This window comes from Zingiber officinale, chromosome 8B, assembly GCF_018446385.1.
Source record: "Zingiber officinale cultivar Zhangliang chromosome 8B, Zo_v1.1, whole genome shotgun sequence".
Classification (NCBI taxonomy): Eukaryota; Viridiplantae; Streptophyta; class Magnoliopsida; order Zingiberales; family Zingiberaceae; genus Zingiber; species Zingiber officinale.
Window position 1 is genome coordinate 1,556,874 of NC_056001.1, and position 72,089 is coordinate 1,628,962.

A 72,089-nucleotide genomic window follows, 5' to 3' on the forward strand; every position below is an offset into this window, starting at 1 on the left:
TTAAATTGTATTTAGAGATTTTTCTCCAATTTACATTTTTTATTTTTTTAATGGTCCTTGCTTTTCTAAACGGACTAAAAACAGGGCTTGGGGAATTTAGAACGTGTTTTGACAGGTGCCTTCTCTTTATAACATATGTTCCATAAATACGAAAAAAAAGATACATATAGATACATAATTGTCAAGCGTATGATAGAATAAATTCTAATTAGTCAATTTTTGAAAATTAATCTGTGATGATTAAATAAAATTATCATCTATTCACTATCTGTCTCACGTTTAAGAAATAATGGATAGGAGTACAGATCTCTTGGATCATTTTTGTATGATTCAAAAATATATCACTCATATTTGTGGTCAGATCGTGACCATGATCCGACCACAAATGGTTACGATTCTTTCTTGAATTCATCGTTCCCATCAGGTTATAGTTTTTGTTCGGAGCGGGCGGTCGGAAGTCGCCCGAAGGCCTCTGGTGGTGGATAAATGGTCAGGTTACTAAACGTCGAGCGAGGGTGCGACGATCCGACCACAAATGGTTACGATTCTTTCCTGGATTCATCGTCCCCATCAAATTATAGTTTTTGTTCGGAGCGCGCGGTCGAAAGCCGCCCGAAGGCTTCTGGTGGTGGATAAATGGTCAGGTTACTAAACGTCGAGCGAGGGTGTCCTCCGAGTGACCTCCGGTCGTCCGCTCCGAACAAAAATTATAATCTAATGGGGACGATGAACCGAAAAAGGGATTGTAATAATTTATGATCGGATCATGATCATGATTCAACTACAAATACGGATGGTACATCCTTCAAATCATAAAAAATAATCCAAAAAATCGCCTCAACTGAGAGAGAGAAAGGGACTCGCAAGGGTCGCGATAAAGCAACAACACTAGGGAGTGTCTTAACAATTACTCGGAAGTAAAAACAGGAAAGATAGGAAGCTCTTAATTCAAATGTTTCCAGAAGTAATAGTATTCCTTAGCAAATGACAGGGGGCGTTTTAAATCTATTTTTTAAATCATCAATGCACGAAGAATTAAAAGAATAAAATATTTTGTTAGTTAATACGATTCAAATAATTTATATAATAAAAAGTGACTCCTTCACCCTTAAATTTTTATTAAATTAACGGTCTTTCTCTCTTTCTCTTAGGAATAAATTGTATATATTTCTCAAACAATTATTTTTTCGGGAATTTCATCCCTCCTCTAACATCACCAATTCGGTCCATGGGAAGCGCCATTCAAACAATCTATCAAGTGAATAACTGAGAGTTCATCATATGTCCAAATAGGTTAATAAATGTATTATAATAGAATAAGATTCAATTAGTCTTATTAATTAATTTTGAAATGATTGATCTGATCTTACGAAAATTTTCCATCGATCATTAAAATAAATCGAAAAGTACATGCTAGATTAACTCAAAAATTCAATATCATTTGACTACATCTTTTTTAGGGGTGCTTATTCGATTAATTCAAAATAAATTAATTAAATTAATCGAAAATTAATTTCATGTCGATTAATTGAATCAAAATTAAAATTTTATTAAAATCAAATTAATCGAATTAAATTAAAAACAGATTATATCGATTAATAAGAATTAATTAAATTTATTTAAAAAATAATAATAAAAATTAATATTAACTTAATCGAATTAACTGAATACTCATCCTAATTCTTATTTTTTAAAAAAATTTATAAATATATTAGAGTTAAGAATTAAATAGTAAGTAGTTGGATAATAATTTAAATTTACATATAGCTCCGGGACTATTATAATAAAATAAAAAATCAAATAGCCCCTGATCAATAATTCATAGTGTAAATATTGACTTGACTCTTTCAATCTCTTATATCCGTCCACGCCACAACCACGTTAGTCCATTATCCAACTTCAAGGCCACGCTGAGCTGCGTCCCTTTAATTTTATCTCTACATAAACTCTCATATATAGGCACGGAGTTGCTGCCTTTCCTATGACTGGATTACAGACGTTAGCGCACTCTTTAACGAATCAACGAAAGGTATTTCTTCCGGGTGACTTCCCAAAACGTACAAACAAAAACCGAATTCTACTAAAGAAGTGGCAGGTGGGTCCCCGCCTGCCAACTCCCACATCACCGGCCACGTGATTGACCGCTACTGCATTTCGACGACACGTGTGCGGACCCTGTCCTTCGGAACGAATTAGTGGCGCACGACAACAAGACGGGCCACCGCGACCCGCCGCAAATTACTCATTCCCCTGCCTCGACCCCTTCATGTGAGTGCTCTCCAATCGTCTCTCGGGTTTTCGATTCGGGTCATAAAACGAGTAAGAATAATCTTAGCAGTATGAATCGTATCTCCATGGTTGAAAAGGACGCGTGTACGGTGACGTGGCTCCCTCTTCTCTCCTCTCTACACTTTGCTCGAGTTGGGACTTGATCGTCTCATCTCCTCACCGCCGAGCTGTCTCTGGCGGATTCCTGGAGAAGAAGACGAAGAGTCGCGTCGGAGTTTCGATCCTCCTTTTGCCTTCCTCTCTTGCCGTTCGATCCTCCTTTTGTAAACTATCGAGCTCAGAGTCTCCTTGAGGAATTTGATCCCCTTTCTCCAGCGGTTTCCGCTTTTTGGAGCCGTAGTTGTCTGGAATTGGCAAGCTAGATAATCGGAGAAGGAATCCTTGCCGGATACTTCAGGTCAGTTACATTGTCGGGCTGATTCTGTGCGCCGTTGCTGCATTATGTTGTTTTATATCGTTTGTTCGCCCCCGATATAGGTTAGCGGTAGTTAAGAGTTTGCTGCCTATGAATTATGTTCGTCAGAATTAGTGTTTTGTTCTCTCCTGCAAGAAAAATTGTATTCTGGTTGCTTTTCTTGTGGCGATCGGGTATGAACAAACACGGACGGATGTTTACGAATTTCGTGGTTAATATGATTTCTTGTTTCGTTATTTGTGATTCTGCGAGGGGGATTAGAGGTGTGGACGATGCATCAGGATAATTGGGACTAGAGTAGGGGACTAGAGTAGGGATCATAGACCTGAAAAGATATGTTGATATGCAGCGAATAGTGTCAAACTTTGAGAAAATTATTGTTTCTACTGCTACAAAAGCTTGTCTCTGATTAACCGATGATAAGAAACATTTTTTCTTCTAAATCAGATACGGAAATTTGTCTTCTCGTTATGTCATCTTTTGTCTGTGTCAAATAATCAAAACCTTCAGATTTTTACACTAGTTACCTTTTTGACATCGTTCCTAGTTCACCTTGGGAGCTGCAATATGGTCCAGTCACATATGGATCCGAGTCACATTTTGTTGTCCAGAACAGATTTTGTCCTAGAGTATTATTTACCATTTTTGGGGGTTTTCAACATTTGGGTGGTAATCAGTAGGTCCGTTTGTTACTTTTACATTTTTAAAATGCCTTCTGCATCCTGTCTCGAGCTTATGTTGGACCTTCAGTTCAGTATGTGTTGGCTTGTCAACCATACTGCCGAGCATGAAAATCTTGTTCCTTGTCAGATACTATAATGTTTTTTTTTGCATGGTCAGTCAATAAATCCAAAATAATTGATTGACAGGTCATTTGTCAATACTCCAGAATTTTCCTGGAAAGAAATGTCTTGCTGATTATGTTCCCAAAAGGTTCTTTCTTTTGTGATTTTAATCAACTATATACGTGCAGATAGAGACTTAATGGGAAATAATGAAGCAATGACGCCTTCGAAAACAGAGAAATTGCCTTCACATGTACAGGTGGGTGTACATTTTATATGATGATTTTACATGTGCATTTTCTCTTTACTAAACAATTGATTTTGTTATATCTAGTTGCTTGTGCCACACACTGATACAACCTTTACTAATTGTAGGTAATCCACTAGTGGGGAGCTTAAAAAATAATTGGCTTTTGAGCTTTCAATATGTCACAGTTTGTTTACTTGCTATCCTTATCCTACCTAAATCCTTGAAAAAGTGTTTTTTTTTCTTGCTGCGAGTAGTGAGAAATACTGGTTTCCAATGTTAACTTAATTCAGTATCATTTTCGCCATTTTCAGGATCAACCCACATTTCATCCATATCCTGACTGGGCAGCTATGCAAGTTAGCTATTACTGAATTTTATTTGTATCATTCTGGATAGAAACTAAGAATATTACTAAAGAAGAAGAGGCTGTTCTTCTTCTTTTTTTCAGGCATATTATGGTCCTGGAGTGATGCCTCCTTATTTCAGCACTTCGATTGTGCCTGGTTATGCACCTCATCCATACATGTGGGCTCCAAGGGTATTTAAATTATTTGATCATGTTCTAACTACATTCTTCTTTTTAATTACAACTTTATCTAAAAGGAGTTCTATTATTAATAAAAAGTGAACCAAGCCTTAGTTTATGTATCTGGCATTGTTCTTACCTTCAGACTTTTATTTATAATTAATAAACGTATTTGTGTTTCATCCATTCGCTTGAATTTGGGGGAGTGGTGCTTTGATTCTTACACGTGCGTGACCTCTAGAAGTATTTTCTGTTCTTACTCTATTCTTGGGGTTTGGACTTGAGATTGGCTGATTGCTTTATTGAATGGGGTTATACAAGTCTTGCTGGCAAAGGGAGGAATGTGGTGGCAGAAAAGTAAAGTAAAGCATCTTCTCTTAACATAACTTTCGTCAGTCTTAATGAAAGAATAGAATTGCAAAAGGTCATGAAGTTTGAACTGTTGATCGATGAACTGAGAATGGAATCGCAAAAGCATGTTATTGGGCACAACATACATTATTTTTTCATTGCATAAGGTGACTATTAATTAACTTCCATCAGTCTTGATGTTATTTTTTTCATGGACTCAGCCCCTTATCCCTCCTTTTGGGTCACCATATGCGGCAATTTATCCAAATGGAGGTTATCCTCACCCATCAATGCCCCCTGTAAGTTCTTCTTTCTGACATACCATCTTTTCTGATTTGGACTTTGCTTGGTGTTTAGGATATATAACAGCTAGTTTATGCATGGATGTTATATGCCCAATAATTTATTAGAATTGTTTCATTGAGCAACATGTTTCTATTTGCAGGGTCCTCATCAACTCCTTGCATCAACTGAAGCAGTAGTGGTGAGGAAATATTTCTTACAATTTATTTATTCATTTTTTTAAAAAAATTGGATAGTGTTTCATTCGAAGCTTAAATTCTTTCTCTGGAGATCAACTTTTTTCACATATTTGGCCTTCTTTTACAGATGGCAACTCCTTTGAATGTAGGAGCTCCTGATACATCATTAGGGAGCAAGGACAAAGAGATCACAACTAAGCTTAATGCAGCTGTGGGTAATATAAGTTCAAATAATGCTGCAAGTTCTCATCAACATGAGCTGTCACAAAGGTTTATTCTAGTTTATATTTGCAGATAGAGATTAGCACTGCTAAAATTTCTCATAGAAATTTTGCTTTCAGTGGGTTTCTAAGTATTTCTTTATTACACTTGTACAGTGGATATAATAGTGCAGATGGGTCTCACAATGGAAGTGATGGGAGTAATTCAACAGGAGTAATGTCCTTTTACATTTCCTTTGTTGCTTTAAATGGTGTCTTTAGTACTTTTATGAGACAGCACGACTGCCACTTTTATTCAGAATATCCTCTCTTGTAATAGGGATCTAGCAACCAAAGCAAGGTTGGTTCTAAAGATAGATCATCATCAGGTATCACAATCCATGGTATCTTGTACTCTAATTTCTTAAACTGCGTTCTACCAGTTTGCCTGAAGTCAAACAAGCAATAGCTCCTTTTGAAGTCATTAAATATGTTTTTTAACTGCAGATGATAGAAAAATTGACTCGGATATTAATCCTCTCAATGGTGGGGAAAGTTCATCCTTGAAAGTTTCTTCAGGAGTTTCCAGGACACCTATGGATACTACAGGATATCAAATGAGGAATAAAACCTCACCTAGTCTAGTGCAAGCATTTCCAGTGAAAAAAAATGGCACACCTGTCCACCAAACAACCATTCCTAAGATGTCTGGTTGTAATGGTGTACCTTCTGAACCATGGATGCAGGTGCATAGAATCTCCATTCTTGATATTCATTTCTTGTCTATGCTTTTGTTTTAAAATTGCTACTAAACCTTACAAAAGAAAACTATTCAGTAATACAGTTGCTGATGCAAATAAATTCTCCCACTATTGATATTGAGCATTTTCTCAATACAATGCCTAACATCTGGTTTATTCTGTTCAGTGGTAGTATTTGATTGACATCTCATTAACAAATTTCATGTAGGTTTCCATAGAAACGATCATCCCTTTTAAGGTATAAAATGCAGCTGTCATGGTTCCCTTATCTGGACCCATACCTAAGCAAGTCGTGTTGCTTTAGACTAGAGTCTAAAGCACTTACATGTGTTACGTTGCCATCTGGGATCTTTTCCCTGACATAGCTTGTCTCATAGCTAACTCTAGGAGTTCTTATTTGTTCAGGATGACCGAACAGTGAAACGAGAGAAAAGGAAACAGTCTAACAGAGAGTCTGCTAGAAGATCAAGGTTGAGAAAACAGGTACATGAGTTCAAATTTTGATCAATTGCTTGCATTTCAGGCCGTTATCTTTCTCATCATGTTACTGAAGTTCTAATTGTTTGCATCTCAGGCTGAAAATGAGGAACTTGCTAAGAAAGTTGATACCTTGTTTGCTGAAAACACTAACCTCAGATCTGAAATAAGTCGACTAACTACAAACTCGAATGCATTGAGAACAGAGAACTCAGCTTTGTTGGTATGCTTATTTTCTGCTATTAAGTATACTCGTTGCCTACATTCATTTACTTTTGCTAAGACAAATGTATGGTTTGATCCAGCATCAGCCGAAGCATGCTAACCAGTTTGGGTGAACAAACAAAAATAAATTTGAAGGGACATATGATGCGAGTCTAACAATTGTTTTGTTACATGTACAGGATAAACTAAAAAGCTCTCAATTGATCCAAACAGAAGAATCATCTCTTCCAGACGAGGATACCGGAAGTGCGCCATCAATTATTGCTGCCAACTTCTTGTCAATGATCGATAAGCCAAGCTCAATTAGCCCAATTGAAAAGTTAGAAGAGGAGAGCTGCAGCAAGCCCAGCGGCAAGCTTCAGCAGTTTCTAAACACTAGTCCAGGAACAGATGTAGTGTAAACTGTGCTGGGCATGGTTCGTGTTACCGCACAGGATAAGGAATTATAGTGATCTTGTATGATTTTGTCTTTCTATTGACTTGATGGACAACAAGTACAAATCTAGTTGTTGGAACCTTTTAGAAATCCCAACCTCTATTGAATGACAAGAACTGCTGTAAATTTATCAGAGGTGTCAAGTATAAGTTCATTTTGTCCTCTTCAATGGTGTTCTGCAGCAGTATGCGCTCTTAATCGGTTCATGGGTAATTTGCAAATCTGATTTCCAATTACGCTCAAACACAAATCACATAAGAGAGACCTATCTGAACCATGCACCGAAAGAACAAGAACACTCCTATGAATCAACTTTGAGATGCAATTCACTTACACAATGCAGAACTTTATGTATATTGTATGTTTATGTATGTTGTGTGTGCGTGGGTTGTGTGTGTGTATATATATATATACTATTTACATCTTATACGTTCTTGATTTGTTAAGGAACTAATCAACCTTGAACGATGATTACAAGCCTGTGAGGAACTGGAGCTGCTTGAGCAGAGGAGCAAGAGCCTCCATTAGCTTCTCGCATGGATGGTTATGAATTCCTTCGTAGGTAGTCACGACGATGCTCGTATCCTTAGAGAGACGCTGGACTTGTTTCTTCACGTTGCATGCGTGGTGCGTGCATCGATAGTAACTTCTTCATTCGTCGACAATAGCAATATGAGAAAAAGAGATTCGTTCAGATCATTGTCAATCGATATATAAAACAAAAATTAACTTGAAAAATTTTTGATATCACCTGGGAAACGAGCTGTTCTTGACTGCTTTCTGGCCGTACTTGCGCCACCGGTAGCCATCGTCGAGTATGTCGTCGGGACTCCTGGTCCGGAATGCAAACCTCGGCTTCTCTTCACTGATCTTCTTGTTTCCTTTTCTCTTCCCTTTCTCCTTCCCCTCCCTCGCAGCACCGTCGTCGGATATTAATAGCCCCGGCTGCGGCGGCGGCGGCGGTGGCTGGAGTAGTTGAGCTAGCAAGGCCGGCCAGTGATCGAGATCAGCACCAACTGCAGCTACTGTGTGCTGATTGTTAGTGTCGAGAGGAGGAAAGCAGTAAGTGGGAAGTCCTTCCATAGTCGATTGAGATTTGAGAGATAACAGTTCGGGGAATTGGGAAGAGAGTGGTGATTTATAGGAGAGAAAGGGAGTTTGGGAGTTGGGAGAGGTTGGAGGAGTGTGGATCGATCACAATTCACAATTGATGTTTGAAGAAGAAGCTAATGGAGATTCAGGATGTCTTGGTGCAGTTCAACTGCCATTTTTGGCAGACAAATTAAGCTTCCTCGATAGCTCGTATTAATTATCCATCAGCAAGTTTGAACACAGTCAATCTCAACTTGCACTAGAATATCTAATGCCATGCGAGGATATTTCATAAAACTGTTTTACAAAAATTCTATTATCAAAATTTTATTGAAATAAAAAACTAAATCAATTAGTTGCTTGATGTTTGATTTATTGTGTGGGTTTGAGTCTTAAACTAAAATTTGGGAATTTAAGTTATTGAATGTTATCCAACCGGGTGGGGCTTTTTCTAACTCATCCACACACATGGAACAAGTTATCTATGTGTCGGTTGATTTTCATTTTGATCCCTGTAGTTTCAATTTTACCCGAATTAATATCTCTTACCATCTCAATTTTTATAGTTTATAAAATAAATGCAATTTAGAAATTGTTTGTTTAAAACTCAATAGAGTTTAGATTTTATTAAATAATAGCTCAAGGTTACTGCGAAGTTTTTTTATTTTTCAGACAGTTTGTTTTGCTGAAGTGCTCAATGTTTGAGATCCAAACTGAAAATGTGAGGGAAAAAAATGGAAATTAATCACACAAGGAACAGCTGTAGAGTAAGAAAGAAGCTTTCTGGTTAGATAAGACATTTAGCAAGGCAAACATGACAAGGAAGAAGCACAGTTTAGAAAAGGATTGATCTCACCAATCCATTCATTTACATGCATGACACAATTTACTTGCCGTTCACCTAAAGAAAAATTAAACAAATGCGATAAAGTTTAATATATATATATATATTTAAAACATTCAAATTTATTGAAGATTAGAATGTGATAGATATTTTTTTTATTTTTTAAAATAATTTTATTTAAAATTTTAAAAACTGGAAATGAAAATTAATTACTAATTAAATTAAAATTCTCTCAATCAATCTCAACATGAATCCAAAGCTCGAAAATAAGAATACAACCACAATAATCAGTAGTTTAAAGTTGAATTTATAAAAAAATAATTTTATAAAATATTTTTAAAATAAAAAAGAGAATTCATTTTTATTGAATAGGAAAGATTTAGGAACAAAATTTATTTAAGACATCTTTTTAATAAAAAAATAAAATAAAATAAGGCGTATTGGCATTCTGTTCCCAAAACTCCGTTAGATGCACCAAAAATTCCAGCAATAATATGTACTGCATTATGATGTAATTACCCATGCATTCAACTAAATTTTTAAATGGAAAATTATGTTCATGAAAATGTATATTAATTGATCTAAAAGCTTCTATCTTAATTTTAGGCTTATTAGAAAGCAAGTATTTTACGGGGGAAAATTGGAGTGGCACTGGTATTCACAATGCAAGAAATATAGTTGTGGCAATAACGCTAAACTGGCTTACCCAGCTAATTGATTGAAGATATGAAATTAGAATTTACAACATAATGTTTAGTGAGATCAAAATAGTACACAAATCTAGATAATATCACCAGATCTTTTATCCACCTATCTAAACCAAACACTGTTGGGAGAGTTAAATATATGAGCATTTGAAGTGCAAGATCAAGAGGGTTTACTTGCCAAGGCATGGTGCCATTTGGTATCAACTTCTGCTGGCTCTACTTCGATTGAGTGCTGGGCTTTCATGCAGCGTTGTTAGAATTTGAGGCATTGACATGCCACCTGAGACCACAATCTCTGCAAGTAACCATGGATTTGAGTTAATAAGGATGAGTTCACAGGATGTTTTGTTGGAGTTAGCTATTCTGGAGCTGAGTTACTACAAAAAAAAAAATGGTGGAGGGGCTGTGGTTTACCAATTCCTTCACGGACGGAGAGATTTGGTCTTATGACATCACTGGAATTGACCAGAAAAATATCGCCAATGTAGAGATGGTTTGTTGGAACATAGACACAGCAGAGTTCCTCCTCACCATTGTAGCTCTGTTGCATAATGGAGAAACAGGTGATATAAAAAAATGTACAATTTTTATGAGAGGAAGAACATGATAGAGAAATGAATGATCCTGAGAGACTAATAAAATGCTCTAATGACTTGCATGTCTAATGCGACAGCTAAAGAACTTCAGAATTGCCAAAACTAAAGCTTTGAGCACAAACAATACATAATTATGGGCATTAGATACTTTTATGATGCTTCAGCCGGTACCAATATTGATATTTCTGTTCCACACACGTGTCTAGTTTTTCACTTTTCTTCCTTCGCTCCTTTCCCGACCATGTATGTTTTGTCAGCCCTTCGTTTTCATTTTGCCATTCTACTTATTTGACCCTTTTTTTTAACCAGCGAGAATGACAATTAGCTAAGCTTGACTGATTTAATTTATTCCCATATATTCCACCTGATCTGTAGTGATAATGCTGATATATTAGTTTTTTTTTTCCACTCCTAAGTAGAGGTGCATAAATTTGCTCGCACCAAGAGAACATGAGCATGGACTTTTTTTTAGAACAAATATCAAAACTAAGCATTCATGGCAATAATGGACCTGAAGAAGAACAGTTGAAGTGATAAATCCAAAGGCATATTCACCAACTCGAGGATGCCTAATAATGGCAACTTCTTTAAAGGCTTGTTTATTCTGGTCTGCAAAAAAGGAACATAGATTATGCATGAATAACATTTATTCTGGTCTGCAAAAAGGCAACATAGATTATGCATGAATAACATTTATTCTGGTCTGCAAAAAGGGAACATATATTATGCATGAATAACATCTGATAGAGAACCAAAAAAAGACAAGTATAAAATACCAGGTGATACAGCAGAACTAATTTGCTTAGAGGCGTTGTAGATATGCCGAACAAAAGGCATGCGCTTGATAAACCATTCACCAAGACTGAGGACAGATGCCCCTAGCCATGATGACATGAACACTCCAACCAGGAAGATGAATGTTATGGAAGTCACAAAACCAAGTCCTACAAAAAAATGAGAATTCCATTTAAGTAAACCACCTGATTAACTAAGACAACAAGATGCAAAGGATCTTTTAAGCTAACACACCCAGCAGAGCACTTATCTTTATCCAAGGCAGTAATTAATGTTGATAAATTATGTGATGCAATAAAAAAAATGCTTCTTGAATCCTAGCAATGGCTAATATCCATGTTCAGGAATAATACCTGGACGTGAGTTTGCCTGAAATGTCGGCATTATAATTGAGAGATAAAGCAGGTGAGTGGTGAGAAGATTACAAAAAGTTATACAATACTAATCTACCAATACATGCATGCTCTTAAATAATGGATACAAAAAGGAATAATCTAGGAAGATAAACCAAAATGTTCGCTGAGAGAATCAATTTTCATACCAAATACGTTAATCCCAAGTTGAGCATAGATTGGTGAAAAAAAGCCGTCTACAAAATGAATGAACCACCAGGTGATATAAAAGGTGATTGCAATTGGAAACAAGATGAAACTGCACAGGAAACAATAATAGCTCAGGAATTAAGACTTCATCCAGGAGTACTTCAAAGATAATGGTCAAAAATATAACACATACAAAATCAATATACTTTCCATAGTTAAATGCATCTGTCATTTAGCATATGGCTTAGAAATAGAAAATGGCCAGAAAAAAAGGGGCGGAGCAAAATAATTATACATCATGATGGGGAGTATAAGGATACAAGTAAATAAATTGGTCCCTTTTCTAAGAGGTTAAGCTTGTGGATTAGTGGTGATTATTGCATCATTCAAGTACATCCAGCACTCATTCTGATGGATGGCCTGAGTTTTAATATTTACATGTTCTCATAATAACTCGTCAACAAAGATAATGTCTAAATTAAAACTAAAAGGAAAATAAATGAAGCATATTGAATACATAAACTAAGTCTATTGAATACATTTAGCAATAAATGAAGAATCAATGAAGTAAACATACTTACAGCTACAGACCTTGAGAAACCAAAGTTGAATGACCTTGTTATGGATATGATCAATTATACAAAGAAAATTTCAACAAAGATTATGATTAATTCTGGTTCTCTATTTATCAAATAGCAATAATCAGCAATCTTCATAAGATATAAGTTGTGACCAAGTGACTCGAAGAGAATATGAGGCAACTCACTGCCCAAACCACAGATGATGAAGACTTGCATCCAAGTTCCACTCTTGTCTACCTTTCCACTTATTATCGGTTATAACCAACTTACAATTAACATATTGTCACTTGTTCACAAATGCTTACATTGGGATAGCTACAGTATACCTGCTACTACCATCTCATAAAGGGAGAGGGCACCTTAACACATAAATAAATGTATCATGAGAGGGGGAGAGACTCCTCTGAAAATTTTCTTGAAATCAGCAAGTCCAACATAACAATGATGAGCTTAAAATTGTGTTTTACCATCAGCACACGACATTAAATATAAGAAAGAAAGAAACACATTCACACACACAGAAAAGAAAATATAAAAACTATCAAAGACCACAATAGACTAGTTCTAATAGCAAAGAAACGCATTCACACATACATTTTCATAGCCGCTAAAATTTTTCAATGGTTAAAACTAAAAGAATGTGCAGAGTACGCCAAAAGAAATCCAGTTTCTTTTGAAGGACCGGAGAAATTTAAGATCAACAAAGAGAAGCTTACCATCCTGTCATGAACTTCTTTGATGCCCAACTTCGTATAACTTTATAAAAGGCCTGAGATCACAAGTGTGAATAACTGAGGTAAGTTTCCCTAAATCAGAACCAAACAATGCAAAGATTCCAGATATTTCTGTGCATCTCTCATGGAATAAGTAAATTCTAATAAAAGTCTCCCAGTGTTTTGCAGTTGACTCTTGAAGCCATCTTCCAATAATTCTTTCTAATATCACGGAGATTACAAGCATGAACAGGATGTGATAGTCTACCAACGGCGTTATTAAAAAGGGACCAAGGGTAACGCATTATCCTTGCAGCTCTAGACATACGAGCCACACACTTCGAGGGAACTGATTTTGATATGATGAGGAACATAATGTGAGTATCATGCTATATAAGCGTCAAAATTTAAGACAGAACCAACAGATTTCTTTGCAGGAGCGGACAAGGTACACGGTTGCATTTAGTTGACTCGCTATTTCAGTATTTCCTATATGAAAGTAATTATTTTACAAAACCAAAAGGAGCAATTTTTCCAGCTCATTCAGTCATTCTCCGTTAATTTGATCCAACGCTTGAAGCAAACAAATGCGAGACGAAAATTCAATCGAAAAGCAAAAAGACCGCACCAGACCAAACCCTAGAGACCATCTTCTAAATAACGCGTCCGTGCTAGGAAAAAAATGATCAGAATAAGGAGACTCCGACCAGATCAAAGTAAACAAAAACCCTAAATCAAGAAGGGAAGTGGGGAAACCAATTTAGTGAAGAGAGGCGACCTCTCGACCCGAGCTGTGGAGTTGGGCGGAGGCGGAGGAACCGGCGGCTGAAGAAGAGGACGCCTTGGCGTCAGGGTCATCGTCGGCGTCGGAGGGGCGGTCCTCCACTGGGATAAGGAGCTCCCGATCTCTCTCCCTGCTCGCCATCGCAATCAGCGACTTGTCGTCGACCATCACCTGGGCTGCGCCTTTCCCCTGCCGAAATGGAAAACGGTTTGAACCCTTGTTGGCGTTATAACAAGGGACGTAACGTTTCGGCCGCGACAAGGAAACGGGAGTACGGAACTGATAAAGCAAGTTCTAGCTTTCATTATTTTATATATTTTAAGAAAATAAAATAATCTCGAAAACTAAAAACACGGGAATTGAAAACAGTGATGGAAAAAAATAAATGATCTTAAAAAATATAAATAATTATTTTTCTTTTTTTATAAAACAAATAAATAAATGAATTTACTCTAACTATTAACTAGTTTAATATTAATAAATGAACAGCATGTAATCGGACAGCCAATGGTTTGTAAATTTGACCAAGATTTCCGCGTGTTGAGTTGCTTTTATGATATTTTCAAACCGGAGGCTAGCAGGATTTATAATTTTTTTTTTTTATCATATTTCCAAACTATCATTACTCAACCAAAATAAATTTTTAATTTTAAATTGATGGCCGAATAAACCAAAATAAAAAACTAATAGTAAATTCTTAAATGAATGACGTATAAATCCCTAACTAATTGATAAATTATTAAAAAATTTAGTTTATTTTATTTTATTTTATTGGTTCAATTTTTATTGAAAAATTCAATCACTTCAATTAATTCAATAAAATTTAATTTATTTGATTTTGATTAATTTGATTCTATTTTTATCAAATACCCCTATTTAAAGTCCATATATCAGTCAGTTTTGGACAAAGATATTTCAAGAATAAAGTACTTAATTTGTGTATTATGAAAGTTGAATATGAAATTTGAATAATACCGAAACTTATTTACGCGGTTTAGTAAAATACCGTTAATAGAAGATATGAGCAATCTTTTATAGCATGAACAGAAACTCACAACATGGAACATAAAACAGAAGATCAGAAACTGCATTTTGAGAACAAATGAGTTTGAAAGTTACACGAAGACACACTTTGTCTCTGAATTGAGCTTGTTCTAGTTACTCAAAAGGAAACTTGATGAGTGAATTGGCCCAAAATCATTTTCCTAGTAGTCTCAAACTCAAAGGGGCAGCGAGTCATATATATGATTTACATTAATGACTTGCTCTTGCTCTGGTTTGTCACTTTCATTAGCTGTCTTGGACCAAATTACTAGGCTCACTCAAAACATACTTGGGCAGTTCATACTTCGCACCTGTAAAATTTAATGGAGTATGACACAACTACGAAGAAAGAAAGCATAATTAGTAAAGAAAACAGTTAAAACCTCGTTCATCATAACACACTGTCATATCGGCATTCGAAACTATGATTCCCGCACTGTCCACTATTGTTTGTGCCAGGCTTAAATCAGCTTCGGCAGCAGCTCGGAGTGCATCCCAGATCTCTGAGATATTATCAACTTACATTAATGCTTCTGGGAAGTTCATGGTAGCTATAGGAAACAAGTAGCACAGAACTAAACAAACCATAAAACTAGGTTCTTTTCCCTCAACTAAAAGAATCCACATAGGAATGCTGATTTGCTTAGCTGAATCATATTTTAGCCATTTACTAAAATTTTTATTGACATCAAGCTCAATTCAATCGCAAATGTTCTATTTACGAAGCTCAACTAGAGCCAGATGTTCTCATAATTATGCTCAAACCCAACTCCAAATTGATATTTAGATCACTGATGTCTATTATATATTTTCTAAGTTATTCATTTCAAGATACTAAGAACTTGTTTATGGACTTCTGTGAATCTGAACAAACTCAATATAAATGAATGTATTTACAAACTTTATAACTGATTAAAAAAAAAAACACAGTTTATGTTCAATTTATGAATTTAACAATACACACACACACTAATAGTATACATACACTATTAGTATAAACAGAGGTATGCATTTCATTCATATATAGCTCAAGTATACATTATACCGATTGAACGAGCAAGTAAACAAGCTATAACTTGTTCATGGGGCAATGTTACTGAATTATGTTCACAAAGAATGTTGTTATAGCATAAACTTTTCAACTAAAAATTAGCACCATTAGACAAATTTTGCACAGTTGTGCAGACTGGAGTATCCATATTGGATGCTCAACCCTTTGGCAATATAGCAATGCCTTTACCACCCAACTAGCTGGTTGGCTTTATGAGATTAACAATCCAAAAGCTTCATCCATAATAACAATCAAGTTTTTGTCATCAATGTTTGGTCCATCTATAATCCTAAACTTGATAAATTTCAAATTGAAAGAGGGAAATATAAGCTAGCAGGTCAAGATATAATAAACTGCACTACTGCAGATCTAAAAATGACCAACAAATTTGAGCAACTTAAATAGAATCTCTTTAATAATCCAGAATATTCTAGAAATATAATTTTTTTCCACTCCAAAGTCGTCTTACTAAAAAGATTCCTCTTTAAAGATTCCATTCTCATTACAATTGTTCAAATGATCTCTGAAAGAAATAGTCACTGACCGGCAGGTTGCAGTCTCCTGTTTGAAATTACCTGATACTCCTGAAGAATATCGAACCACTTGATATTGCCATCTAATTCAGGGTACTAATCATTTCTAATTGTATGACCAAATAAATGCACATATTAACATATTTCTGTATCATGTAATTGTTAACACAATGCTAATAATGCACCCTATTGAACAATGCATTGAATTTATGACAGTGGGAGATCATATGATTGTTATTCAGGATAAGTTCAGCAGCAATTATGAGCACCCAGTTTAGAACCATCACTGGCAGCAGCATATGTGAGATTTCACATATACCTACATAGACACACTATACGGCAAGCAAGATAGGCTAAAACTATCAATAGATAATAACAAAGGCAAAAGTAGAATTGATAAGATAAGCACCTTTTTGGCCACCGTAATGAGGGGCAGTGTCCCAAAATTCTTCACGCATCTGTTTAAGTTCAGCGCTAGTTATCGGTTGGGGATGCCTCCAGGATCTTGGCTTCCGCAATTTCTTAGTTGTCTCTGGATGCATTGAAGCTATATCAGATTGATATAGGTACAATCATATGAACTAAATTATGCATCAAATGCTGCAGTTCTCCATTATAGGCTATTGCTGGATATGTTGAGTATTTAATGAGAAAAAATGGTAATTTGATGGGAATGTGTTAACTTTGGGATTATTAGTTCCGGTGCAAAATGAATCAAATGTTTCCTACCTTCATCTCCTACAGACATTGGATATGAGCAACGCAACAGGTAGAACCAACTGGAGGGAGGTGCTAACATGAAAAAGATTGAAGTCTAACACATTTACAGTACATAGGACTCCGATTGGCTCATCCCATGCATGGAACATGCCGCTCAACCATATGTAACCAGTATACACATCGCACAAAATATTTTCCTTTCAAGAAAAATCACTTTGACTGTCTCGAAACTATGGTAAAGCCCTGATGGTTCCAACTTCTAACTATTTAGATTTGCAAGAAATCAATATCAGGAATTATTTAATACAAAAGGTTTCCAGATCTATGAATAAACATGACCCACAAAGAAAATCCTCTATGTTTTTATATAAAATTCAAGTGCTTGAGGAAAACTTCTTTCAGCACAAAAATAGTGGAACAAGATAAATTATACAGAGATCTAGCAGCCCCATTATCCATGGCACAACTAAAAGGGTAATAAAAGTTTTAATGCATGTATTTAACCTAAGACAGAAAACAAAATGAAAGTCACTAAGTGAATTATGATTAAATCCACCATTCGGTACAATTGGTGAACAAATGAATCTGGAATTCCTTTCCACAAGATCAATCAAACTGAAAGATTAGTTTCTTGTAGGAGAGCATGAACCAAAATCTGCATGTGTATCGAAAAAAAAACAAAAAAAAAAAAAGGAACTTGCTTCATACACATAATCAAATTCCTAGTGAAGTCAATTAAACCCAGTTTTCCAACATGAAAATAAAAAAGTAGGCCAAGGCCAACATATTTCAGAAACAAAATTGGGCTTGCTCTTGGTGATCTTTATTCAGTGTCAAAGAAACAAATAAGGATGCCTGCAAATATATTTCCTAGAAAAAATTCAGCCTCGTACTTGTTCTTCAATGGACTTTAGATTCGAAAATAGGTGAATAGTTGGTCTAAGGAGAAAAGCGCCTAGAGCACAAGAAGCTGACTTTTGATCTTTTTTTACCTAATGCTGATACTTGTTCCTAGAGTATTTTCTGTCATGAGTTATAGAATGTTGTAGTGCAGATTTTCTTGATGATTTCTATATCACTTAAGTTTCTCATTTCTACATGAATCGCCTACTTTCTGATAGCTAAACATAGTTCCTTTTCAGATATCATAAAAGAATATAAGCAATATTATATGCTCCAATTATCCAATCCAAAGCCAGACATGAAAACCATTCAAAGAAGATAAAAATATTCATTTGAATGAGAATTACCACACTAGTAGCTATCACTTCCCCTGAAACGCTCCAAACATTCTCAAAAAGGCATTGATCTCCAACTCAAACAAGAAAACTCTCCATTAAAAATCGTTTCATTATACACGGTCAATCCATCCTCCAGCAAAGAAAGTAAATATCTCATCGGATCTAATTGCCACCAATAGTAAGAGGAAACTGGATTTTTAAACAACAAAAACAAGTCTTGAACCCAGATGCTACAGCTACCCAACAGAACAGCGGCAATTCAAGAGCCAAAAAAAACAATTTTGCGCAACTGAGCAAAATAGAGGTCCAATTCGATAAAATCAATCGAGATGTAAACGACAGGAAATATCTATTCAGCTCGCCTTCTCCTCCTTTGACCGGAGTGGATCCAGCGCATCCCATCCTCGCGCGGTGGCGCCCCAATTGAGCCGATTACGGTCGAGCAGCTCCACCAGAAGAGTCAGAGCATGAGGCGATGGGGCGAATCCGGGAGAATTGGTAATCTTGAGAGGAGGAATCGTAGATCGATCTCGAAGCGAGCAAGGCGAAGGAGGTGGGGCTTTGGCAACTCGTGGATAATTGCATGGGTTTGGGGTGATTTGGCCTTTGGGCCATTTTATTTAATTTAGAGGTTCTGTAAATTTGCATCGGGACGTGTGACACAGTGAAAATGTAGTCGCCATCCATAAAGATTCCAATTATCTGATAATTTAGGGAAATAATATTTCACCCAAATAATATATTATTTTTTAAAAAATACTTTTTTAAAAATCAAACAAAATCAGACACTGCTGTATTAATACTGAGAAATGAAATGATACTATAAAAAACTTAAGTAGGAATCTAAACAGTGAACAGGCTTTACTGAGTTTTATAGTTGCAGTTTCTAAGGCTGAATTTACTTAAATGATTGTGATTATTCCTCAGGATAAAAAATAACACATTTCTTTATAAGCATTCACATGAGTGTTTGAACGTGATCCTGATGAAAGCATCATTTCTTCGCGCTAAGCTGTGTAGTTATGCAGAGGGTGGCTTGTTTTTGCCCGTGACTTCTTGCCACTTGATGCTGAGATAGAGGAATCAATGGATGGGCAGGGAGCTGTGTGTTTGGCTGTCATGGGAGACCATCTCCAAAGCTTTGAACCTCATGTTGTCAACTGTAGAAGCCGCTCGATTTGACGGCGCGACCTTCACCGGCATCTTGCCTTCAAGCATGCTTATCACAGATGACATTGCAGGCCTGAGCGTTGGGGAGGGGTTGGTGCAAACAAGAGACAGTTCCAGCATTTGCAGTGCTTCCTCCTTTGAGTAGTTGGAGCCAAGGCTTTGGTCAACTAATTCAAGCAAATTTCCCTGCTCTTGCAAATCACACGCCTGTACAACGGAATAGATTTTGAGATCCAGTAAGATTCAATAACAGAACAGTCTACTGTTTAGTAGATTTTCCCCCTCTATTTTGAAAAAGAAATGAGAAGATTCCAGTTATAATTTGTACACATGTATCAAACAAATTCAGATGAAAAGAAGCACAAGTTTAATGGAAATGAAATTGAGAAACGCAGCATAGAAATGATTTCCTCAAAAGAGGGAAAAGTTAAAAAGGATGCAAGATCTGCATAACTGCATTGACTTGCACATTGCTTGATACCTCCTGCAATCATGATTAATTAGATGCCTAATTGACCAGTGCAAACTACGAGCATGTCGGTCCAAAAATTGGAAGAAATAAAATATTTGTACGGTGTTTGAACACTAAATCATTTTATTTATTCCTAAATAGTTGGTTCAAACTAATTGATGTAGCACAAGAGACGATGGAGTGTTGGGCAGTTTGGGGAGTAGAAACCTGGAATAAAGTGGTAAGGAATGTAGAAACTTAGGCATCACACATAAGGATTCTTAGGCATCGCACCATAGGGGAATTGTATCACACAACCTAAGAGAACTCTGAAAATATTGATATCTATTTCTTATCTCAACATTACATAAGTACACACATTTATACTAGGAATCACAAAGAACTCAAGCAACATAAAATACTAATAGGACTCGTTGAAAACATAAAGGACTCATAAAGACACAAAATTTAAAGACTCACTAAACTTAAAAGACTCATAAATATGCTATAATTTTTCAAACGTAGGAAATTAAAGCATATTGGAATTGTTGGTCATTTAATGCTGACTTTTGACTTCAACTCTTAGGAATTGATGAACTTTATACCATTTCTTAATTAGATTTATCATCTTCCAAGACATATATACCAAATTAATTGTGGAGTTTTAGATTTTTTTATTTCTGTGCTTATAGACTTTTAATGGGGTTTGCCACTTGTCTCCATCAACTCTTCCCGAGTGAGAAAAACTCATCCTTGGCGAATCTAAAGCGTGGAATCTTTCATAAAGATCTCTATTCAGCTGTTGGAATTCATCATCAGTAATTCATATGCATTCGGAAAGGGGTCGTACCTTCCATTTGATAAGATACTTTTGATAACAGTTTCCTTTTTTAGACACAATCTGATGATCAATTACATAACATCTTCATATCTAGAATATAAAAGTGAGATCCTCAATGTTGAAGACATTGCTAATACCCATATCTGTCAGTAGCTCAAGGCCATAAGCATTAGAGCTAATTTTCTTTAAAACTTTATAGGGCCCAATATTCCTTGAATGAAGTTTCTTATAAACCCCTCTTGGATATTGTTCTGGCCTTAAACGAACCATAGCCATATCACCTTCTTGGTATTCAACAAACTTCCTTTTCAGTTCAGCATGTGTTTTATATCTTTCATTGCTTAGAGCAAGTTTTTGCTTGACATCATGATGTATATCTTGTATATGTTTGCTAAAAGGTTCAGCTTCAACACTTAGTCTTGCCTCGGTGAAGGAACCAAATCAATTGGTTTTTTAGGAAGCATGCCTGTAACAATTTCGAATGGGCTGCGTCAAGTAGACATATTCATCGAACTATATTATATGCAAACTCAGCCATAGGAAGAATTTGATCCCATGTGGTAACATGATCTCCAACCAGGCAACGAAGTAAATCACCCAAACTTCTATTGACTACCTCTGTCTCACCATCTGTTTGAGAGTGAAAAGAATAAGAAAACTTTAACCTTGTATTCATTAATTTCCTTAAGGTTAGCCGGAAGTAGCTTGTGAACTTCACATCTCGGTCATAAACTACGACATAAAATTCCTTGTCATAAGTGGAATATCGCTGTTTCACCTCATTCAATGTCTCACTAAAATATACAAAAGGATGCCCTTCTTGACTTAATATGCTTCTGATCCCAACATTAGATGCATGACAAGCCACTTCAAATACCTTATTTGAAAATTTTGATAGTCAAAGAAAAGGTGCTTCAACCAATCTTTTTCTTATTGAAAAGCTTGTAAAGTTGTGTTGGTCCAAACAAATGAGTCTTTCTTCGTGCAATTAGTTATAGGGGCCATAATAGTGCTAAAATTTTTGATGGAATGCCTATAAAATGTTGTTAGGCCCTGAAAACTTCTGATTTATTGTAGTGTCCTAGGCAATGGTCATTCTTAGATGACTTTTACCTTATCAGGATTTGCCTCTAATCCTCTAGATGAAACCATCAACCCCAAGAATACCACAAAGTTATAAAGGAGCATTTCTTTAAATTTATATAAAGCTTATCTCTACGAAGAATCCTCATGACTTGTTGCAAATGGATAAGATTAGGACTGTAAATGAACCAAGCGTTCGTGAACAAGTTTGGTGTTCGGCTTAGTAAGAGCTTGTTTATGTTCGTTCAATATACATAGGATTAATTAAACAAACAAGCTTGAACAGCTCGTTAAGCTAGACAAACAAGCTTATGTTGGTGCGGTTAGCACTAACGATCTAACTCAAGTTTTGATGAATGACAAAGTAGGCTAAGTTAGTTTCATATTGATCTAACACTTTGACCAAGTATGAAGGAGAAGCCCAGACGGGTCGACGGGCTGACCTGACGTCTGGCACGAAGTCCAGCTAGGTCGAGGGGCTGACCTGATAGTTGACACGAAGTCCAGCTAGATCGACGGGCTGACCTGATAGCTGACACGAAGTCTAGACGGGTCGAAGGGCTGACCGGACGTCTGGCACGAAGTCCAGACGGGTCGAAGGGCTGACCGGACGTCTGGCAGGTAAGTTAAGGTAAGTTAGGGAGTGACTGTAAGAACGTGTTCCCGGGAAGGGAACATTAGGCGTCGATCCAACTTAGATCCATTTTGGAAATCTAAGTTGAGATCGTGACTAGATTCCGATCTCGAGGAGACGGAATCTAATTAATACTCTGCTTGATAATTATAACTGTGCTAACACTTTGTTTTGCAGGGTAATATAAATTGCACTTTGTTTCGAACTAACCATTTCTTGCAGGAGGACTTCAGAAAAAGTGGTATGGGCGCCCGGAAGGGATCCGAGCGCCCGGAGTGCAAAATTTATCCCCAACACACGTCGCAACGTGGAGCGCTCTGGTTGGATGGGATACGTCACACTCCAGGTGCCTGGAAGGGATCCGGGCACCCCGAGCCTCTTATATAAGGAGGATGCACCCTGAAGCAAAGAACAACGAACATAAGATCTTCCAACGTTTGCTCTGCCGTGCTACGCTCCTGCGACGCTGCGAAAGCTCCTCCGACAACGTGCCTCGCTCTTATTTCTTTTTGGTTGTCGATATTTTTTTTAAAGCAACTGTACTTTCAATTGTAAAACAATTATTCGAATTGCTAGTGGATTGCCCAACGAAAGCACTCAACGAGTGCGGGCCTTGGAGTAGGAGTCGACCAAGGCTCCGAACCAAGTAAAAAGGTTCGTGTTAGCATTGTTCTGTTTTCGTTTTTTTCCGCTGCTTACTCTACGATTTTTCAATCGATATTCAACCCCTTCCATCGAATTACACGATCCAACAACTTAAACACATATGTGTTCAGCTCATTAATGTTCGTGAACAATGTTCGTGAACAACGTTCACGAACCGTATTTATTAATAAAACTCTTTTCAATATGCTAAATAATAAAATAAAATAAAAAAAAAATTAAATCATCAAGCTCAATAATCAATCAAACAACTAAAAGTTTCAAACAATCAAACAAGCTTGAATTGAGAGCTTGATAACATCTAAACAAATCAAGCTCAAGCCAAGCTTGAATTGAGAGCTTGATAACATCTAAATGAACCAAGCTCAAACCAAACTTCAAATAAGCTCAAGCTCATAAAAAATAAACCAAGCCAAGCTTAAATACTTATTTCAAAAGCTTGGTTCATTTTAAGCTCGGCTCAACTCGACTACCTTATCAAACAAGCTTGAACACCCTAAAGCTCGGCTCGGCTCGGCTCGGCTTGTTTACAGCCCTAGATAAGATAATGATTTTTATTCTTGCTAAAAATTAAGATATCATCCAAATAAACAAGAAATTTTTCGATAAATGGTTGTAGTACCTAATTCATAAAGTGCATAAATGTGCTAGGAGCATTTGAAAATCAAAAGGCATGACAAGCCATTCATAAAGGTCATCTTTATTCTTGAAAGATGTTTTCCATTTATCTTCTGGCCTTATGTGTATTTGATAATACCCACTTTTCAAATCAATTTTTGAAAAGATATAACAATCAACCAACATATTCAGCATATCATCAAGGCAAGGAATTGGGAATCGATATTTGATAGTGATCTTATTGATCCACGACTGTTCATGCACATGCGCCAAGTACCATCTTTTTTTTTTTGATGTTAACAATGCAGGACAGCACATAGGCTTAAACATTCCCGAATGAAACCCTTGGACAATAATCCTTCCACTTGCTTCTTTAATTCTGCATGATCACTTGGATTCATTCGATAGGCTGGTAGATTGGGTAGTTGTGAACCTGACACAAAATCGATAGCATGCTGAATTTTACGTATTGGTGGAAGCTCACTAGGTAATTCTTCTAAAGCCACATCAAAAAGTCATTTAATAGCATAGTGATTTCTAGAGGAAATAAAAAAACTTCGGGAGCAAATACTTCTTTGATTATAAGAACATATATAGTAGAACTTTTTCTACTCTCTTGTTGAAAATTTTTCTTTGTCAGAACGTGAAGAGATTTTCCACTGTTACTAGCATTCTTTGACTGCTCTTGCTTGTATTGCATCATTTCAATAATACTTTCTTGTTATTGAACATGAAAGTGTATGTGCTCTCCTTGCCGTAATGATACACATCTCAATCGTGTAGGCAAGGTCTCTCAAGAAGTATGAGTTACTTTCGTAGGAATAAATCGCACCAAATAGAGTCATTACAATTTTCACAAGAAAGAGAATAAGACAACGTTGTCTTATCGGAATATTTATGTTATCGATCCATCTGACCTTGTATGGCTGGGGATGTGGCTGCGTAGGAAGCTTGAGGCGCTCTACCATAGATACCGAGACAACATTTGTACAACTTCCCCCATCAATGATAACCTTATATGCTTGATTCCCACAACGAACCAACATCTAAAAAATAGATGTCATTCACCAATCTTCACCTTCTACTTTTGTAGTAAGAATACACCTAACAACACTTGCCAAAGAAGTGTCTTCATCTTCTTCCAAATCATCTTCAATATAAACTCCATAATTAAAAGAATTTTCTTCTCCTTCTACTTTTTGATTTTCAACATCATCTTCATGCTCTATCCCAATATGTAGATTCTTTTTAGGTCAATTATAAGTCATATGACCCGGTTGCTGGCATTTGAAACATAAACGGACCTTGTTCTTTGACTCGGCTAATTTCAAAGGCAATTTAGAGTCATTTTGCTTATTAAATGAGTTGACGAATTCACCTCTTGCTTGCTAGTTGGTTTCATGAATTCTTTTGTCCATCGTTGAAACTCCAGGCTTCTCACAAAATGAATAACTCAGATACTCCTCCAGATCCAAGGCAACTTGGAAAGCTTGTTCTAGGATGTAAAGTGGTTGTCTTAATAATTCCCTTCTTATTTCAGACCTTAATCCAGCTTTAAACCTTGCAAGAGTTTGTCTAGGATCTTCAACAATTTGGGTCCTTGTCTTTTAACTCATTGAACTTTTGCATATACTCAACCACAAACAAGTGATTCTGCTTTAAATTAATAAACTGATCACATAATTTGTCATAGTAATTTATAGGCAAATACTTCTCTCGTAGCTTGGCTTTCATCTCCTGCCATGAGTTAATTGGTGGTTGCCCATATCTCCTTATGTCTGCTTCCACACCAGTCCACCATATCTTTGCCAAACTCACGAACTTCATTTAAGCAAATCTTACTCTTCAATCATCTGACATGTACTAATCAAAATATTCTTCTATTATTGCAAGCCAATCAACAAATAAAGTGGGGTTCAGTTTTCCTTCGAAATCTAGCATCTCAATTCGAACATTCTTGTGATATCTCCAGCAACATCTTAGTAATTATTCTCTGCCTCAAGAAATCCTCTAGCCCATTCAAAAAAGATTGCTGCTATTGGAATCCTTCTTGAATCAAGTTGTTTGCTTGAGATGTTTCTCCTCGCTCTCCTTGGGCTTGATCACCTTTAGATTGAGAAATCATGGTTTCAACACCATTTGCATGCCATTAAGTTGCTCCATCATGGGAATAAGTATCTCATCACGTTGATTATCGATCAACTTTCCTCTAAAGCTCCTCACGGATCTTGTAGACATATTACAGCTCTAATACCAAATATGATGTAGCACAAGAGAAGATTGAGTATAGGGAGTTTGGGGAGTAGAAATTTGGAATAAAGTGGTAAGGAATGTAGAAACTAAGGTATCACAACTAAGGGTTCCTAGACATCACACCATAGGGGGATTGTATCACACAACCTAAGAGAACTCCAAAATATTGATATCTATTTCATATCCCAACATTACAAAAGTACACACATTTATACTAGGACTCACAAAGAACTCAAGCAACATAAATACTAATAGGACCCATTGAAAACACAAATGACTCATAAAGACACATAGGAAACTTAAAAGACTCATAAATATGCTATAATTTTCCAAGCATAGGAAATTAAAACATATTGGAATTGTTAGTTATTTAGTACTGACTTTAATTGATGAATTTTATAACATTTCCCAAGTAGGTTTTGTAGGACCGTTGGGCCGGCTAGAAGGGGGGTTGAATAGCCCTATAAAATAAAAAACAAAACAACCCTTCTCGAACTCTTAAACTACACTTGCATAAAATTAACTTAAACAAGAAAAAGCGAGGCACAAAAGGTTTACTTGGTTACAACCGATGTGGTTGTTAATCCAAGGAAGATTAAGCTTACTAAAGATCTCCTTCAGGCGGAGAAGCCTTGTACAACAATGTAGCGCAGAAAACAGAAGCTAAACTAGAACAGAAGCGCACAAGTGTTTGGAATTACAATTCAGAGTTTATTGAAAAGCTTCTGGACCAAGACTATATTTATAGCCTTGGTCGGGGCGCCTGGAAGGGTTCCGGGCGCCCTCGGGGGATAAACTTTATCTCCCAACGTTCAGATCGCGTAAAATCGCGATCCTGGTCAAAATCAGGGCCCGGGCACCCGGAAGGGTTCCGGGCGCCCCGGAGCCCAAAGTCAACAGACATTGACTTTTTCGTCCGGGACCTCTTCTCTGGTTTAGTCCCGCCTCGGTCCGGTTCTTCTCCTCCGAATCCGCTCACTTGGGTGATCTCTGCCATCCGGAAAAGGCTCACCCGAACCCAACTTCCGGTCTTCTCGAGCGGGCTTCCCTCCGGCTTCTCGTCCCTCGGAATCGCCGCGTGTTTCCTTCTCGTCCGCCGACGTACTCATCCGCAGTCTTCGTCCCTCAGACGCACCGCGTGCCGTCCTTCTCGCTAGCTGCGTCTCTTGCTCTCCGAGCAATCTTCCGCTCCGGCTTTCGTCCCTCGGAACCACCGCACGCTTCCTTCTCGTCCACGGGGGTACTCTTCCGCAGCACCTCGTCCCTCGGATTGCCGTCCTTCTCGCTAGCTGCGTCTTCCGCTCGACAACCTGTGTTCCTAAGCTCCTGCACACTTAGACACAAGGTTAGAAACAACGTAGGATCTAACTTGTTGATCACACCAAACAACCTTGGGGTTCCAACAGGTTTATCATCTTCCAAGACATGCCAAATTAATGGTGGAATTTTAGAATCTTTATTTCTGTGCTTATATACTTTTAATGGAGTTTACCGCTTGTCTTCATCACTAATCTTTCTGATTACCCTTTAACTTACATAATTTTATTCCATGTTGGGAACTAATTCTAAATATTTGTTTTATTTCTGTTTTCAACTTTTGAAATCTATTTTCTAAAACACCAAAAATGTTCTAAGATAATTTTTCTAACCAAACTCGCTCTACATAGCAAATTTAGTTATGATTAGGAAATAGTGATCTATCAGAAAAAAATTATCACATCAATGAAAAGAAGAAAAAAAACTTCCTTACCCAATCAAGAAGATAAACAAATTCCTCCTTGGGTGTGTAATTAGTATTGCTTATTCCGCTGACAATTTCTAGTGTCACCACCCCAAAACTATATACATCTGCTTTGTCTGTTAAGTAACCTCTCATTGCATACTCTGGAGCCATATAACCTCTGCAAGTTACAAAGTTTACATCAGGTTTCATTGCACATATGCTTTTGCCAATTCAGAACAATAACAATAACTCAATATGATGCCTTCATTTAAAAAATGTAACTCTTTCAATGTGAAAACAAATCATGGTTATGGCTATTGGCTATGAGGACCTTATGTCATTAAGTTCTATTATCAACATATGATATGCGTATTTTCTTAATTTAATTGAATCCATTGGATATTTCGTCTTACAATTGGACAGGATGCTAGTTACATAAATGTTGGATTAGTTCTTCAAATATGCATTTTAAGAAACATAATACTAAGAAAAAATCAATAATACAACTCACACTGTCCCTGCTATTCTTGTGTTGATATGACTGTTTTCTTCTTCATCAAGTCTGGCCAAACCAAAGTCCGAAATTTTAGCATTGAGGTCTTTATCTAGTAGAATATTTGTCGCCTTGATGTCTCGGTGAACAATCTTCAGCCTCGACTCCTCGTGAAGATATGACAATCCTCTCGCTATCCCTATGCAAATATTGCGTCTTGTTTGCCATTCCAGATTGAGACAATATTTCGATGGACCTATTAAACCCAAGTTTAGCCTTGTATCTTTTGAAAATGATTTATGAAATAAATGTTAGAGATAGAACCAAGAGCACATTTCCAACAATCTATTTATGCAACTAGATAAGCACATACCAAATAAAGCACGAGCAAGAGAATTATTCTCCATGTATTCGTAGATAAGCAACAATTGATTTCCTTCTATACAACAACCATAGAGCTTCACTAGATTTGGATGTTGTAAAGCTGATATCATTCCTATTTCATTGATAAATTCACGGTTCCCTTGCCTAGATTTGGAAGAAAGTTGCTTGACAGCTATTATGGAACCATTTGACAGGACACCCTGAGACAGTCATAATTAAAAATAACCACTAAGCATGATATTGCAAATAATTTAAAGTTGAAATACAACAAGAGAAAACAATGCATTTGTCACAATTTAGATTAATAAAAACAATACAATTTGCAAATGCATTTATACCTTGTACACTGGACCGAACCCACCTTCGCCTATCTTATTTTCAGGATCAAAATTCCTTGTAGCAGCTTTAATCTGTTTCAGAGAGAGGTAGCCAGTTTGCAACTCAAGGCCTTTGAGTTCTGCATGATCGTTAGTGTTTAACTAAGCAAAGAGACCCATGAACTACATTTCCTTCTAATGCATAGTCTTAAATTTGGGACATGCTTATAGAACTTGAAAACAATAGCTTACCATTGTCTCGAGGATCTTTCCTCATGAAACAAAACCAAATGATGTTCAAGGCAAGAATAAGTACAAAACAAGATGTTATAACAATGGCCACAATAATCCCAACAGATAGCTTGCTTTTATCCTTGCAATCAGCCTCAAAATCTACAAGAAGCAACATAATTTATTATTATCAAGCAAGATATAAATGGAAAACGAAAAACCATTTCAAAAGGACTTACTCGGAGTGATAGAAATGGCTGAGATAAGAGGTCCATATACACCTCTTACAGGGATGTTGTTTGTTCCCTTGCCACCCCACTGAAAGTGAATTTCAAGTGTGTCATTAACCCAAGTAGTGAAGTTTTTGATAAGCACCTTGCCAGTTCCATTAGCTTCTTTTGCAATGTTGAAATCCTGCAGAAATTTTTGACCCTGCATTCGTTTAGAGTATTATCTGGTTAATAGATGAATTAGCGCAAAAAAAGATTTTTCAAAGAATATGACTATTGAAGTATTACGAATGTAATTATCTTTTGGAAAAAAACAACACCAAGAATGAACTATAAACCAATCAATCACCTGGATTGATACATCAAACAAACGTCTTCCTGTACTAGCATATGTTTGGTCATCAGTGAGCACAATCTCAGCAAAATGGAGACTCACTGTGTAATTTCCTTTCTGTAGGCATAGACCATAGTATTTCAGGGAAAGAGGACTGAGTCGAGCTGTCATGTACAATTCTGGATTGCTCATATTAAGGATTGATGAATTCCTTGCAGTAAAATTTTGTATGTTCTCATTTGCAAAAAAGATTCCAGTACTGCTGCATGCCCATGCTCCAGTTTCGCTCTCACGATAGATAGAGTAATCATCAGTGTCATATAAATCTTGTTGGTACTCATGCCCATCGACAGCCACTTTACTACCACCACAATTAATGAACAACTCGCAATCTTCAAAACAATGAGAAACAGAATCATGAGAGATGAAAGCCAATATTTATCACTAACTTTATTGACTTGAAATATATCTCAATTTTGTGGCAATCCTTTAAAAGCTTCTAAACCTACTTCTTGATTTCCCTGAACAAGGGAGATTCTTCCTTAAGCATGAGGGTCCCCTGCAAAACCGTACAAAGCAAATTTGGTGTGAGATTCCCTAATCAGATTGCACAATTTCAATAAATTGTTCGCACTTAGCCTATATTATTCTAGTTTTTTTCCCCTCAATTAATCAGTTTGACCCCTTCATTTAAGTTTTTCATCAAATTCTTGAATCCAAAGCATGCTTTTTACAGGTGAACTTTAGACATTTCTAACATACTTTTGTCAATCAATCTCTTTGGCTAAGATACTGCATGTTTTATTGAGAACATAGAGGTACTTAGAAGTAAAATATGATAATTTTTGGAAAAGTAAAATGCCATTAAATATTTGTGCTAAGTAGGGTCAGATCTTTTGCAGTTCAAAAAGTTGATGCACCTATACATTTGGAGGAAATGGGCTACAATGAAGCCAAGAGGTTAAGGGGACAACTGAAGAAGATAGAAGTGTAGGAGAAGTTTATGAAACTTAATGCTGCAAACTAAAGTTCATAAAATAAAAAAAAAAAAACAAAACAAAACAAAAAACAAAAATCAACATTTTGAGACGGATGAGGTAGAATTATTTTGATGAAAAGAGAACCACTACACCTATAGGTAGATGATTTCAATAAAGCACACAAGTACATAATACTTTATGTGGGACAAAACTCTTGTATAAGATGTATATTTATTATCTCATATTATTATTATTTCTTGGGAAAGAGCATGAAAAATCAGTGTCTAGTTTTTTAAACAAAATATGAAAATCCCACAAATGAAAAATAAAACTGATAGGACATTAGATGATTATGAAAGGCATGCAACATTAGTGCAGCAAATAAGAGACTTTGATGATGCAGCGCTTTGGACTGAAGTTGGCAATGAGCTTGAAAAGATACTTTGACTATGTTAATCTAATCTTCAAAGGAGTAAAGTCTTCTTAGTATAAACTTTCTCAACTTTCACAACTAAAGATACATAAGACATCAGTCTGTGAAGATAAAATAACAGATTATGGCAGCTACAGACTTGCAGAAAACAATAGTGCTTACCATGTAATTCTTAGTTGCCAAGGCCAGCTAAGTACCATGAAAGGAGCAGCTACAAGAAATTTCCCTACTACTAGCTTGTCGCCGTGAATAGTATCTACCATGGAGTGGTTTATAGAAGAAATGAGATAGATTGGGTTTCAATGTCTAGCCTTGTGACGTGAAAATGGAATAATTATCAAGAGAAGATTTGTTGCTACTATGAGATATGCCAAAGTAGGGCCACTAGATTAATACGGCGAGCAACCTCCCCGCTGACTCCATACCACCTCTTCTCTCCACATTTGCATTAGAACACTATAACACGTCTTTCTGTTGACGGGTGACTCAAATCTGAGTAAAGGCCAATGCGAGGGACGTCACAAATGAAAAGAAAAAAACAATGGAAAAATTCTTTAATAGTTTTTCGTAACAATTTTGTTAAAGTTTTTCATAACAAAATTTTATTACGATTTTTCGGGTTTGTTTTGGCATGTTGGGGTTTGGACACTATTTATAGGGATCATTGTGAATCTATTTGAAGTATCATCATTATGGTGTAGATTTTTTTGTGTAAAGATAGTTCTAATAAAGTTTCAGCCATTTTGTGGAGTAGGTACCCAGTTGAATCATGGTAACTCTTCTCCCTCTTCTTCTTCTTCCTCGTGGTTGCTCTTTCTTATGCGTCTGTCTCGTTGCTCCACAAAATCTCTCTCTCTTCCTCTCTTCTTCTACGTTAGAGGTTGAAAGGTGTTGCCCCTCTTTGCGCAACAATTGATATCAGAGCAAAGTTTTGGCGAATTTCTTCAACATGTTGGGGACGCCTTCTGCGAAGTTTGATATGGTGAAGTTTGACTGAACCAGGAACTTCGGATTATGGCAGAGAAGAGTGGCGAATTTCTTCAACATGTTGGGGACGCCTTCTGCGAAGTTTGATATGATGAAGTTTGACTGAACCAGGAACTTCGGATTATGGCAGAGAAGAGTTAAGGACTTGTTGGTACAACAAGGCATGGTAAAGGCGCTAGGAGAAAAAAAACGGAAAGCATGGAGAGAAAGGATTGGGAAGAACTTCAGGCAAAGGCGCAACAATTAGGCTTTGTTTTACAGATGATGTGATGTACCATATCATGGACGATGAGTCACCAATGACAGTTTGACAAAAGTTGGGAAGTCGATACATGTCATAGTTATTAACAAACAAATTGTATCTCAAGCAAAAGTTATACGAACTGAAGAGGAGAAATGGAACTGATCTAAGCCAACACATCAACTTATTCAACCAGAACATGAGCAATTTAAAGAGAGTTGATGTAAAGATCGAGGAGGAAGACAAGACACTGATGTTGCTGAATTCTCTACCTTCATCTCCTACGTACGAGAATTTGGTTACTACTTTGATGTGAGTTAAGGAAACTCTTAAATTAAAGGAGATCACAGGTACATTGCTATGTTTTCACTAGAAGAAGAAAACAAGCAATGAAGTTTATCAGGGAGAAGCACTTGTGGTAAATAGCAACCAAGAGCGTAGTAGGAGCAAATCTCGACATGGATCGGGCTCGTTCTAAGTCAAGAAGGAAGAAGGTGATCACTTGCTACAAGTGTAGAGAAAAAGGTCATATAAAGAGATTGTCCCGAGATAAAGAAACATGTTGCAGAGAACAAATGTAATTCGGTGAAGCCTGCAAATATAGTTGAAGCAGAAAATTCAGAGTGGTGATGGAGATATGTTATCAGTTATGTCGAGTTCGAAGCAGCTGACGGATGCATGGATCTTAGAAGTTGCATGTTCATATCACATGACTCCAAACAAGGAGTGGTTTGACATCTACAGGACAGTGAATTATGATTCAATGTTGATGAAAAACGATGCATCATGTAAAATTATCGGCATAGGGAATGTCAAAATCAAGATATTTGATGGTGTGAATAGAACTCTATGCGATGTCAAACATATACCAGAGCTAAGGAAAAAACTTGATCTCACTAGGCACACTGGATTGTATTAGTCGTAGTTACAAATAGCGGGGAGATAAAGGTCAGCAAGGGAGCTCTAAAGGTAATGAAAGGACAGAAGTTAGTAAGGAATGTCGACAAGTTGGTAAGAACTACAGTTGTAGGTGAAGTCACCTTAATGGAGTCTGAATCAGATAATACAGTTTTGTGGCATATGTGGCTAGGGATATGGGTGAATGTGGGATGCGGGAATTTCACAAGAACGATTTGTTGAAGGGCGTCAAGAAGTGCAAGTTTGAATTCTGCAAATTATGTGTTCTTTGGAAACAAAGCAAAGTACAATTCAAGACAACAACACATAAAACAAAGGGGATTCTGGACAACATACACATGGATCTTTAGGGACCAGCCAATGTAGCATCACGTGGAAGACACTTATATTTTATGAGGTTTATTAATAATTACTCACGAAATATCTGGTATACTTCATGCGTTATAAGTCAGAAACTTTTGCGAAATTTAAACTAGGAAAATTGAAGTGGGAACCAAACCGGAAGGAATATCAAATGTCTTGGGTCAAACAATGAGATTAAGTATATGGATTCAAAATTTCAGAAATTTTGTGAACAACATGAGATTATGAGACATTTCTCGGTTCACAGGACACCACAACATAACGCTGTGGTAGAAAGGTTAAACAGGGCCATCATTGAGAAGACAAGATGTCTCAGGTTGAATGTAGGGCTAACAATGAATTTCTGGATGGAAGCGATTAACATGGCATGCTATCTCATTAATAGATCACCAAGGGTAGCATTAGAAAGCAAAGTATCAGAGGAAGTATGGACAGGGATTCGAATAGATTACGAACTCTCATCTTTGAGTTTTTGAATATCCAACCTATATGTACATATTTAATGAGGAAAGATCAAAGTTATATCTAAAATCAAAGCAGTACATTTTTTTGGGGTATCAGAAAGGAGTCAGAGGCTTCAAGCTTCGGAATCCTAAGGCAAATAAGATGGTGATAAGTAAAGATGTGGTGTTTGACAAGAAGGTCATGCTACAACGTACTCAAGAAGAAGGAAAGAAAACACCATTGAACAACAACGAGAAAGATGTTATGCAGGTGGAGCTAGAGACTCATTACTTTGATGATTCTAGCTCAGAGCACACGGAGCATTGTACTATAGCTGGAGGCAGGACGAGGTGGGTCATAAAACCACCCACCAGATACGATTTTAAGGACTTGGTGTCTTATGCACTCATCACCAGTAGCGGAGACCTTACATCTTTTCAGGAGGTAATTCACAACTATGAGAATGACAAGTGGATGGGTGTTATGATGATTGAGATGGAGTCATTGCATAAGAACAAAACGTGGAATCTAGTGGAGCTTCCGGAGGGAAAATGAGCTATAAGTACAAGTGATTGTTCAAGAAGAAGAAAGAGATCAACAAATTAAAGGGCTACTGAGCAAGGAATTTGAGATGAAAAATTTGGACGAGACCAAGAAGATTCTTGGGATGAAGAATCACAGGGATAGAGCGAGCTGTAGGGAGATTATGGTTATCTCAACGTAGCTATGTGGAGAAGGTGCTAGATAGGTTCACACCCCTGGCGCATCACTTCAAGTTATCCAACATATAGTGTCCAAAGATGGATGAGAAGATCCAAGAAATCTCAAAAGTTCCTTATGTCAGTGCAGTTGGTTGTCTGATGTATGCCATGGTTTACACGAGACTAGATTTGATGCGAGCAGTTAGTATATTGAGCAAGTTTATCTCAAATCCTGGTCGACCACATTAGAATGTGTGAAGTGGATTTTTAGATGCTTGAGAAATATGGATTATGATATCATGCTCAGTAGACAACCGGAAGATTCTTTAGTACGATACGTGTTCACTGTGGCAGGAGAACCTATCTATTGGAAGTTTATGATTCAAGCTATTGTTGCATTGTCTACTACAGAATCGGAGTACATGGTAGCAGTTGAAGCAACGAAGGAAGCTCTATAACTTACAAGGTTGGTTTCTCTGGGTGTTTAGCAAGGTAGAGTCAAATTGTTATGCGATAGTCAATGTTATCTATTTGGAGAAGAATCAGGTGTATCATGCTAGAACCAAGCACACTAATGTGAGATTTCACAAGATCAGAGAACTGATTGCCTCCAGGAAAATTCAACTTGAGAAGGTTTACACTACAAACAATGCTGTAGACATGTTGACAAAGCCAGTAACCACAGAGAAGTTCAAGCATTATTTGAACTTCATCGATAACTCTAGATGATAGAGGAAGGAAGCTCAGACCCAGAGATCCAGTGGAGTTTTACTCAGATACTTATATTCTTCGAAGAGAGTGAATATTCGCCAAGGTATAGATTATTGACGGGTGGCTCACATCACAGATGAAAAGAAAGAAACAACAAAAAAATTTTGTTACAGTTTTTCATAACAAAATTTTGTTAAGGTTTTTTCGTAATAAAAATCTATTACAGTTTTTTCATAACAGAATTCTATTACGATTTTTCGTGTCTGTTTTGGCATGTTGGGGTTTGAACACTATTTATAGGGATGAACCTATTGGAAGCATCATCATTATAGTGTGGATTCTTTTGTGTAAAGAGAATTCTAATAAAGTTTCGACTGTTTTGTGGAGTAGGCACACTACCGAAGCATGGTAACTCTTCTCCCTCTTCTTCTTCTTCTTCCTCATGTTTGCTCTTTCTTGTGTGTCTTAGACACGTTGCTCCACACGATCTCTTTCTCTCTTTCTCTTCTTTTGCGTTAGAGGTTGAGAGGTGTTGCCCCCCTCTTTGTGCAACACTTTCCTTCCAATTTGTTCATCATCGTACTTATCTACAACTTCACTTGGTACACCCTTTCTATAATACCCCAATTTAATCCTATATGGTGACTTGTGAATTAATAAAGGAGCTTTATAGACTTAGATGAGTTAGTTATTATGAATTTAAGATTAAGATGGTAATGAATAAGACATTGTATTCAGTTAGATGAAACTCATTTATATTTATTCAATAATAAAAAAATATAAAATAAATAAGCTTGAACACTAGTAAACTTGGTTCATAAACAAGCTTGTGTAAAATTTAATTATAATTTTTTTTCTTAATACAAAAAAATATATAGTAATTTATAAATTTTTATAATCTTAAATTATTTATAATAGTTTAAAATAAAAAAAATAAATATAAGTTCCATGTATTTGATAAAGATTTAACCTAAATTATAAAGATAATAATGTTGTTAGTTAAGCTCGATTAAAAGCTCAATCTTGATAAGATTTTTAATAAACAAACTTGAACAAGCTTGAATAAACCTAAGTTTGGCTCAACTCATTTGCAACCCTAGAATTAAACATGTTGGGCTAGTGGTTGGGCATGACAGTTAATAGACTAATGCTCTCATTTAAACAACTTGAGACAATTGATATCAATTAATCGTAGACATGGTGAGGTATTGGAAAGGGCTACCTACATGATGGTGGAGCCACAATTGGCCTCACATGCTAACAATTAGGGATCATTTTGTCCTACAAGTTAAAGTTTGAATCGCGATAGAATGTCAAATCATAAGTCGATTAAGTCTCACATGCTAAGTTACGGGAGAGAAGTTTTATATGTTGGATCGAGACGCACGTGAGAGGGGGGTGAATCACATGGTTTTAGAAAACTGACTTTTTTGGTGTTGAAATCAAAGTACGCAGCAGAAAGTTCAACACAAAAACAGAAGTAGAAAAGTAAGAGACACGGTTCGACTTTACTTGGTTCGGAGTCTTCGACGACTCCTACTCCAAGACTTAAGTCCCATGGACCTATCGACGGGTAATCCACTAAAACATCTCTTTCAGAACCACCGGAAGAGAGGATCGAGTACAAGAGAAAGAATAGGATAAGTGTAACACGCTACACTTTCCTTTTGCAATAATTAAGTACAGAATCGTAAATTCGTTACCCAATACCTTCGAAGATTATCAGATCAAGCTCGGTGTTTCTTAAGAGTAGTCGGGCGCAACAGTGTCGTGGCAGAGCAAGAGCAAGAGCAAGAAGCCGGAGCAGTCGGAGAGCCAATCAGACGCTTAGGAGCTCGTATAGAAGTTGTATATGAAGCTTTGGGCAAGACATCCTTTTATTAAGCATGGAAGGCGCCTTCTATAGCCTTGAAGGCGCCTTCTATAGCATGGAAGGTGCCTCGGGCACTATTCACTAGAGGCCTTTTGTGCTTCTTTTGTCCTGCAAAAAATGTTAGTCCAATAACCTCAAGACAATGTTACCACAATAATAATAAGTAATAATTAGATCCTGTTTCCCCGAGACCAGGACCTAGTCAGGTCTCAATTTAGATATCCGAAATAGACCTAAATTGGACCGACGCCTACTGTCCCTTCGAACGGAGATGCGTCCTCACTTAGCCACTCTGCTCCGGTGACTTAACTCTACTTACCAGGTGTAGAGTTACCTTCCGAAATCACACATCCAGATTTCGGGAATCAAATATCCCGACCTACCGAAATCGCATATCCAGTCTTCTCCAATCAGGAATCGCACATCCGGTCTTCTCCAATCGGAAATCACACATCTTGACTCTTGCCAGAATCCCACATCTGGACTTCAACCTGTTGGGAATCGAACATCCCGACTTGCCGGAATCACACATCCAGTCTTTAGGCAATCAGGAATCAAACATCCTGACTAGGGTTAGTCAGCCTTGCAAACTCGATAACAAGGTTAGATCGCAACACGTCTAACTTTAACCTATTTGTCATTCATCTAAATCAGGTTTGACCATCGGTGTCAACTGCACCAACATTATAAGCTTAAATGAATTAACTACCATTAACTTGGGCTTCAGCATTTTAAGTTAATGGTTGGATTTTAGGTTAGTGATTGGGCCTAATAAGTTAATGGATCAATTCTCTCGCCTAAGGATTATTCTACCTCTTCCCACCACAAACATCTTGTAAATTAACTAGACCTTCTATCCCCACCCAACAAATTGAATTTGAGCTTTCAAATCTCATCCTAGCAATAGTGATGATCAATTGTATTCAACTAAGTTATATAGAACCCATAGGAGAGCCTTTGCTCCTCTATATCCTCGTCACAATTGGTATCCCCTTGTTGTTTTTTTTCTTAAGCGGTCACTTTGTGTTTCTACAACTCTTTTTATCACAATCCATTGATCACATTCAGAGCTAGGCTATCCTATCTTTTAGCATCAACGGACTCTGTGTTTATCCCAATATTAACTCTTTATGAAGAGCAAACTACTTTATCCTTTTTCTATGCAGCCATACAGAATTTATCACAACTAGGGCAGGTACAATTTGGTTTCAAACCAAACTAAAATATTTCAGTTAAAAATCCAAACTAAAACCATTTAGTTGTATTTGAAGCTGAATTGTAATTATCAATTTAATTTTGGTTTGATTTAATTTGATAAAATTGTAAATTTAAGATATATCAATTAAAGATAAAATAAGACTACTTTCTAAGCAAAGTTTTTGTTCAAATAAGAACTAAGGTATTGTAGCTTAAAGTTTATGTTTTTGTCAGGAACACAAAAGACAGTAAGATAAACTACATACTTAATAAACTAACTTCACTACATATACCTGCACATGCATACATATGTGCACATGTATATAACAAGTTAATAACCTTAACAATTCAGTACGATTTAATGGTTTGTGTAGGTTCAAACCTAAACCAAACTTAAAAAAATAGATAAATATACCTAGCTTACAATCTGAAACCAAAACAATGAATCAAATTTTTGGATTGGATCAGTTTGGTTTGGTTTGGTTTGGTTTGGTTAAATGGATTAAAGTTGTAGATGCTCACCCCTACATCTATGCAAACTTGAGTATATACAAAAAAAATATTTAAGTAGAGGTGAAGCTAAGAAAAGTATAAACAATTTAATTAATGTTTTCTTTTGAAGAACATCACCAACATCAGAGGTTGCAATATCAAAGTTTCTCAACCACTGAATTGTTGTTGTGTTTCTAGCATCTCTATGGGATTCTTGCTTTGTCTAACAAGCTAAAGTGCTAAATATAACATCTATGATCTCGTCCAAGGGCAAAAGGTAAGAATTAATATTATGTCCCATAAAGGAAATTTAGCAATTAAGTCGTATGTCTGAAGACACAATCACATCTGGCATATATAATGAGTTTCTTTTTGTTTATCTATACACTAACCTTAACCTTCTCAACCTATGAGGAATGAACAAGAAGAAAGTATCTAAAGCTTACAAGTTCTCATTTGTAGACGAAAAACTTGAAACTAAATTCCTGCATGCAAAAAGTTAAATTCTTAGTGGTGCAAGTTAAAAAACTATAAACAGTTCAATAGATAATTATTAAATCTTACACTTTATGTTGCTGGCAGAATGCTGGTGTAGAACCATTAAAAAAATTATAAGAAAGATCCCTGAAATAGATGACCTTATAAGCTTGATGTTTGTCATACAAAAGATAGTTCTTCTAGTCAGATGGATTAGAAACTGAGAAAAGACATACAAATTATTGTTACTTCTCAAAATCCATGATGGAATGCTTCCACTGAGCTTGTTATTGGTCAGGAACCTAAACATATTAAATGAATGTGAGATCTGTAATATCATTACAGATGCAGAGTTGCAACTCAGCAACAAATAGTATCTATAACTTCTACACTTACATATATCGTAAATTTGGTAGTGCACTAAAGCTAACTGGAATTTGCCCGGTCAAGTTGTTAAAACTTAAATCTCTGAGGAATTCAATTGGCAAGCAAAAGCAAGATTAACATCATGTTGTTTATCGAACTTGCTAATAAAAATGGTGGAGCTTCCAATGACAGAAAAGCTTACAAAACTTTTAGGTTTGTCATCCTTCTTATATAATCAGGAATTTCACCAGAAATTGACAGGTTCCTAAGAACCCTATATAAAATAACAGTCAATAAAGCAAAGATATGTATATGCATACCAAAATACACAGAGAGAGAAGCTACTTCACTGATGATATTCTGCGGCTTACTTACAATTTCCTCATTTGAGTCATATTCTGCAGTGGAGGAAATTGTCCATCTCCGCCTTTCCAGTCAGTCAACCTCCTGGATTTGCAGCAAATAAATTTTCAAATATGTCTTAGAACCACTTCAAGCGGACTGGCATACTAACTAATTGCTCTTACAGCTCAGTTATCGATTCCAGTCTGGAGAAGCTATCAGGAAACAGACCTTCCATAGATGTCGTCCCTTGCATGTCACTGGTGCACATGGTTCAAGTATCCAACTTGTTCATAACGAAATTTATTAATGATTAGCATTTGGTCTAGAATAGCAGTGACTGACAACTTACAAGTGAACAAGTTTTGTCCAGTCACCAATGAAACTTGGTATTCTGCCAGAAATTGGGTTGCCATCTATTCTACTGGGAAATGAGAAGCAAAAAGTTTAAGCATGCAGTATAATTAGACTGTCAAATTTCATTGGCTCAAGCAAACATGTTATGTGTTTGACACTTTACATAAACTTCTTTACGCAGCTTAACTTGTGAAGATAAATCATAAACCTTTACTTCCACCATTTACACTGCAGGAATAATGAGGATTACTTCATTTTTATCATGGTAATTTGTTTTAATCAATAAGGATAAATACTAATAACAAAAATCTACACATTAACTTATTAAGTTTTTAGATGAATGTGTAGCTTGCTAGGCTTTTATTTATGAATGCTAACGAAGAAATCTTGTTGCACAAGTATGCTGTTAAATTTGTAGATGAATGTTCAATGCTTTATTTACTCAGCTAATATTTAATATTTCTGAGCAGAAAAAAGTACTTCTATATCCATAAGATACAAGAGATGTAACATACAAGTCCTCTAACTCAAGGAGATTGCCAAGTGATTCAGGTAATTCCCCTGTCAGATTATTTGATGAAAGAACTCTGCAACGGACACAAAAGCAGGAATCAAATTATATATATATATATAGATATATCAAACCTAGTGACAAATAATGCATGTATCCATCTTACAAGCGAGTCAAATTACTGAGCTGGCCAAGGGCTTCAGGAATTGAGCCTTCTAGAGAGTTTGCTTCTAATATCCTATAGCAAGTAATATATGTTTATTTAATTAGGACCATAAACTATTATAGAAGAAAAGAAAACTATGGCGCAGGACAAAGGTATGTACAGCGATCTGAGTGTCGTAATATTTCCCAGCTCTTCGGGGATGCTCCCAGATATTTGATTTCCCAAAAGAGACCTGCAACTCTTTTGTTACAAAAGAACCCTCGTGCATATCAAAAAAAGAAATGGAAGAAGTGTGCAAAAGTATATAAATTACAGAGTAGTGAGACGAAGAGTTCCCCATTTAGCTGGGATAGTTCCATTCAGATAGTTTCTTGTCAGATCTCTGCTAGACACAAGTGAGCTATTGGCTAAAATTTATCATTCACCAAAAACAAGGCATTCAGTAGTTAATCACTTCAGTGACTCACAGCGTATCTAAATAAGTAAGGTCGGCAAACTCAGCCGGCAGCTCTCCAATCAAATTCTGCTCCTTCAGCTGGCTGCAAAAGAAATGGAACCAAAATTTTCCTAAGCTTTTGTTGTCTTTGTTAAAGTTGATTAGCTGACCATTAATCCTAAAATATAGTTATTAGAAAATATCCTCAATTTGAAATCATGAACTTTTTACACTACATGTGTTGAGATAAATGAATTACTATACCATTTATCAATGCAACTTGTACTTTGAAAATAAGGTTATAAGATTCATCTTTTAGAAGTAATTCGGTTTCCATCTAAGATTCAATTAAATGAAGTCAGAATTAGTGAAATTCTATGTAAAAAATGCAAATCCATGCCAAGTTCTTCACTGATTTTATTGAACATACTAATTAAACTAGGGTCCCGCAATATTTCTCCTAGAGAAATCCTGAGGAATTTATTAGAAAAAGCTGTGAGATTCTCAAAAATAATATTTTTGAAAATTCATCTTTTCAAAAAATATTTAGTCTCTCTTGCCCTATAGTCTATAATCTACTTATTCTACATTGTCATGCTCTTAGTTAACTCAAATTAGTAATCAATGCCCTTCACAAATGTTGATATTTAATGCAAAAAGGCGCTCAAAAGTATTAAGAACAGCTAAATCGAGAAATCTCGTTATTCACATATCATCACGTTCCAACAATTCCATTCGATCCTCTTAATTGTGATTAAGATAGCACGGAAGCAAGCATCCCTTAATCATGAATTCCCATGCTGGATATGATAGTTTTTATCTCAATAGATATAAAGCAAGTAAAAGTGACAAGAAATAGCAGGTTGCTCACATGGAAGTGACATGACAAGTATTGGTTATGTTGTCACACAAACCACAAGTGACATTGTTGACGAAGTAATTCTCGTTATCTGGGTCTTGCTGTACTGGAGCCCCTCTGCAAGGGTCCATACCGAAGTTCCAGTTCAACTTTGAGCCAATTGTTTGTAGAACTTCAACTGTAAATTAAATGATCCACAATTGTTCCAAGCATACACGTTATATAGAGCATTTAACACTTGAGAACCATGCCTTGCTAATTTAAATCTCATAAAATTGGCAGATAATTGACAGAGTTTGATGTAGATTTAAAATTTAAAAATAGATGAGAGATTGGCACTACACACTAGTCCATCATTAGGTCACAGTAGAATGTATATTAATATAAGCCAATTTGATAAGCGTGCATAACTAATAGAGAGACCACTAATTACTTGTCACTATTCCTAGTGAAATGCCAATGGCCAAAGATACATAAAGCTAAGCATTCTGATGGGACAACACTTAACCTTTGGAAATTTATAAAAAGGGGCATTTACAATCAGTTGAAATTGCTTAGTTGACTATGACACTAGATTAGTATGAAAGATAAGAACAGAAATAGCACTTACGTAGTGGAGTCAAAATTTTCTGAGTGTGGACTCAACTAGATTTGAGATCATGATGGCCTCCGATTTTGAAACCTGATCAACTTTTAATCCATCCGGCATTTGATATATGACCAAGTCAACTATTTAATTGAAAAAGATGGATTCATTCCTAAACAACCACTAAATCAAATAATTGATTGGCGCTTATCTATTCTTCTGACGAAGTTTGAGATAGAGCTAACAATATTAAACACTATCTCATAAAACATATCTCAAAAATCATTTATAAAGGTAAAGTCTTAACGGTGATACAATATAAGCTGAAAGAAGTTTAAGCTGATCTCACACCCCATAAAAGTATTTTTATAAACATATGTATTTTTATACTATTTTATATAATTTTTTTAGTAAGTCAAATGATGATAAGATATTTATTACAAGATTAACAGTGACTCTAATCATCACCCCTAATTCCGATCATTCAAAAGTTATTTCTGTGATTTGTGACCTTTATATTTTAATTAATGTAAGAGCCGTGCAGATATCTCCGAGTAACGTGATTCCTTAATTGACTCTGGGAGACACCAGATGTTGACGCCACTATCAATATTTCTTACTTTAATTGAGGTAAGTTCAAGTGATTTTTTTATCTTAAAAGATCTGAAAATATCAACATATTTCTGAACTATGCTAAAAAATTCGAAGTGTAATCAAAGAAAGACACACCAAAACAAAACAAAACAAAAAAAATCTGCGAATCCATCATCTTTTTTTTTGGGTTAAAAGATTAGGGAAAGCATTAGAATCCCAAAATGTCAGAAAAGAAGAGAAATATGCAATTGAAGAAAAGGAGTCTTTATCTTTAAGACTCCGGGCATTAACAAGAGAACCCATGGGCCATAACACTCATCAAAAACATACTGATCAAACCGAAGGAGACGAACAAGACTAAGATCTGAAAAAAAAAAAACCTCAACTAAATCCTTGAACGAGAAACTAAAAAGAAGCAGAGGAAGAAATCAGAGTGAAGGCAGTGCGGTGATTTACCTTCAGACTCTACCAGTCTCTGTGTCTGCGCTCTGCATCTCAGGTCCAAGAAGGAACCCAAAGCCAAGAGCAAAGAGGAGAGGACGAGGAGACGCTGAGGGCTAAGTTTAAACAGTGTTGCCGCTGTCATGGCTCTCATCTCAACAATTCGTCGACGAGATGGAGGAAAACGAAGGACAGATGGAAGGATTTTATAGGGAGATTGTTTGAACTGACTGTACCTTTTATTCATCCTACATTAAAATCAATTAATAGTATTATTATTTACTATTAGATTTTGGTTAAATGTTGCACAGCAGCTCCAGTGACCCGCAGTCAAACAACAATACAAGATTAAAAGTTTTTTGTCTTTTTTTTTTAAAAAAAAATAAAAATTAAAGAAATTATAAAATTTGAGACTTTAAATTTGATGCTCTATAATGGAAATACACTGTCACAATTTTTTAATTAAAATTAAATTGAAAATTAAATATTGGTTTTATTTAATTGTGAAATCCATTCTTAGAAAATAATAATATATATAAATTGTATTTTTTTATCTATTTATTTATTTTAGTTTTTAAAAAAAAAAGACAGTCTGGTGTACAAAACTCCTGTTATGTGAGATCTCGAAAAAAAATTCATTATACACAATCTTATCTTACTTTTTACCAAAGACTATTTTTAAAATTCGAATCAAACCCGTAATATTTTAATTATAAAATAATAACTTTACCATATAAGCAAGACTTCTGGGAAAAAATTCATTCTATAAAATTAACATGACTACATGTCATATGATGATATGTTTTATGAAGTAGTAGCCTTTTGCATCTATGTTTTAATGATTCCTTTAGCTAGTAAAAATATTTTTAGATGAAAGAGTAATTAAGGTAATTCAATTTTTTAGCAACTATCTAAATTATTCACTCATGCTAAAATAATATTTCAAAGTATTTTAATATTAATAAAATAATAGTTTTGTAAATATCAATCTTTAATTTGTTTTTAAACTAAGTATTTTCCTTTCAGAAGCTCACACTGAAGTCAACCCTAAGTTAACAATTAATAATTTTTAAAAGCGATGGTTCTACTTAATTGATAAAAATAAAAGATTGGAACATATAGAGATAAATATTATTGATGTTGTCGCTGCAAGAGAATTTGTCGTAAGGTAAAGCTGTATATATACTCTCCACCAACCCCTCAAGTATTGTTCATGTCTATCACTCTTGTGGTTATGTTCTTAGCTTGGAGAGTGAAATATTTTTGTTCATTAATTATTTCATCCATAACATCTCGAAGCAATAATTATTTTATGACCAAAATAGTATGTTTGAATCTCTCTTTTTCACTAAAAGGAATTAGACTATTTGTCACGGAAAATAGTCTTTTTCGTAAAATAATAAGTTATATAATGCCTATAATATCATCATTAAATTAATTTTGTAAAATAGACTTACAATAAGTCTTATTGATTTGTTCCCATGCTCCTATCTACCCACGTGCTTGGCCATTCTAATCATATTCTTTAATTGAGACAATATTGCTCCCAAGGTGCGACCCTTAAGTGATAGAAATTTATATATATTATTTATTTATTTTGATCATTGATAAAATTTTTTTATAGAATTAAATCGATTATTCCGTTGAATATTCAACGTTAATAATTATTTACTTGGTCAACGAATTCCTTATTCACAGAAGGATCAATTTAAAGAATTTAATAATATGGTTAGGTCTTCATTATATGTTGGATTTAATCATTGGTGTTGAGCAAGATGCTGCTAATTTCCACCCGACTGATCGTCTATGTCTGTACGGAAAGAGAAAATGTAGAACATGTACAGCTTTGCCACTTGTCAGCTTGCTTGCTTTGACAAAGTAGGTTTAAGACTTTTAAGTATTTTTCCAATCTATTAAATATAAATACCAGCACGAAAGGAATGGGTAGATGCTGTATTTTTCGAATTCATTTTAGCTTATGTACCTGGCATAGTAATTCTGATTGTATCATGTTGATGATATGATAAATGTATGATTTGATGTGCGATAGCAAGGGTGAATATAAGCTTATTCTTTTTTAACAAAACAAAAGCAGAGATGCAGCGAAAAACAAAAATAAAAAAATTTGGACAGTTATTGGATTCTCATCCAGCTGCTACTCTAAAGTTGCGATCGCATTGACCGTTTACAAATACTCCTTTCGAACTTTTAGTAAGGAGAGAAATAGTAAAAAGCTACTATCTCTAATTTGAAAGCAAAGATTAAATATAACAACTTTGAAAGTAGAGGTCCATCGTAGGTTGTCGGAGAGTCTCTTGGCATAGCAATGACAAAACTTACATGATCACACGATCTGAGTAGTAGATGATGAAAAAAAATTGATTGATGAACCTCAGATCCCTATGCTTCTATTATAGAGTCTATCCACTCAAATGGACCATAATCTATCCTTGCTTACTCCAATCCAATTAAATAATCTGTTTGTTTGGTTGACTGATCCTCCTAATCACTCAACTGAACATTTGAGTTTCCTTTATTGATTGATCCGATCGTATCCAATCCCTGGTTACCAAATATGTTTGGTCAACTGATTAAGGATCAGTCAACCCTTCATCAACCTTGATCAGTCGACTAACTCCAAAATTTCCTTTACTGTGACACCTTGATTGAACCTCCCTGTTTGGTTGATCAAACCCTTCAGTCAACCCAAAATTTACTTTGCTACAAAACAAAATTAGCACAACAAGAATAACAATAATAGTCCTATAAAACAGAATTAGAAATATATAAGTATGCACGAATCAATCTTGACAGCTACGACTATCTCATCTCAACTTAAAAACCTTTATAGATTTCTTTAGTCGAATCAACGCCTTAGGTTATCCCTACTAGGATACGGCCTCACCGTCTTCCATAACGAAAGGTCTCTCCAAGACTTACCTTATTTACTCGATAAACATCCGGTCCAGCTAACCTATTTGGACTCATGCTTTTACTTAGTGTTTGATTGATTGATCCAATAAGATTTTTCTACAACACCAAATAAGCACAATAGATATAAATAGTAAAGTAAAATAGTGTTAGCAACATTCAAATGCATTGGTCCGGTCAATCACGGATAGTCGACCGAAAACCCTCTTTCAATCACATTTGCTTGAAGTTCACTCCTCTAAGACTTTTTACTACCTAGAGTTTAGTCCTTTGGGATTTTTCCTTTGTCAAGCATCCGATTAACCTTGCTTGCTTGGACTTTTCTTTTGTCAAACATCCGATCAAGCTTGATTTTTTTGGACTTTTCTTTTGCCAGACATCGAGTAAACTTACTTGAATTTTTCTCTTGGCAAACATCCGGTCAACAAAATCAAACACTTTTGTATTAATTCTGAGAAATGAAATGATAGTGTAAAAAACTTAAGTAGGTATGCTAAACAATGTGCAGGCTGTACTGAGTTTTGTAGTTGCAATTTTCTAGAGATGAATTTACTTAAATGAATGCGATTATTCTTTGGGATAAAAAATAACACATTTCTTGATAAGCAATCACATGACAGTTTGAGCGTGATCCCAATGAAAGCGTCATTTCTTCGCCCTAATCTGTGTAGTGAAGCAGAGGGTAGCTTGTTTTTGCCTGTGAGTTCTTGCTTCTTGATGCTAAGATAGAGGAATCAATGAATGACTCATTGACGGAGCTCTGTGTTTGGTTGTCATGGGAGATCTTCTCCAAAGCTTTGAACCTCACGTTGTCAACTGTAGAAGCTGCTCGATTTGCCAGCATGACCTTCACCGGCATCTTGCCTTCAAGCATGCTTACCACAGATGACATTGCAGGTCTGAGGGTTGGGGAAGGGTTGGTGCAAACAAGAGACAGTTCCAGCATTTGCAGTGCTTCCTCCTTTGAGTAGTTGGAGCCAAGACTTTGGTCAACTAATTCAAGCAAATTTCCCTGCTCTTGCAAAACATAAGCCTGCAGAATGGAATACATTATTGAGATCCAGTAAGATTCAATAACAGAACAGTCTATTGTTTAGTAAAAAAAATTTCCTTATTTTGAAAGAAAATGCCAATTAGAATTTGAACATATGTATCAAACAATTTAGATGAAAAGCAACATAAGTTTAATAGAAATGAAAAATGAGAAACACAGCATAGAAACGATTTCCACAAAAGAGGGATTTTTTTTTTTAAAAAAAAAGCAAGATCTGTATAACTTCATTGACTTGCACATCTGTCCAAAAATTGCAAGAAATAAAATAATTGTAGTGTTTGAACACTAAATCATTTTATTTATTCTTAAATAGTTTGGTTCAAACAAATCTGTTGATTACAGGTTAGCTTGCAATTATTTTATACTAATATGGGAACTGATTCTAAATATTTGTTTTATTACTCTTTTCAACTTTTAAAGTCTATTTTCTAAGCACGAAAAATGTTCTAAGAAGATTTTTTGATCCAAATTCACCCTACAGAGCATATCCCGGATGTGACGATGGAAGCTTCCACCGTATGATCCTATGTACGGCTCGACCGCCAACTCTACTGCTTGTCGGCGGCAGGTGTCTCGAGGATGATGTTATCCCCTGTCTCCTTTGTCCTCTTGCGTTCCCTGTCTGTTCCAGGGCCGAGCGGGTCTGCCGCTCGGCAGGCATATCACTCCTGCATCGGTCATATGCTCGGATGAGATTGCTCCTGCCTGTGTTGCCTTGTGCACCGGCCGAACGGACAACCCGCTCGACCCTTGAAACCTTTTTACCTTGAGCATCGGAAACCCGACCCCTAGTCGAGTTGTCTTTTATTCCACGGGGGATCCCAGGTCGGTCGACCTACTTCGTCCGGTCAGTCGGCCAGAAATGTCCGGTCTGTTGGTTGCTACTCGGAAAACCTATAGGTTCCACTGTACAAAAATTTTGTACAAAGGTCTGAACCTTTTCCTAGCTACCATGTGTTCTTTTAAATTAAATTTTGGATCGCCTGCGGAACTTAACACGTTTGATCCAAAACTTAATCTATTTGTTCTTTTAGGTTTTGACTTGGATCTCCTGCGGAACTTAACACGTTCGACCCAAGTCTCCTTAAGTTATTAATTCCATTAAATATTAATTTCCATAAAAGGTTCCCAGTACTGACGTGGCGAGGCACATGACCTTCTTGGATATGGGAGCAACCACCACCGACTAGACAAAACCTTTAATAGAAAGCTAATATTTAATTTCCTAAAATAACTTTAGGTTAACCAAAGAGAACAATCAAATCACAAGGAAAAGAAAGAAACAAAAGAACACAACATCGAAAAACATATTCGAAATACTAGAACGTAAGCCTCTTGTATTTGGTATTATTTCCATAAATAACTAGCATGATGCGGAAAAGGAAAAACTACTAGTTATACCTTCTAGAAAGACCTCTTGATCTTCTACCGTATTCCTCTTCTAACCTCAGACGTTGTGTGGGCAACGATCTACCAAGATGAGAAACCACCAACCACCTTCTTCTCCTCCAAGCAAGGTTCGGCCACAAAGGAAAACTTCACCAAGGAGAAAAAACCAAAATACTAACCAAGCTCCAAGAGATGCTAGCTTCCTCTCCTTCTTCTTCTTCTTCTCCTAGTAGTATCCGGTCACCACAAGAGCTCCAAGGGAGAGGGAGAGGTTCGGCCACCACAAGAGGAAGAGAAGGAGATGATGGCCGGCCACACCAAAGAACAAAAGAGGGAGAGAAATAATAGATGTTGTGTCTCATGAAGGCACCCTCACCCCTTCTTTTATATTCCTTGGCCTAGGCAAATTAGGAAATTTAATTACAATAAAATTTCCTCAATTTTCCTTGACATGAATTAATTGAGAAAAATAAAATAAAATTTCCCAATCAACTTGTAATGGTCGGCCACAATCAAAAGAAGCAAATTAGGAGAGTTTCAATCAACAAATTAAAACTTCCTAATTTGTTTCCGGAAATTTTAAAAAATAAAATTTCTCTTTAAAAATCTCTTCATGGTTAATAAAAGGAAATTTCTATAACTTTAATTTTATTAACATGTGAATAATTTTAAAGAGAAAATAAAACATCTCTCCAATCTACAAATAAGGAAAGAGATCTAATATCTTTCTTTAATCTTTTGTAGATCTTTTACAAGAGAGATATTTTAATTTTAATTCTCTTTAAATTATATCTTCCACATAATAATAAAAATTAAAATTAAATTTCTTTTTAATTTAATTTGGCCCCACTAGCTTGGGTTCAAGCTAGGGCCACCAAAAATCATACCTAGGCCGGCCCTAGCTTGGTTCCCAAGCTAGCTTGGCCACTATTCGTGGGTATAGAAGGTGGGTATGGTGGGTATAGAACTCTATAAATAAGAGGCTACGATAGGGACCGAGAGGAGGAATTGGTTTTGGTCTCCGATAAAATTAAGCATCCCGTGTTCGCCCCGAACACAACTTAATTTTATCAATGATAATTCATTCCACTAGAGAACTATCATTGAACTACGCACCAATCCCAAATTACATTTTGGGCTCCTTCTTATTATGAGTGTGTTAGTCTCCTATACCACTCAACTTATTGTGATGTCAGACTAACTCATTTAATTAATATCTAAGTCCAAGAGTAGTACCACTCAACCTTATCGTCATGTCGGACTAAGTCCACCTGCAGGGTTTAACATGACAATCCTTATGAGCTCCTCTTGGGGACATTATCAACCTAGTATCTCTAGGACACGGTTTCCTTCTATAATCAACAACACACACTATAAGTGATACCATTTCCCAACTTATCGGGTTTATTGATTCATCGAACTAAATCTCACCCATTGATAAATTAAAGAAATAAATATCAAACATATGTGCTTGTTATTATATTAGGATTAAGAGCACACACTTCCATAATAACCGAGGTCTTTGTTCCTTTATAAAGTCAGTATAAAAGAAACGACCTCTAATGGTCCTACTCAATACACTCTGAGTGTACTAGTGTAATTATATAGTCAAGATAAACTAATACCTAATTACACTACGACCTTCTAATGGTTTGTTCCTTTCCATTTTAGTCGTGAGCTACTGTTTATAATTTATAAGGTACTGATAACATCATCTTCTGTATGTGACACCACATACTATGTTATCTATAATATAAATTAAATGAACAACTACAAACAAATGTAGACAATTTGACCAAATGTGATTCTTTATTCATAATGAATGTTTACAAAGCTTAGGCTTTCAGTATACACTCCAACACGGTCGGTCGGCTTGCTTCGTCCGATCGGTTGTCTCAGGGTTGAATCTCCTGACCTTTGACCTCCACGTGCCGCTGACCTTCCGCCCACGAGGGTCCCCCGTCCTTATCACCGGATCAAAGAGAATGATGAGAGAGAAAGTGTGATGAGAGAAAATGAAAAGAGAGTGTGATTGGAGAGAGCATGATGAGAGAAGATGAGAGAGAAAATATGATGTGAGAGAAAGTATGATGGGAAAGGATGAAGAGAGAGAAAATATAATGAGAAAAAAAGAGGAGAGAGTGTGATGAGAGAGATTGAGGAGAGAGAAAGTATGGTGAGAGAAAAGGTATGATGAGAGAGAAAGTGTGATGAGAAAAAAAGAGAGCAGTGAGTATGATGGGAGAGATTGAGAAGAGAGAAAGTGTGTTGAGAGAGAAAGTGTGTTGAGGAAAAAAGGGGGGAGTGTGACAAGAGAGATTGAGGAGAGAGAAAATATGATGAGAGAGAAAGTATGATGAGAAAAAAAAAGAAAAGAGATTATGATGGGAGAGATTGAGGAGAGAGAAAGTGTGATGAGAAAAAAAAGAAGGAAGAGAGTGCGATGGAAGAAATTGAGGAGAGAGAAAGTGTAATGAGAAAAAAAGGGGAAAGAGAGTGTGATAGGAGAGATTAAGGAGAGAGAAAGTGTGTGATAAAATGATGAGAGAGAACAAAGAGAGAGAAGTGATACGAAAGAAAAAAAAATATATTTTGATATTCGATATTAATGGAGAAAATTTTAGTTTTAAGTCAAGGGTATTTTTGGAATAAGGGAATATTTTGATTGATGAAAATAGGATAATCACTCATTGAAGGGGAGATACATGGGAATGAGTTATTACCCAATTTCAAGGATTCATTCCCTTATTTGTATTCCTATTCCTATAATCCAAACATTAACAATGACAATCAATGATTCTCATTCCCATTCCCCACTTCTATTACCTTAAACTAAACGCCCCCTTAGTTTCTGGATTACCTCTATGCTTAAGGACCTAAACTTCTATTCTTTAATAAATTAGTATCTAACAACGTTAGACTAATAAATTAGTATCGAGGCAACTAATAAAAAATGATTTGTGTGATTTGTGGCGTCCCGAGCCGTGCCTGCAGCCTGCATCTCGAGAAACATAATTCCTTTTTCTATTTGGAAAAACACCACTGCGCAAAAGTCCGAAAATATTAACATATTTTGAACTATCCGGGAAAAAAAAATCGAAGTGTACTGGTCGAGGAAACGCACATCAAAAGAAAAAAGGAAATCTTTTTTTCGATAAATGCATTATTTTTTTTTACTCTAGGGCTTTCAGAGAATGTTGGGTTAAAAAAACTTAGGGAAAGCATTAGAATCCCAAAATGTACAGAAAAGAATAGAAATATAAAATGGAAGAAAAGGAGTCTTTATCATTAAACGAAGGAGAAGAACAAGGCTAAGATTTGAAAAACCTCAAGTAAATCCTTAAACGAAAAACCCAAAAAAAAAAGGGATGAAATCAGAGTGAAGGCAGTGAGTGCGGTTATTTACCTTCATGGTCAACCAGTCTCTGTGTCTGCGCTCTGCATGTCAGGTCCAAGAAGGAACTCAAACCCAAGAGCAAGGAGGAGAGGACGAGGAGACGATGACGGCTAACTTTCAACAGAGTTGCCGCTGTGATGGCGCTCATCTCAACGATTCCTAGACCAGACGGAGGAAGAGAAAGGATAAATATGGAAGGTATTTATAGAGAGATTGTTGGAACGGACTAGTGTGCTTATATAAATAGATTGAAGCAAATAGAATTAGAAAACATTTTCTTTCTTTTATTTATCTTTTTTTATGTGTTAAAAAATCAGTAAAAATGTATACAATTCGATACATATATTTTTAACACACTTTTTTAAAAAAAAATAATTACCGTTTAAAATCTTATTAACTTTAAAATGTCATTTATGTTTTTTTTTTATTTTGTTAGTAAAATGCTCTTAGGATCAAATATATTTGTTGCCTTTTAAGTTACTACCTAAATTATTCACTAATCCTAAAATAATATTTTAGAGTAATTTAATATTAATAAAATAATATTTTAAAATTATCAATTTTAAAAAATATATGAGAAATTACCCTACCGAAGTCAATGCTAAGCTAACAATTAATGTTTTTTTTATAATAAAAAACTCCTTGAATTTATTTATTATGAAGATTGAGACACTAAGGTAAATGTCATTGTTTCATGTGACAAAAGGCGATTCGTCTCCACTAATTCGTCCTTAGATCAACACGAAGGAGGTAAATCACGGGTGACTATAGCCATTAGTGCAAATTGTTGGATATTGGGGCCTTAAATGGACCAAAACGATTTAGAGGTAGGAAACCATCAATTGTTGAAAGTCGTAATTGACTTCAAAATTGAAATCTACGATTCGCGTAGATAGATTTAGACTATTAATTTGCTCAAAACCGATTAAGGGTGAATGAGAAATTAATGTTTAAAGTCAACCCAAAATAACATTTGTTATTCATTAATAAAGTGCATAGGAGAATAGTCCCACATCGGAAATTCTCGATGTGTATTCTCTACTTATTAATGAAGATGTGTTAATGGAGTTAACACAAAAAATAAAAGGACAGGTGACCCCTTAGCCCAGGGCGAGCAGGTGCTCGCACCTGTGAGCCCGCCACCTGCCACGTGCGCAATGGGCGCTTTGTAGGCGCACTTTGAGGAGCTTAAATGGATGCTCCAGGTGACATTGCAATGCATACGTGGCACTCGGGTGACGTGTCAGGCACGATCTGACGGCTGTGATGAGACTTGATCAAGCATCGAATCAATGGATCCGGATCCGATGGCCGATGACAATAGGCGGGATCCGAGGGTCACAACTCCTCGGATCTGATGGATGAGATTGAAGTGGGCTTGGTGAAGGGTTACAACCCTTCGGAATAGATGATCTAGATCGATCCAGCCCAAGGAACACATCCACTCACCCAAAGGACACTCAACCTCTTCGTTCAGTATAAATAGAACCCTCCGGATGATGGAAAAACACTCAATCTTCTCTTCTCTTCCTCAAGCATTCATCTGATCTTGTGCATTCAAGAGTCCAAGAAGTCTACTAAAGGTTCACTGGTCTCGGAGTAGGAGTGCTACGATTTCGAGACGTCGTCGTTGTATCTTGGGGCAATTGCAACAATCCGTTAAGCACGTAGCGGAGCAATATCGTTCTGGAGATAGTGTCGAACACTAGCCTCGACGATCGGTTGCATACTCGAGCTACCGGAGACAGATCGTAACGATATTTCTGACGATATGACTACCAGCGACATTCGACGGTAGTTCCGGTCGTTCCGCCATTCCGACAACCATTCCGCACGAGAAAGCCGGAGAAATTCACGGAACCGACTTCAAAAGATGGCAGAAGATGTTGTTTTATCTAACAACGCTAAACCTTGTACGATTTTTGCACGAAGACACGCCAGCCGCTACGGAAGGAAGTAAGGCTGCTAGCGATGCGTGGTCTCATGGAGATTTTCTGTGCCGCAATTATATACTCAACGCCTTGGACAACACGTTATATAACGTATATTGTTCTCTGGAGACGATAAAATCTTTGTGCGAATCCTTGAGAAGAAATACAAGACCGAAAATGCTGGATTGAAGAAATTCATCGTCGGTCGATTTCAAGATGGTGGACTCAAAGCGTCTCATCTCAAGTCCAAGATATGCAATTAATAATGCATGATCTGGACGCCAAGAAGCTGAACGAGACATTCGCAGTTGTTGTGGTAATTGAGAAGCTCCCTCATCGTGGAAGGATTTCAAGAATTACCTAAAGCACAAGCAAAAGGAAATAGAGCTGCAAGACCTGATCTTGAGGCTACGAATAGAAGAGGATAATCGAAAGTTATCCGACTCGGAGGAACCAAGCGGACTATAGGCGAAATGTCCAACCTGGTCGAGCCGAACGAAGCGGTTCAAAAGGAAGGCTCAAGCAAAGAAGTTCAAAGGCTCCTGCTACAACTGTGGAAAGGCAGGACACCTATCCAAGGACTGCAGACGCCCAAAGAAGCCAACCAAGGGGCCAAAGGATGTTGCGAATCATGTCGCAACCTCTCTTGAGGACTTGGATCTCATTGCGGTTGTATTTGAAGCCAACTTGGTGGATACCAACCCGAAGCAGTGGTTCATTGATACTGGAGCAACTCGTCATATCTGTTCCGATAAAGCGATGTTCTCCAAGTATACTCCGATAAATGGCAGGAAGCTCTATATGGGTAATTCCACGACGTCGCCAATTGTTGGACTCGGAAAAGTTGTTCTGAAGATGACGTCCGGAAAGGAGCTAACACTCATTGATGTACTCCATGTTCCCGACATCAGTAAGAACCTAGTTTCTGGAGCGGCATTGGTCAAGGCCGGAATTAGGCTAGTGTTCCAGTCAGACAACTTTGTACTTACGAAGAATGGTGTCTTCGTAGGAAAGGGGTACCTAGAAAAGGGTCTATTCAAAATGGTTGTAATGCCTGTACTCCGAAATTTTGATGGTAATAAAATAAATGCTTCCAGCTATGTTGTTGAGTGTTTTAATTTATGGCATGATCGACTCGGACATGTGAATAATAATACTCTCAAACGTCTCGTCAAATTAAATTTATTACCAAACGTCAATGTTGACGGTACACTCAAATGTGAAGTGTGCATGGAAGCGAAAATGACGAAACTACCTTTTCATTCGGTGGAAAGGACGACAACTCCTCTAGAGTCAATACATAGTGATCTATGTGACTTGAAATTTGTGCACACTAGAGGAGGTAAAAAATATTTTATTACTTTTATCGATGACTGCACAAAGTTCTGTTATGTCTTTCTTTTAAGAAGTAAAGACGAAGCCCTAGAGGCGTTCAGAACCTATAAAACAGAAGTTGAAAACCAACTTGACAAACGAATTAAAATAATTCGAAGCGATAGAGGTGGAGAATATGGTGCACCGTTTGATGAATTTTGTACAGAATCTGGCATTATCCATCAAACAACGGCACCTTACTCACCTCAATCAAACGGTGTTGCCGAACGTAAAAATCGGACACTAAAAGAAATGATGAATGCCTTGTTGATAAATTCAGGCTTACCTCAAAACTTGTGGGGGGAAGCAATATTATCGGCAAATCACATTCTCAACAGAATCCCTCATAAGAAAAATGATAAAACTCCATATGAACTATGGAAAGGTCGCGAGCCATCGTACAAATACCTGAAAGTGTGGGGGTGCTTGGCAAAGGTCGAAGTACCTAAACCAAAGCAAGTAAAGATCAGACCTAAAACGTTCGATGCGATATTTGTCGGATATGCCCATAATAGTAGTGCATATCGTTTCCTAGTTCACAAATCAGATATTCCTGATATACATGTGGGAACAACCATAGAATCTCGAAATGCGATATTATTTGAAAACGTATTCCCAAATAAAAAGGGAAACATTGAAAGTGATAACAACGGAAGTTCAAACAAAAATGACGTTACCGAACTTAGCTGTTATAAAAGGACTATTGACGATCAAAGTGAAGAGCCACGTCGTAGCAAACGGGCTAGAGTTGAGAAATCGTTCGGGCCAGATTTCATGACTTTCATGTCAGAAATGGAACCAAGAACATTAAGTGAAGCTCTCTCTAGACCTGATGCTCAAATGTGGAAAGAAGATGTCAATAGTGAAATTGAGTCTATCATGAATAATCATACTTGGGAATTAGTAGACCTTCCTTCTGGTAATAAACCATTAGGTTGTAAGTGAATACTAAAACGTAAGTATAAAGCTGATGGATCAATTGACAAGTATAAGGCCAGACTTGTAGCCAAGGGGTACAAACAAGAGGAAGGCCTTAATTACTTCGATACATACTCACCGGTGACAAGGATTACGTCCATACGAGTGCTAATAGCCATTGCAGCACTGTATGACCTTGAAATACATCAAATGGATGTTAAGACTGCATTCTTAAATGGTGAGTTGGAAGAAGAAATTTATATGGAGCAACCCGAAGGGTTCATGGCTCCTGGAAATGAGAAAAAGGTGTGTCGACTTGTTAAGTCGTTGTACGGACTTAAGCAAGCGCCTAAACAATGGCACGAAAAATTTGACAAAGTAATGCTGTCAAACGAATTCAGAATAAATGAATGTGACAAATACATTTATGTCAAAAACACACCTGAAGGCTATGTAATTATCTATCTATACGTAGACGACATGCTAATAATGGGCAGTAATCATGATGTAATCATGACTACAAAGAAAATGTTGACCAGAAATTTTGATATGAAAGATATGGGTCAAGCAGATGTTATATTGGGAATTAAAATTCTCGGGACATCGGAAGGATAGTTTTAACACAATCCCATTATGTAGAATCTGTATTGAAAAAATTCAATGCGTACGATCTCTCTACAGTGAAAACACCTATGGATCTAAGTCAACACTTAGCAAAAAACCATGGTGAGACCATATCGCAGTTGGAATATTCTCGAATAATAGGCAGTTTGATGTATCTCACAAACTGCACACGTCCGGATATTGCCTGTACGGTCAACAAACTGAGTTGTTTTACGAGTAATCCAAACGACACCCATTGGAAAGCATTGATGCGAGTTCTCAGATATTTGAAATATACTATGAACTATGGATTACATTATGGAAAATATCCCGCTGTATTGGAAGGATATTGTGATGCTAATTGGATATAAGATACAAAAGACTCCAAATCCACTAGTGGATATGTATTCATGATCGGTGGGGGAGTAGTATCTTGGAAATCCATTAAGCAGACTTGCATTGCTCGGTCAACTATGGAATCCGAGTTTATAGCACTAGACAAAGCAGCTGAGGAAGCTGAATGGCTGCGGAATTTCTTGGAAGATATTCCTAGCTGGGTGAAACCTGTGCCTGCCGTACTAATCCACTGTGATAGTCAATCGACGATTGGAAGGGCACAGAGTAATATGTATAATGGGAAGTCACGACATATACGTCGTAGACATAATACCATTAGGCAGTTGATATCGAATGGAGTGATTGCAATCGACTATGTTAAGTTCAAAGATAATTTGGCAGATCCTCTAACGAAGGGGTTGAGTCGAGATCAAGTATACTGCTCATCAAGAGGAATGAGATTAAAAATCTACAACTTAAAATGACTGTAGCGGTAACCCAACCTTGTTGACTGGAGATCCCAAGATCTTGATTCAATGGGACAACGAAGTTACAGAAGTTGTGGTCCAGCACATTAGATAGTTTATCTCTATCCCAATCCTAGGATGAATTTGTGCTGTCCTACCTCATGTAGTGAGGTAAAGCTTATGCTTTTAGTGACTTCTATACCTGATAAGGTGGAGTATGGTAGGATACTCTTGATAGAAGTGTCACCTATGTGAGTGTGAAGACAGGCCGCTTCAATGAAACTCTCATGAATCCAAGATGGTATCCATGGTCGAAACGGAACCAACCATGAGAACCTAAAGTAGGTGAGATAGATCTCTGTGTGGGTGTTATTGTCTAAGTATACACCAACAGCTGAGCAGTTCAAGACATCACGTTCACTGCGCAGCCTAGTATACTCGATAGCATTTCACTACGGAAGGTTCAAAGCCACAAGCTACCTCTCCCGATGCAGTGACTTATCGATTGGACTCTTGTAAAATGTCAGCATGCATACACGCATTGCATTAATTTCCATTCATGTGGGGGATTGTTGGATATTGGGACCTTAAATGGACCAAAACGATTTAGAGGTAGGAAGCCATCAATTGTTGAAAGTCGTAATTGACTTCAAAATTGAAATCTACGATTCGCGTAGATAGATTTAGACTATTAATTTGCTCAAAACCGATTAAGGGTGAATGAGAAATTAATGTTTAAAGTCAACCCAAAATAACATTTGTTATTCATTAATAAAGTGCATAGGAGAATAGTCCCACATCGGAAATTCTCGATGTGTATTCTCTACTTATTAATGAAGATGTGTTAATGGAGTTAACACAAAAAATAAAAGGACAGGTGACCCCTTAGCCCAGGGCGAGCAGGTGCTCGCACCTGTGAGCCCACCACCCGCCATATGCACTTTGCACTTTGCACTTCTGACTGGACAGTTGACTTAGGGAATGGATGGCTACCGTTGATCAACGTTGATCAAATAGATATGATGGATCGCTTGTGATGCGATCTAGAGCGTTGGATCGCAAAGAGTAACGATCTGACGGCCTGGGATGAGACTTGATCTGAAGCATCGAATCAATGGATCCAGATCCGATGGCTGATGACAATAGGCGGGATCTGAGGGTCACAACTCCTCAGATCTGATGGATGAGATTGAAGTGGGCTTGGTGAAGGGTTACAACCCTTCAGAATAGATGATCTAGATCGATCCAGCCCAAGGAACACATCCACTCACCCAAAGGACACTCAACCTCTTCGTTCAGTATAAATAGAACCCTCCAGATGATGGAAAACTCACTCAATCTTCTCTTCTCTTCCTCAAGCATTCATCTGATCTTGTGCATTCAAGAGTCCAAGAAGTCTACTAAAAGGTTCGCTGGTCTCGGAAGTCGGAGTGCTACGATTCCAAGACGTTCGTCGTCGTTGTATCTTGGGAACGAATTGCAACAATCCGTTAAGCACCGTAGCGGAGCAATATCGTTTACGGAGATAGTGTCGAACACTAGCATCGACGATCAGTTTGCATACTCCAGAAGCTGCCCGGAGACAACACAAATGACCAAAACATGAGGGAGATTATGCTCGGTTACATCGAGTTTCGACCTCAAGACCTTATGTAGCAACATCCCATGTCTTAACCATCGCATCGCCCCGAGGGGACAAATGTCATTGTTTCACGTTGTATAGAACCGGATCAATTATTTAGAAATAATCAATGAAATTAATTGAAATTATTTTTTTTTATTGTTCCAATCCTTTTCTAAAGGTGCAGTACTCTTAACATCATCTTTAACTGAGGTTAACATCTTTTACTCTTCTTTGACTTGTTCAATGACTTGGATGTTGATAGGACTTTTCTAATATCTCAATGCTTACCTATTAATTATTTCGATAAGATTATTCTAGATGATAATTATTCAAGCATTTTAAAAATACAAGGGCAAGAATTTGAGTTTTCTGAAATATTAACTCCAATAGCAAATAGTTAACTGAAAAATGGAAGAATTTAGCAGGAGATATCAAGTAAGACGATAAATCAATTGTCAGGAGGCGAGTGGACTACAGCAGCAGCTGGATAAAAAAAAAGTCAATTCATGGAGGAAAAATAATAATTTTAAAAATTAGGGTCAGATAAATCTGTCCAACTAATTAAATAAAAAAAAAGATCATTCGTTACAAAATAAAGGGAATGAATGAAATTATTTTCAAAAAAAAAATGACATCAATTCTATCAATTTATCGAATCCAATTGGCATTACAGTACCTGGAAACTTGCAGGAAGATAGGAAGACGTCGCTGTTGGAAAGAGATTTGCTTGAATGTAGGATTCAGTTGGAATGTATTCAAAGCACAGACAACTGTACCTAACCACCAACCAACCAGATAACTAAGTTGGCTTCTTTGCTCACGATTTTGCATTTTTTTTTTTCTTTCTTTCTTGGTAGTTTCTGTTTGGGCACAAATCAAATCAAAGGAGTATTTTTTTTTCTAAAGTGAATTAATTATTTACTAAAAAATAATTACTAGGCGCTTTTTTTTTATTGTTTGCAACTAGTCAAAACTTTGAGAATCAATAAATCACCAATCATTATTATTACAATTTTGCATTTGTTCTAATTAATAACATGGATAGGTCTTGGCATTGTGCGATGGTAGATGCCTCCAATAATCTTGTTACACAATGCTGAGCTGGAAGCTGTTAATTTCCACCCACGAAAAAAAATACAGAAAATAGAGACGGAATATTTTCATCGCTAAATAAATTTTGTAACGGAAAGTGTTCCGTCGGTCAGATATCGATCGTTACTATATTAACGATTGTGATTTAAACATTCCTCGAAAAAAATTAACGATGGATTTTTAAAACTTCATCACTAAAAGTCAAACAGAACATTAATTCTGTCAAAAGAATTTATCGACAAAGTTTTAAATAACCGTCGCAAATAGTGACGGATTTTTGACGGATATTAAATATCCGTCGCTAAATAGTGACGGATATTAAATATCCTTCGCCATTTACGACGGATATTTCACAATCCGTCGCAATATAGCGATGAATTTTTTAAATAACCGTCGCAAATAGCGACGGATATTTAAATATCTATCGTTATTTGTTTATTTTTTTAGATATTGCGCATATCGGAAGGTATCGTTTGGCGATACTTAGCGACGGAAAATTGACTTTCCGTCACCAATTACGATGGAATTTAGAAATAAATCGTCGCTAATAGCGACGAAAACTTATGAAATCGGCCGTTATTAGTGACGGAAAGTCAATTTTCCGTCGCTAATTTATCGTTCATTTTTCCAAGTTCGCATTTGTTTTCCCTTTTTTCATGTTTACATCGGAATAAAAATCACTCCAACCATCACAAATAATCATTTTCACAATAAACTCATAATACTTAACAATATTACTCACTACACATCAAAAATAACAATATAATAAACTCACAACACATAACAACACACAACACATCACAAACAACACAACAATTTAGCTGAATTAAACTAAACTAGATACATAATAGTAAAATCCAAACACAGGTCCGAATCTAATACAAGATAAAATTTCTCTAATATAAAGTAATCAAATACAATACATCCCTGCATAAAATTTCATTAAGATTTATTGGGAATAGAAAATGCGATATTAAACTATGAAGAATATAACTACTTACCTTAAATTAAGAAGTTTAGCTAACAAATATTTTTAAAAATAAATACCTGCCTTCCAGAATAAAAATATATCAAATTTGAAAATAATTATAAGAATATATTAGATTATCAGATGTATATATAATTATTAACAAAAAAATATTAGCTTTGATAGGGTTAAAAGTTAAGATAAATTATACATACCTCAAAATAATCTACTATGTAGGGGAATCATTGAGATCTTGGGTCTCCTGGGACTCCAAACAATGAGAGCCAACGATCTGTGAATCCGGAGATAATGTCGCTGCAAATGCTTGCATATGATGAAGTATCGCCTCAGTTTGAGTCTGTCGTCACCACATGTTTTGTATCTCTGTGTCCCTCCAGGCCATCGTTTGCTCCAATGACAATAGTCGAGTCCACAAGTCCTCATTTTCCTCCCGCAATTCTCGTACCTCACTAGATAAGAAGGAGGAAGTAGGGCGACCCCTGATCCCTGGAGTCCTCATTCGCTCATACATAACTTTGGCCTGAGAGTCAAGCCCGTTGAGAGATGCTTTCTTCTTTCCACTAACGACATCATAATAAATGTCATTAACTGCATCAGTGGAAAGAGGTTGTTGTTAGGATCTTTGTGTTCGGCTAGAGGGGGGGTGAATAGCCTTTCTTTCGTTTTTCACCTACAACTTGTTAGTGGAAGATAAAGGAAACAAATGAACAAGTATGAAAACAAAAGTTCAATGCTAACTCCCTTTGTTTACTTGGTCTCCACCTCCTTGAGGTGACTAATCCAAGGCGCACACACCCACACAATGAAGTTCCACTATAAACTTCTCCTTCTCGAATGACAATCGAAGGTGGAGAAACCCTTACACAATCTCCTCTTCCTTTTACAAAGTGAAAGTTAGGATCAGAAGGAAGAGTATGAGTGTCTGTAGGCTTGAGGATCACTTGATGAGCACTTTTCCGGTTTTAGAACAGTTGATCCTCTCCAAGCTCTTAAGAATTGCTTTTATAGTTTTCCCGACATCAGTCGACTGGTATACCTATCAGTCGACTGATGGACTTTAACGGCACTAAGGATTTGACGAGATTTTGAGCCGCCACTTCATAACGGTCATCTACCAGTCGACTGGTACCATCACCAGTCGACTGGTACTTGCCTCCAGTTACCCTGGCGACATTCTGTCCATTCTGTGCCTTGGTACCAGTCGACTGGTGTAAGTACCAGTCGACTGGTACCTTATACTTCTGAAATTTACAGCATTTTGTACCGTCTCAGTTTTACATTATTTTATACACTTGAATTTACTTCCTTAGCTTAGACTTCAAGCCTCCAAGCACCTTCCCTCAGCCTTACGCCCCTAGGATGCTTCTGTCTCCACGACTCCTCATCCTTGCGTTTGCCTTCAAGGGCTACCTTTGGCTCCGTCATGCTAAGTCTCCTTTTTGCCAATAGATCACACCTCCGGATCTTTCCTTGCCAAAACTTCATACTTGGTCTTTTCTTTGTATCTGCTCACTCAATACTTATGTTAGATCACAATTAATGCCTAGCTTAAACTATTTTAACCAAACATCAACAATGAGTAATGTCTTGAGCAAGATTGCTCCAACAATCTCCCCCTTTTTGATGTTTGGCAAAATGTGTTTAAGTTAGGTCTTTAAATATACAACATCTAGAAAGTATGATGATATTCACGAAGCATAAGCATACAAAATATCTTCATATAACATGAATGAAGCATAAGCATACAAAATATCTTCATATAACATGAATCATGAATGAAGCATAAGCATACGAAATATCTAACTTAAGATATCCACATCTCCCCCTTTTTGCCATACACAAAAGAGGTTACAACTCCCCCTTAATCCATGATATCGTCTAAGAGCAAGGGATAGGAAGACACAAATGACAGATAATAAAAGAAGACATATGCGAATATAAAGGAGCTGACAAACCAGCAGTGAAAGAAAATAAGCACGAGTCACATAATGTCAGAACACCAGGCGTACATCATAGTCAGAAAGCTAAATGTTCGAGATGAACAAAATATAGCACTTTCGAAGCCAAAACACATCTCGACATCACCACACAAAGAAAACCAGAAGCATAGTCCTAGTGATCATCACTGGGAGGAGGTGGAGGAGCCTGGTATGTCAGATCCCAGCGCTGCAGCATCACATACATATCCGCCTGACGCTGCTGAGAAGCAGTCCAGTCCTGCCGGAACCCCCGAAACTCCTGAAACCCCTGGTGTACTGTCTCCTCCAGCTGAGTCAATCGAGCCTCGACAGTCACAGGGACTGGATGCGGTGCCAATGCAGGAGGAGGTACGTCAGCCTCCTCAGCGTCAGAATCATCCGCCTCCTGAGCACGCCATACCATCTCCCCCTGGCGTCGCTCAATACCTGCAAGAGACATCTGGCGGGCCCCAATCTGATCATAGTCCTTAGATAATTGATGCAGTTGACCCCTCATGACATCGAGACCCCGAGAAGCAAAGAAAGATGTCAGGATGTGACAGTAAGGCATGTACAACTTCTCATTAGAAGGACTAGAGAAGTGCACGATGGACTCAAAGACGTGAAGAGCGATGTTGATGTCGAGCCGGTGCTCCAAAGCATACATCATGACCAGATGGGGCAGCCGAATCTTGGCTTGCCCCCGAGTGACTATAGGTAAGATACACCCAATAACAACCTTATAAAGGATGTTGCTGCGGGCAGACATACGGGTAGCATCGAAGATGCGCCGCAGAGGAGCTCGGGGGGCATTGAAGTAATACTGATGTATCACTTCAATGGACAAATGAGAGAGTGAATCGGTGAATGGCTCAACAACTGTAGGAAAACACGTAAAGGAGCTCTCAGAAGCCCGACACTCTAAGAAGGACTGGAGAATACTGGGAGTGAACTCAATATCGACACAACCTACACGAGATACCCATGTATGACCTCCACTACCTCTAGGATGCAAATTGGTGTAGAATTCCTTACATAAATCCAGATTGACTAAATGCGTGCAATGCACTAACTTATCTAAACCAAAATACTCAATGATCTCCATGACATCTGGCACAATTGTAGTAAAATAGGTCTGATTCAGATACTGACAGGGTATCATGGCGAAATCTGTAGCCGCAAATTGTTGTCGTGCGGCTTCGGATCGAAATCGATCCCCCGAGGGAACGGGAGCAGACTGCCGGGAGGTTCCCTCACCAGCCCTGCGTTTTTGCCTAACCCTAAATATGGTAATGCAATGCATATGATCCAAAAATAACCCCAAAACAGGGAGAAGAGCACAGAATCACAGCAAAAACAGCAAGGTATTAGGGTTAAATCACACTTGATCTTGAGAAAAGATGAAGGAGAAGGATTACCTGCGTTCCATAGCCACGAAACCAAGGCAGAACCGAGGAAGAAAGAGGTGTGGTGAGGACACGAGCCGACTGGTGTGGAGAGGCCGCAGGAGAAACAAACTGAGCAATGAGGGAAGATGAGGACAGATCGAGAAAGAGAAGGAGGTTTAGACGGCCGGGGAGGACAAGAAACGACGACGAGCCGCGCTGGAATCCAGGCGGCAGCAGGCGGCAGATGAAACTAGGGTTTCCATCGGGCCACTGCACGCGGAAGGATATATAAAAACGCGAGTACCAGTCGACTGATGCTTTCATCAGTTGACTGGTGCCTAAAACAGAAACCCACAGAATCATTCTGTTCGCAAAGGTCACTGTTACCAGTCGACTGGTACCTGAACCAGTCGACTGATACCAATTCTGGCCTTATTCTGCCCGAATTTCAGAAACCTACAGGTAATTATACCAACCTCCAAAAATTCTCAAATTTGGTGAAGAAGTATATTTTAACCTTGTCTATTCGGGAAAAATATGTAGAAAAATATGTCTATCATAGATCCTAAGATTGACACATGCTTTAACACTAGTTGGATTATGTAGTATATCGGTGAGTGAAAGTCCCAATTTGAACTTCCCTATAGGTGCTGTACCTATATTAGAACAAGGTTTCTTTCTTACACTTCTTGATATGGTATTTTCTATATCATCTTAAATTTCATACAATAGGTTGTGATATTTGTATTTGAAAGAAATATCCAATCATGTTCAAAGAGCTATGTACACATTAATTGTGCACAAGCCTTCCCAATGATTGGTCCACTTAAGGATTAATGTGACTAGATGTCATATTGGCCCAAAGTCATGTATCATGACAAACATGTGGAACCAAGGACATCATCCTAAACATCTCACATGGTATCTAATTGAAGAAATACACAAGCAGGGCTCCTTAGGGCTATGTGAGAAGAAAAAAACATAATGTGATGTAACAACATGCGATGCTATACTCACTATTCTACAAAACACATACCAAGTTCCCTCCTAATAGAGGTGAACTCTACTTCGGGCAAAGGCTTGGTAAAAATATCGGCAAGATTAGATTGAGATTCAACATAAAGTAGTTCAATGTCTCCCCTTGCCACATGATCTCTAATAAAATGATGTTTCACCTCAATGTGCTTTGTCCTAGAGTGATGCACCGGATTTTTGGTTAAGTTGATGGTGCTAATATTATCACACAACACCTTAACTTTAGAATAGTGACACTCATAATCTTCTAAAGTATGCATCATCCAAAGCAATTGAGCTACACAACTACCCATGGCCACATACTCGGCTTCGGTTGTGGATAAGGCCACACAAGGTTGTTTTCTACTACTCCAACTTACAAGGGAAGGTCCAAGAAATTGACAACCACCGCTAGTACTTTTTCTATCTAATTTGCAACCCGCATAATCGGAATCGGTATACCCAATCAACTCAAAATTCTTAGTCCGAGGATACCAAAGACCTACATTAAGAGTACTCTTGATGTATCTCAAAATTCTCTTTACCGCTACTAAGTGTGATTCTTTGGCACATGATTGGTATCTTGCACACATTCCTACGGCAAATATTATATCCGGTCTACTAGCGGTTAGGTATAGCAAACTACCAATCATGCTCCTATATAGTTTTGGATCAACTAATTTCCCTTCTTGATCACTATCTATCTTGGTATTAGTCCCCATAGGAGTAGATGCTCCTTTAGCATTTTCCAACCCAAATTTCTTAATAAGTTCTTTAGCAAATTTGGTTTGGTAAACATGGGTTCCTTCGCTAGTTTGCTTGACTTGTAATCCCAAAAAGAAACTCAATTCTCCAACAAGACTCATTTCAAACTCACTTTCCATGTGTTTGATAAAATCATGAAGAAGTTCATTATTTGTTGAGCCAAAAATGATGTCATCAACATAGACTTGTGCAACAAAAATTTCCCCATCCTTAGACTTTAGAAATAATGTTGGGTCAATTGTTCCTCTTCTAAAGTCCTTGGAGATTAGGAAGGATGAAAGTCTCTCATACCAAGCCCGATGTGCTTGTTTTAACCCATATAATGCTTTCTTAAGCTTATAAACATGGTTTGGGCAATCTATATTTTCGAATCCGGGTGGTTGCTCTACATAAACCTCTTCCTTAATGAAACCATTTAAGAAAGCCGATTTTACATCCATTTGGTGGAGTTTAAAACCCGTGTAAGCGGCATATCCTAATAATATTCGGATGGACTCTAACCTAGCTACCGGAGCATAGGTTTCATCATAATCAAGTCCTTCCACTTGATTGAAACCTCTAGCTACCAACCTAGCCTTATTTCTAGTGACTCTCCCTTGATCATCCAACTTATTTCTAAAAACCCATTTTGTTGTGACGATTGTACTCCCATTAGGTCTTGGAACCAACTCCCATACATCACTCCTTTCAAATTGGTTCAACTCTTCTTGCATTGCTAAAATCCAATCCGTATCAAGTAAAGCATCATTAATTGTTTTTGGTTCAAGTTGTGATATTAGAGCAATTTGACTAGTATGATCCCTAAAGTAGGATCTAGTCCTTACCCCTTGTGCCACATCTCCAACTACTTGATTAATAGGATGATCTTGATGGTGCCTTAAGGTCCTTGGGGTAATGGAATCATCATTTTTGGAAGTATCATTGTTTACATTGTTTCTTTCATCATCCGAGCCATTTCTTTCTCCCCCTAGATCAATACCCCCTAATTGTAGATTTTGCATTTCTTGAGTGATGTTTTGATTATTTTCAATTATATCCTTGTCAATAGAGGATTTTCTAGGGTAAGTCCTAGTATACTCATCAAACTCAACATTAGATGATTCCTCAACCATTTGAGTCCTTTTGTTGTATACTCTATATCCTCTGCTAGTGGATGAGTATCCAACTAAAATTCCCTCATTAGACTTGGGCTCAAATTTTCCTAAGTCATCTTTGGTATTGAGAATATAAACCTTACAACCAAAGACCTTAAAATAGTGAATTGTAGGAATTGTGCCATTCCATAATTCAAATGGTGTTTTCCCTAAAAACTTATGAATCAAAACACGATTTTGGATATAACATGCGGTATTAACCGCTTCGGCCCACAAATAGCTAGGTAGGGAGTATGCATTGAGCATGGTCCTAGCCGCTTCTTGTAAGACCCTATTTTTCCTCTCCACTACACCATTTTGTTGAGGTGTTCTTGGGCAAGAAAATTCATGTTTATAACCGTTATCCAAACAAAATTTAGAAAAGTTCAAGTTCTCGAACTCTCCACCATGATCACTCCTAATTCTATCAATTTTGATGTTCTTTTCATTTTCTACCCTCTTGGTAAACCCTATAATAGTGTCTAAAGTTTCCCCTTTGTGTTTTAAGAAATGAACCCAAGTATATCTAGAGTAGTCGTCTACTATTACCAAACAATATTTGTTACCCGTTAAAGAGGGTGTTCTATGACAATCGAAAAGATCCAAATGCAATAATTCTAATGGTAATGAAGTGCTAGTTAAGGTTTTACCTTTATGTGATGACCTTGATTGCTTACCCTCTTGGCATGCATCACATAGTTTATCCTTGATGTACTTGATTTTTGGTAGCCCCTTAACTAGCTCCATCTTGGCTACCTTGGCTATGTTCTTCATGTTGATGTGTCCAAGTCTTCTATGCCATAGCCATCCTTCTTCTTCTTTAGACATCAAACACTTAATAGAGGGGTTAGAAGCATATGAAAGATCAACATAATAGAGATTTGCCTTTCTAAATCCTTCTAGCATCACATTCTCAAGATTCTTGTGTTTAACTATACACTTATTTGGGTGAAACTCTACATTATATCCGGCATCACATAGTTGGCTAACACTAAGCAAATTAAATCCCATATTTTTAACCAACAAGACTTTATGAATGATAATTTTGGGTGATACCTCAATTGTACCTTTACCTATAATCTTGAGCTTCCCACTATTCCCAAATGATACCGTTCCTTTCTTTATATAGTTTATTGTGGAGAACTTGCTCACATCACCGGTCATATGTCTTGAGCAACCGCTATCCACAATCCACATACTTGCATCCTTTTTCTCTTCTACCTAGACAACATAAAACACACAATTCTTTGGTACCCATGCACTTGATTCGGAAATATCATTCAAATATTTCTTAGGCACCCAAGCTTGTCTTGCCTTTCCTTTAGCATTCTTCTTAACATTGTTTCTATCACTTCTAGTGCCATTAATTAGAGACATGTATGCAACTTCCTTTTCTTTAGGTCTATATCCTATACCGGCTTTGTTGTAAACGGCTCTTTGGTCTCTAATGATCATATCTAAGTATTTGGATCCATTTGTAAACTTCACTAGACATGCTCTTAACTCAATCACATCATTCTTCAATTTTTCGTTTTCTCCCTTGAGCATGCTTGACTCACTAGATGAACATGCATCAATTTTAATAAGCTTAAGCTTTCCCTTCAAGGTTTTTACCTTAGATTGTGATTTAACAAAAGCATTTTTGAGATGAGCAATAGTTTTGTAAAGAAATTCTACTTTGGGGGATTCTTTTACCTCATCATCATCACTTGATGATGATTCATCACTTGCTTCCTCTTCATTTGATGACTCCTCTTCACTTGACACCTCCTCTTGACTTGATTCATCTTTGCCCTCTTCAAAAGCCATAAAGGCCATATGTCGAGTAACATGGCATAGCTCATCTTCATCCGATGAGTCAATGCTTGGTGTATCCCATGTAGCTTGGGCCATCATGGCTTCCTTCTTTTTCTCCTTTTTCTTCTTCTCCTTTTCTTCTTTCTTCTTTAATTCCGGGCAATTCGGCTTGATGTGTCCTTTCTTGTTACATCCATAACAAGTGACATTAGTATTAAAGTTCGAACTTTGGCTACTCTTACCTTTTGAGGGTTGAAACATCTTCTTCACATCCTTTCTTGTGAATTTTCTTGATCTTCCCATCATCTTTTTGACATAGTGAGCCACTTCACTTGCCGACATTTCATCATCACTATCCGATGATTCTTGCTCGGATTCGGATGATGAGGATTCCACCTTCTTTTCCTTCTTCTTTTTCTTTTCCTTCTTCTCTACAACAAGAGCCATACCTTTCTCTTTTGAAACCGCATTAGCTTGCTCATGAAGTTCAAATTCGCAAAATAATTCATCAAGTTTAACTAAAGAAAGGTCTCTAGAAACCTTATACGCATCAACCATTGAGGCCCATAAGGTGGTTCTAGGAAAGGATTGAAGAACATACCTTACTAGGTCCCTATTGTCAATTTTCTCACCTATAACATGAAGACCATTTACTATTTCCTTGAATCTACCGTGCATTTGACTTACGGTTTCATTTGTCTTCATAGTGAAGGTTTGAAGTTGTCCCAACAAAAGATCTCTCTTGGCCCTTCTTGACTCGCTTGATCCTTCATTTAACTCAATGAGTTTCTCCCAAAGCTCCTTGGCGGAATCGAACGGTCCTACTTTGCTTAGTTGCTCTTTGAAAGTCCACATTGTAGGGTTGTTGTGGCTTTTGCATTAGCTTGGGCCTTCTTTGCCATCTCCTTTGTCCACTCCTTGGTAGGAAGAGGTGCTCCCGATCCATCCTTTGGCTTTTCAAACCCATCTACAACACTAAACCAATTCTCAATATCATTCATTAAATAGTATTCCATTCTACCTTTCCAATATGCAAAGTCATTGCCATCAAAGAAGGGTGGTCTAGCGGTGCTATATCCCTCTTGAAACGCCATTTCGATGCTTCGGTTGACGATGAGTTCTTCCGATGCGTTCCTTGCTCTGATACCAATTGTTAGGATCTTTGTGTTCGGCTAGAGGGGGGGTGAATAGCCTTTCTTTCGTTTTTCACCTACAACTTGTTAGTGGAAGATAAAGGAAACAAATGAACAAGTATGAAAACAAAAGTTCAATGCTAACTCCCTTTGTTTACTTGGTCTCCACCTCCTTGAGGTGACTAATCCAAGGCGCACACACCCACACAATGAAGTTCCACTATAAACTTCTCCTTCTCGAATGACAATCGAAGGTGGAGAAACCCTTACACAATCTCCTCTTCCTTTTACAAAGTGAAAGTTAGGATCAGAAGGAAGAGTATGAGTGTCTGTAGGCTTGAGGATCACTTGATGAGCACTTTTCCGGTTTTAGAACAGTTGATCCTCTCCAAGCTCTTAAGAATTGCTTTTATAGTTTTCCCGACATCAGTCGACTGGTATACCTATCAGTCGACTG

The 72,089-nt window shown here is 37.0% G+C and overlaps 4 protein-coding genes and 1 pseudogene across 10 annotated transcripts; 1 reads left to right on the top strand and 4 right to left on the bottom strand.

The window, feature by feature from the left end:
- Positions 1–2,391: 2,391 nt before the first annotated feature.
- Positions 2,392–7,366, top strand: LOC122015452 (G-box-binding factor 3-like). 7 transcript variants are annotated; one of them, XM_042572336.1, is made up of 14 exons: positions 2,392–2,686; positions 3,678–3,748; positions 3,865–3,923; positions 4,051–4,095; positions 4,157–4,277; positions 4,838–4,915; positions 5,062–5,100; positions 5,226–5,368; positions 5,476–5,533; positions 5,639–5,687; positions 5,806–6,044; positions 6,465–6,542; positions 6,634–6,759; positions 6,941–7,366. In XM_042572336.1, the coding sequence occupies exons 3-14, from the start codon at positions 3,916–3,918 to the stop codon at positions 7,160–7,162; spliced, it is 1,206 nt and encodes a 401-aa protein (XP_042428270.1). In that variant the 5' UTR covers positions 2,392–2,686; positions 3,678–3,748; positions 3,865–3,915; the 3' UTR covers positions 7,163–7,366. The 7 variants fall into 7 exon arrangements, with proteins under 7 accessions (XP_042428270.1, XP_042428273.1, XP_042428269.1 ...); XM_042572339.1 differs by having other exon boundaries at positions 4,160–4,277; XM_042572340.1 differs by having other exon boundaries at positions 2,393–2,686; positions 4,188–4,277.
- A 165-nt stretch (positions 7,367–7,531) lies between these two features.
- LOC122015453 (probable WRKY transcription factor 43) lies at positions 7,532–9,164 on the bottom strand. Its single transcript, XM_042572342.1, has 2 exons — positions 7,949–9,164; positions 7,532–7,846 (listed from the first exon to the last, which is right to left on the bottom strand). The coding sequence occupies exons 1-2, from the start codon at positions 8,278–8,280 to the stop codon at positions 7,669–7,671; spliced, it is 510 nt and encodes a 169-aa protein (XP_042428276.1). The 5' UTR covers positions 8,281–9,164; the 3' UTR covers positions 7,532–7,668.
- A 656-nt stretch (positions 9,165–9,820) lies between these two features.
- LOC122017344 (protein LIKE COV 1-like) lies at positions 9,821–14,070 on the bottom strand. Its single transcript, XM_042574929.1, has 7 exons — positions 13,846–14,070; positions 13,071–13,123; positions 11,773–11,882; positions 11,213–11,380; positions 10,948–11,045; positions 10,255–10,381; positions 9,821–10,135 (listed from the first exon to the last, which is right to left on the bottom strand). Exons 1-7 carry the CDS (start codon positions 14,017–14,019, stop codon positions 10,041–10,043), a joined length of 825 nt encoding a protein of 274 aa, XP_042430863.1. The 5' UTR covers positions 14,020–14,070; the 3' UTR covers positions 9,821–10,040.
- Positions 14,071–14,917: 847 nt separating this feature from the next.
- Positions 14,918–19,040, bottom strand: LOC122017346 (ubiquitin domain-containing protein 1-like). The gene is made up of 4 exons (XM_042574930.1): positions 18,803–19,040; positions 16,889–17,011; positions 15,279–15,398; positions 14,918–15,206 (listed from the first exon to the last, which is right to left on the bottom strand). The coding sequence occupies exons 1-4, from the start codon at positions 18,840–18,842 to the stop codon at positions 15,142–15,144; spliced, it is 348 nt and encodes a 115-aa protein (XP_042430864.1). The 5' UTR covers positions 18,843–19,040; the 3' UTR covers positions 14,918–15,141.
- Positions 19,041–19,257: 217 nt separating this feature from the next.
- LOC122017343 lies at positions 19,258–44,539 on the bottom strand (annotated as a pseudogene).
- Positions 44,540–72,089: the final 27,550 nt, after the last annotated feature.

What these genes read in the sequence shown, in the direction of transcription:
- LOC122017346 (XM_042574930.1), bottom strand. Translation starts at nt 18,842, where the DNA reads ATGGGATGCGCTGGATCCACTCCGGTCAAAGGAGGAGAAG. An exon ending in TCATTACGGTGGCCAAAAAG is followed by an intron (nt 15,399 to 16,888) that starts GTGCTTATCTTA and finishes ATAATATCTCAG; the next exon opens with AGATCTGGGATGCACTCCGA. An exon ending in AGTGTGTTATGATGAACGAG is followed by an intron (nt 15,207 to 15,278) that starts GTTTTAACTGTT and finishes TAAATTTTACAG; the next exon opens with GTGCGAAGTATGAACTGCCC.
- LOC122015452 (XM_042572334.1), top strand. Translation starts at nt 3,689, where the DNA reads ATGGGAAATAATGAAGCAATGACGCCTTCGAAAACAGAGAAATTGCCT. An exon ending in AATTGCCTTCACATGTACAG is followed by an intron (nt 3,749 to 4,050) that starts GTGGGTGTACAT and finishes CGCCATTTTCAG; the next exon opens with GATCAACCCACATTTCATCC. An exon ending in CTTCTGAACCATGGATGCAG is followed by an intron (nt 6,045 to 6,464) that starts GTGCATAGAATC and finishes TTATTTGTTCAG; the next exon opens with GATGACCGAACAGTGAAACG.
- LOC122017344 (XM_042574929.1), bottom strand. Translation starts at nt 14,019, where the DNA reads ATGGTCGACGACAAGTCGCTGATTGCGATGGCGAGCAGGGAGAGAGAT. An exon ending in TCCACAGCTCGGGTCGAGAG is followed by an intron (nt 13,124 to 13,845) that starts GTCGCCTCTCTT and finishes TTGTGATCTCAG; the next exon opens with GCCTTTTATAAAGTTATACG. An exon ending in CTTCAACTGTTCTTCTTCAG is followed by an intron (nt 10,382 to 10,947) that starts GTCCATTATTGC and finishes ATTATGCAACAG; the next exon opens with AGCTACAATGGTGAGGAGGA.
- LOC122015453 (XM_042572342.1), bottom strand. Translation starts at nt 8,280, where the DNA reads ATGGAAGGACTTCCCACTTACTGCTTTCCTCCTCTCGACACTAACAAT. An exon ending in AAGAACAGCTCGTTTCCCAG is followed by an intron (nt 7,847 to 7,948) that starts GTGATATCAAAA and finishes CGACGAATGAAG; the next exon opens with AAGTTACTATCGATGCACGC.